This window comes from Calonectris borealis, chromosome 1, assembly GCF_964195595.1.
Source record: "Calonectris borealis chromosome 1, bCalBor7.hap1.2, whole genome shotgun sequence".
In the NCBI taxonomy this organism is placed as follows: Eukaryota; Metazoa; Chordata; class Aves; order Procellariiformes; family Procellariidae; genus Calonectris; species Calonectris borealis.
The window spans coordinates 58,694,597-58,762,327 of record NC_134312.1 but is presented as its reverse complement, the minus strand read 5'-3'; the positions used below and the strand labels follow the sequence as shown (position 1 = coordinate 58,762,327).

The 67,731-nt window shown below is 53.8% G+C and overlaps 4 protein-coding genes across 7 annotated transcripts; all 4 read right to left on the bottom strand.

The window, feature by feature from the left end:
* Window positions 1-14,817: 14,817 nt before the first annotated feature.
* Window positions 14,818-23,220, bottom strand: TXN2 (thioredoxin 2). 2 transcript variants are annotated; one of them, XM_075156251.1, is made up of 4 exons: window positions 23,112-23,220; window positions 22,248-22,465; window positions 20,501-20,624; window positions 14,818-15,530 (listed from the first exon to the last, which is right to left on the bottom strand). In XM_075156251.1, the coding sequence occupies exons 2-4, from the start codon at window positions 22,463-22,465 to the stop codon at window positions 15,414-15,416; spliced, it is 459 nt and encodes a 152-aa protein (XP_075012352.1). In that variant the 5' UTR covers window positions 23,112-23,220; the 3' UTR covers window positions 14,818-15,413. The 2 variants fall into 2 exon arrangements, with proteins under 2 accessions (XP_075012352.1, XP_075012361.1); XM_075156260.1 differs by having other exon boundaries at window positions 22,248-22,579; window positions 23,112-23,156.
* A 1,288-nt stretch (window positions 23,221-24,508) lies between these two features.
* FOXRED2 (FAD dependent oxidoreductase domain containing 2) lies at window positions 24,509-33,281 on the bottom strand. Its single transcript, XM_075156236.1, has 8 exons — window positions 32,741-33,281; window positions 30,886-31,137; window positions 30,080-30,349; window positions 29,208-29,374; window positions 28,388-28,553; window positions 27,739-27,980; window positions 26,679-26,849; window positions 24,509-25,919 (listed from the first exon to the last, which is right to left on the bottom strand). Exons 1-8 carry the CDS (start codon window positions 33,262-33,264, stop codon window positions 25,654-25,656), a joined length of 2,058 nt encoding a protein of 685 aa, XP_075012337.1. The 5' UTR covers window positions 33,265-33,281; the 3' UTR covers window positions 24,509-25,653.
* A 997-nt stretch (window positions 33,282-34,278) lies between these two features.
* On the bottom strand, window positions 34,279-41,367 carry EIF3D (eukaryotic translation initiation factor 3 subunit D). Of its 3 annotated transcripts, none has more exons than XR_012674494.1 (15): window positions 41,224-41,346; window positions 40,706-40,839; window positions 40,346-40,391; window positions 39,817-39,953; window positions 39,632-39,717; window positions 39,061-39,133; window positions 38,809-38,924; window positions 38,457-38,589; window positions 37,685-37,832; window positions 37,307-37,437; window positions 36,769-36,854; window positions 36,355-36,545; window positions 35,805-35,947; window positions 34,721-35,001; window positions 34,279-34,425 (listed from the first exon to the last, which is right to left on the bottom strand). XR_012674494.1 is itself a non-coding variant. In XM_075156214.1 (15 exons), the coding sequence occupies exons 2-15, from the start codon at window positions 40,826-40,828 to the stop codon at window positions 34,412-34,414; spliced, it is 1,647 nt and encodes a 548-aa protein (XP_075012315.1). In that variant the 5' UTR covers window positions 40,829-40,839; window positions 41,224-41,367; the 3' UTR covers window positions 34,279-34,411. The 3 variants fall into 3 exon arrangements, 2 of the variants coding, with proteins under 2 accessions (XP_075012315.1, XP_075012320.1); XM_075156214.1 differs by having other exon boundaries at window positions 36,416-36,545; window positions 41,224-41,367; XM_075156219.1 differs by having other exon boundaries at window positions 36,416-36,545; window positions 38,809-38,921; window positions 41,224-41,314.
* Window positions 41,368-55,180: 13,813 nt separating this feature from the next.
* On the bottom strand, window positions 55,181-61,739 carry CACNG2 (calcium voltage-gated channel auxiliary subunit gamma 2). The gene is made up of 3 exons (XM_075160879.1): window positions 60,227-61,739; window positions 56,349-56,489; window positions 55,181-55,872 (listed from the first exon to the last, which is right to left on the bottom strand). The coding sequence occupies exons 1-3, from the start codon at window positions 60,480-60,482 to the stop codon at window positions 55,337-55,339; spliced, it is 933 nt and encodes a 310-aa protein (XP_075016980.1). The 5' UTR covers window positions 60,483-61,739; the 3' UTR covers window positions 55,181-55,336.
* Between the last annotated feature and the right edge of the window lie 5,992 nt (window positions 61,740-67,731).

The following is a 67,731-nucleotide window of genomic DNA, read 5'->3' as shown; positions in this document are numbered from 1 at the left end:
TTTAAGGTTTTTGTTCCCACCAGGAATCCATGAGAAAGAGCTTTGCATTACGTGGAGAAAAAAGAATCATATGCAGGAAAAGAAGGTATGTGTATTTTTTAAATTTTTTTTTTACTTAAGGAATGCTAACTCAGGTTTGGCTTTGCTAGGGGACATACCAACTGTCTCCAAGCTCTTTTTATTATGATCTCTCTTGTACCTTAATTGAGAAAGCAGGGTGTGGAAGTTTCAACAAAGGCTCCCCTTTGTAGTGTGTTAATTAGGTACAGGAGTTAACAAAACCCCTCAGTTATAAACAATTACCTTTCCCCGGGCTTACTTTCATTTTCATGCTACCACGTTTTTACTAATTTTCTATTAGTTTTCCAGAGTGGACAAGACTAATTTCTAAAATTAGTCTTCTAATTAGCAAAGAAAAGAAAAAAAAAACCCAAGCAGGAAAATATGTAAAGCAGGAGGGAAAAAAAAGGTATAATTAGAAGCACTTAAAGATGCCTTTTTTTTGTGCTTCTTCAGGATACAGGAGCCCAAGGTCTTTTCAGATCACTGTAAAGTCTTCTTTTGAAACTGAAAATCTAGATTATGGTTCCCTGGAAGTGACTCTGGGTGTAAATGCCTGGGGATGGGAAAGAATCTGATCTGGGTTTGTTTGCCCTGAAATGAGTGCTACCCTCACCCCCGCAAGAGGAGGAAACGGAGGAAAGCGAGAGGGGCTGCAAGCTGTAATTCCTCCAGACCCTTTCCATCCATTCCATTTGCAAAGCAAAGTTTGCTTTAAAAAGAAGGCCCTACTTGGCCCGGAGGACCTCTTTTTGCCTGCCGGTGTCCTGGCTGGCGGCTCAGTCTGTGCTCAGACCCAGAGACACACAACAGCTGGGAAGGGAGAGGCCTCTGCCCTCCTCCCTGCCAACACAAGGCTTCGTCCTGATGGCAATGACCTCACCTCTTGGCACCGAGCTGTCCCGCAGGGGAGCGCCAGCCTCCCTGGCGCTGATACCCCTCTTCTTCCCTCCGCCTCCCAGCAAGGGAGGAAGAAACCCAGGGGCTTGGGTTTCTTGGGCCTCAAAAAGAGGCAATCCCAATGATGGAAAACTTTACTGTGAGGACAACTGCCATCTTAATGCTAAACGTTTTACACCCTGCATTGGTATGAAACCTTTCACACTGCTGCTTTCTAATCTTGTTCTCTGTTGAATTTCTGGAGAAAGATTGAATGAGGCACTTTAACCCACAGTATCAGGAGAAGCATGTTATGATTCAGTCTCCAGTCAGTGTCACACTTTTGCCGTCTGTGATAGTGCTGTTTGCCCAAGACCTTTACAATGTAGAAGGCACCCAGATATTCAAGCATAGATGAGGGGCTACATCTGTGTTCCCTGAACGTTGCCTTTGCATCCAAGGAGCTGCCCAGAAAGCAGGGAAGCAGTGTTTATGTGGGACTGGGGAAAGAGTAGCTCAAGCTACAGTCCCAACAGGGTCAGTGTCTCCTGGCCTGCCAGCGGACCTGGAAAAGACTGTCTAGGGGAAAACTCCCAATTCTCAGTGGCAGCTTCCCAAGCATAGCAATTCTCATTGGGAACAACCTAGCCTCTCCACTCTGGAAGAGACTGAGCATAGTCTAGTGAAGATATTTAGGGAAGATAGGCATTCCCCCCTTTATTGCTGCACATCAAACCACAGTCCTTTCTCACTTCATTGCAGTAGCACAGACCGATTCTCAAGCCAAGACCAGCTCCTCTTGATTTCCCAAAGAGCTTAAAAGCTCAAACGGACCAGACAAACTCAGTGTGAGAGAGCAATCAGAAGTGAAGAAAGGCTAAGAATGACCACAATGCCTGCAGCAGGTCCCAGGCAGGAGCTGGGTACAGGATACTACCCTGACTGACCAGGCAAGTCAGGGAACCAAGGACCCCATGGCAGCACAGAGCTGCTTCATGTACGATGGAAAATGTTTAAACTGCTGTAGTTGGGGCCCACAGGAAAGACTTGGGAAGTGTGTGCTGGGTCTAAGACAGGAACCAAGAGAGTCAGTGTTTAAAATATGCACTGACAATGAATTGCTTCATTACTTAGAGAAAAATTGAGGGGGGGGGGGGGGGGGGAAGGAGTAAAACTCAGCCACATCAGGAAACAGGCAAATAATTGTCTGATGTATACACCAGATCTCCTGACTACTGGTCTAGGACTTTGCTGCTGGTTAGCCCATAGCATCTTCCTCATCATGATAAGCTTCTCCTTCCAGGAGACAGCAAGGTCTCCTCTGCATTTAGGTATTCCCCATAGGAACGCACTGCATCTCAGAAAGGACAATATGTCCTCGGAACGTCATTTTCCTAGAGAGAAAAGCTGGGTGAAGGCAGCCATTTGAAGGCTCACATGCTAAGCATAAGACCCTGAGGACAGTCTCGTCCCTCGAAACCAACAGCCGGGGCTGCATGGCACAGCTCAGGTCCCCAGGGGCTGTGTAGGGTGCAGGGGACTCCACAAGAGAAGTGCCACAGCCATGCTATGGGATTAGGGCCAAGCTCAGCAACGTGGTGCGATCCCTGCCTACATTCTGGTCACCACAGCTCCTTCCCTGTCATGCAGTCCCCTGCCTGGGTGCATGCTCTCCTGGGGATCTCACGCTCTGGAAAAGAAGCAAGCAGAAACCTCTTGCATACGGCTGCTTTCTGTCTCTGCTAGTGTCTCATTTTGCCCTGCTCTAATGTTTTTCTTTCTCCTCCTACACTTTCCTCTGTACATACACTCTCAGTTGAAGAATGAAAGTGCTGCCCTTCAAACTAAGGAAACTTTTGGCCCCTGAGCAGCTGAAGAAAGGCAATAGACATGTGAGCCACAGCCCCCCTCCCGCAGCACTTTGTAAAGCAAGTGAATAGTCTCAGGCAGGAAGGCTTTCTACACTTTGAACAGTCCAAGGCAATGAGTTGTGCAGGGCAGAGCACCTGGAGAAATTGGACCTCATGGCCTGGGCTTGCACATCCGAGAGCAAAGACATGGGAAACGCTGCCTTCCTGGAGCTGGAGTGGGGAGGGGAGCCCTGGAAGCTGCAGGCAGGAAGAGTCTGACTTGGGAAGGTGCCCAGTCTTGCACAGAGCGAGGCAGGTAACGATCATACAACTATTTATGGCTCTTTTTCATTGCGACAACCACAGCCTTATATGGGCAAGAGCGCTCCACTCGAGGCAGAGCTGCGGAGGTGGAGCCTCAAGGGGCACTCCTGATGCTTGCTCCCAGGCTATCTGCCTGCACAAGCCGCTGACCTCCTTCCCGGGAAAAACCCTGGGAACCCTCGCTGAATCCAGCTGTTTAAATTTCAAACTACAAAATGACCCGGCTCCTCTCCCCTTCTCCCCCATACCTCCTACTAGCTGGAGCTGTGGTGAAGCAGAAGCGTCTGCATTTGTAATGTTGTGGGTATCTGGGAGCATTGGGTTGGAGAGTCCCCCGCATCCGACGTGAGAAACCTATTCCCATCTGGTTGTGATAGCACTGAGAACCGGAAGAAAAAAAGAAAGGAAAAACAAACAACCCTCCCCCTTGGCCCCCACAGTGTTGCCTGTCAGACACTAGAGAGTGTGTGAAAGGCTGCAGCTGGCAAATGTAGTGCACAAACTCCATTGCAGATCCTTTTGCCTCTGGATGTGCTTCGGAGCCCCCCAGTATCTCTGCCTGAGCTGCCAGTGTGCATGTTGGGTTCTTACACATTTCAACCCCGTCCAATCCACCCAGCTGAACAAGCTGGAAACTGGTTACAAATAAAACTGAACATAAACATGCTAAAAATGTCACTATCATCAGATAAGGTTGCTATGCGCATAAAATTCCTGACACAAGTTCATTAAACCAAGGACGTGAAAAGTTAAGCCACATGCATACGGTTGCTGGGATGGGGGGGTGGTACAGTGAGTGGGGATTCAGGCTGTAACTCTGTTTTTTGGCATGCTGCCAGCCCATAGGACACTCCAGTGTGACTCAATTTCTCCCAATGGGAGGAAAAAAAAAAAAGAAAAAAAAAGAAGATGTTGCAGCACCCACCTCCTTCTGTGAACACTGGCATGTTTCAGGAAGGAGCAGCAGGTGGAAGGCAGGGACTAGCCACGCCACTTGCAAGCTGCAGAAGGTTGGCCTTTCAAAGGACAAAGCACGCGCTGACCACCAGCCCTCGGCAATCTTTACCAAAACCAGTCATATTTAGCACTCCAGAAGGCAGTTACCTCTGTTTTATAAGAGAGGAAACAGGTGCCGAGAGCTTCCTCTATAATACACTTCTTGTAGTCACGGCAATGTTCAAGTAACAGGAATGCAGGGTTGAGTGGGCTAGATGCTACTATATGGGCTTACCAGCTCTCAGACACCCAGGTTTGCACAGAGGTATACGAGCTGCTAGATGTAATGACCTTCCCTATCACGTACTGAGTTTTTATAGTTCTCAACCCACATATTTTAAGAGCCAAGGAGGGCAGGAGCTGTGGGAATGATTCACAGGTGGGAGTGATTTCAGGTGATCCCCCCTCTCCTAAGCTTACCACGACAGCCACCCTTTAACTGCTTGCAGGCTGTCTGTGGCTCCAGAAAGAGAAGCTGTGCACCCTTTCCCCTGGGATGAGTGACGTGGGTTAGGTTAACCTACAAGGGTGGAACATCATGTTCCTCCTCAGCTTCACAAGGGTCAGGGTTGGAGCCTGACAACTGTGTAAAGCCAACCCAAGTCTGAGCAGCCACTGAAGGAAGACATCCTGTTCCCCTCCCTCCTCTGACCTACACACTCCCACTGCCAGTCCCGGATGACACAGCCAGCTGATCCAGCTGGAAACAGACTTGAACCAAAAGAAAGTGTGTGCAGCTTGATCATTGTCTTGGTCCATTTGACGACCTGGGTGCTAGAGAGGTGCTGGAAATGCATGGTCATGGGCAGCCAGACATAAGCTGGTCAGAAACTATACGGGAATTGCAGCCCAGGACAGGCCAGAAAGCCTCCTTTCCAGTGATACCGTGAATGAATTTACTCCAGCTGTGTGGCTGGACACAGGGGTTGTTATAGCATCCCACATGCAAGTGGTTGCAATCAGTATCTGAATTAAGGAACATCTATTGCCAAACATGTAGGATTACCAAAATCACAGCATCATGTAGTGTAGGAGGTAATTTTGGAGGTCTCCAGTCCAAACACCTGCTCGGAGCAGGACCAGCCTTAAGGTTAGATCAGGGTGCTCAGGGCCATATTCAGCTGGGTTTTGAAAACCTCTGAGGATGGCAAATCCACAATCTCTGTTCTTGCCTCTTGTCCTTTCACTGAGCACCTCTGATAATCTGACGCTACCATCTGCATAACCTCCATTTGGGTAGTAGGAGACAGCGGTTAGATGACCCCCCCTCAAAGCCATCTCCTCTCTTTGCAAACCAACCCAGCTCCCTCAGCCCCTGCTCATATGTCAGATGCTCCAGCCCCCTGGCCATCTTCATGCTCCTCCACTGGAGTCGGTCCAGTTTGTTAATGTCCCTCTTGCAAATGCAAAGGACCGTCATGAAGCAGCCTGAGGAATTGTCCGTCTCACCTCCTAGAGAAGAGCAGGTGTCTCTGCCTACTTGTAAAAGGACAAGTCTTTGCGAGTGCATTTGTTGGGGTGTGCATGCACAATACCAGCCTGTGTTGGTGCATGTACACAGTGTCACACAGGGAGTTGGTGCATCTGCCTATCATGTAAATATTGGTTCAGAAGTTTAGGTCATAAAAATGGGTGCAGATTCACTCAAGTCCGGGGAGCTGTGCTGTTTCTGTGAGCGGAGCTGTACTGCATGTACGCTGTGTGAATGCCGTCCATATGCGTACCCAGGGATGTCTGTGCACTGTTGTTTTCCTTCGGTGGCTCTGCGCCTTAGCAGGCACAGGTCCTCTTTCCCGTTGTTATCGGAGAAGATGTTTACAGTCAGGTCTAAATCTTGTCAGGTAGGTTCTCGATTACTCACCTCTCAGTTATTACTCTGCTTCAGTAACCCTGAAGCTCGGGGAGACAGGCGGTACCAGGCGGTAGCTAGGACTGGAAGACAACAGAAATTATGTTCTGCTCTGGTGATGTTGCCCGAGGGCAATGCATCACTGGCATGATGTCATAACTGTGAGGCACAACCTTCAGAGCGTAAAAAAGAACACCCATTATTCAGTGGGCCAGCAGGTGATATGAAAGGAGGCAAGCGAGAAGGAAGACTTCAACACTTTTAGCTGCTTGCTGTCTTGGGCATAATGGTAGGCAAAATGACGTGTAACTGCAAATCAGTGGTGCCTTTTGCAATACCAGGATTGTGGTATGATAGTCTTCATAAAAAATGGGGAAAACTGAGATGAGCTCTAGGATGTGGGTGGGGGAAATGCACCGCAAGGATATGAGATGTCAGGTACGAGGCTGACAAATAGGTCATGGATGTGATCTGCAGGCAGGGAGGGAGGAGGAAGGCAGGGACAGGGCATCTCTGCACTGCCGGCTGAGTGGGCAGCTCAGCTCCTCCCAGGCCACCTTACAAAGCTGAAAGCCCCATGAGGAGTCCCTGGAGAGAGGGCTTGGGGCAGTTTAGTGCAGGCCACATGCTTGTTCCTGCGGTGTGGATGGACTGGGCATGGTAGGGCCAAGGCTGGACTGGTGGCTGCCCCAAGCTACGCAGGCTGCAGCAGAATGAGAAAGCCCCAGTGCTGGTTCTCAGCCAGTGACATTCGCTCCTCATTTTTCAGCAAGAACTACTATCAAGCCTCTGTCGTAAGGAGCTTTGGTGCTGCAGCCCAGGGTGCCTGGATGTCCGACACAGAAGGACAAGGCGTGCCGGGTAAAGACCTCCTTGGTGTTAAGCTCCAGGTCAGAGCCGTAGGCTTACAAAGAAGAGGAAGTGAAGCAACGTACTCTGCTATGGGGAACAGAGATGTAAACCTAGGTTAACATAGGGTGAGGTGCGCAAAGGACTGGCCCAGTTCAGAGCCAGGCAAAGTTTGCTCTCCAGCTACAGAAGGTTGTTACAGAAATGCAATAAAACAAGTTTTTACTACAAGCCAAGGACAAGAATCACCAGCTGTTAATGTCATCCACTCCCTTTAGTCCGAAACAATTTGGGGACTGCCTTATGTGGCATGAGCAAAAGGCAGTCAGGTCAGGTTTGAAAGGCAGAGCTCATTCCAGCAATCAACATCTCCTTTTGAGATCCTTTGGTAAATCCCAAAGCAAGGCAGGGAGGTAAAATACAAACTCAGCTGACCTTTCCCATCAGTTCCACCTCCGGACCTACTGTTCCCCGCTGGGATGGGATGGGATGGGATGGGATGGGATGGGATGGAAAGACGTGTCTGCACCACCACCACTGCTGGTTATAGGTTAGAGGGCTCAAAATACGTGCACAGCCACCATAAGCCATGGGACTTTGTTCTCTGCCCAGGGCAGGGTGGCCTGTCCCTCCCAGCTCTGCAGTCTGGTGTATCTCACCAGGCTTATCTGGTCGTGTGCCCTCCTCCCTCCCCAGCTGTACCCCCAGGGCCAGGTTTTCCTGCTTCACCCCAAATGCTTATTTTTGTTATTTTAAAACAAACAGAGTTGTGTCTGTTTTGATTTCCAGAAGAAGGTTAGAGGGAGGTCAGAGCTGACATCTGGGCTGGAGATAACATTCCCGTCTAATTAGCAAGCCCTGAATAACGAGGGCCTTCCTGTCCCATCCCCCTGCCCCGGCAGGGGAGAGGGCAGAGCCAGTGGAGGCTGGGGCAGAAATGGGGCAGGAGAACGCCCCGTTAGGTGGCATTTTGTTTTTTAGTGCCCCCAGACTGAGCTCGTGGGGCTGCTGATAGGTGCCCGTGGGCGACAGCTGGAGGCTGCCCCTCCTTCATCTTTGTGTGGGCACCATTTGCAGGCACTCAGCCTCTGCGGACTCTTTTTCCAAGGAATCAGCCACAGCTTTCCAAAGTGCCAACAGCGCTGCCAGTCACCCCCTGAGCCTATTGCCCAGGGAGAGCCCGTTCACCCTTTCTGCAAAGCAGGAGTTACAGATTTAAACACCCTGGGCGCTACCCGTACTGCTGTATATGTAGCAAGAGAAGACACCGGGAGACATGATGTTGGTGGGAGACACAGATGAGATGCACGGTGAGGTCTCCGGAGCACGGCTGGGCCATCCGCTGCCCTCCCCTCAGTCTAGGGAGCTGTACATTGGCAGCTCATCCCCGCTCTCGGGAATCGGGTCATTTGTCAGGGCGGTGCAGCCCGCCGGGCTGACACGATGCAGCTGTTTGTGCACAGCAGCACCGAAAAGAGGAAGGAGCCACGGCAGGAGCCAGCTTTGGCTGGGATGCTGGGCTGGGGGTGCAAAGGGGCAGCAGTGCTGGGGAGACCCCATTTGTGAGGGCTCCTGCAGTTTGTAGACATAACCCGCCCCACAGCAGGGCATGGAGACGCTGGAATAAAGCCTGACTCAGCTGGGAGAGAGCCTCCCCAGCTGAATCACCTCGGGCTCTGTGCCTTCCCTGCAGCTTCCCCACCGTGGCACAGCCAGCCCTTGCAAAACCCCATGAGATCACGAGCACAGGCAAGCGTGGCGGGGGCTGAACCGCAGCCAGGTGCTCTCCAGGTGAGATTACAACACCGGACGCATCCGCTCCATGCAAAACCCTGGCTGACACCCCTTAGAGCTGGTGACACACCAACCTGCCTACTCCATCAGCCCCGCAGTGGGGGGATTTGCTGCTGGCAGCCTCCGATGCGCAGCTGCCCTTGCCAGCAATGCTGCAGCCTGTTGATTCCTCAGAGGGGACGTGACTGTCACTCCCAGCCTTGGTATAAAACCTCACGAAGGGAAGGAAAAAGGAGGCAAGGGAACAGGCTCTGGATTTAACACTGGCAGAGCTCAGCTGCCGTGCCCCCAGCTGCAGGCTGGAGAAGACGAGGCTGGAAACCGTGCCCTTGGGTCAGCCATGTGCTGCTGGCCACCACAGGCTGGGCACAGTGTCATGGAGAGGCACAGCATCGCGGGGGAGCAGCAGAACAGGGAGATGACAGCAACCTAAGGAGTCTGCTTGCGGACACAGCCACATGCTGCCAGATTCTGTGCTGCAGGCTCCAGTGAGACCAGCAGTGACGGGTCCCGCATGTTACTGCATCCTTTCATCTCAAGGGTGCTGCCAGCTTCTGCCTTCCTATGCAATGCCAGACAGATTAAGAAAACCCCAAACGTGCTTCCTCTGAGTGTCACCAAGGAAACCCGAACTGAGAACAGAACTTGAGCCCGAGGCCAGCGAAAGGGGAACGGGAACTAAACAGGGCCCAGACAGGTACAAGGGGGTTGGTGTGCTGGGCGACCGCATAGTTTAGCATTAGAAATGCAGTGGCAGGCATGGCAGCAGCAATCTTTAATATTGCCCGAGCTCTATGTAAAGTCTCCATGCTCCTGCCAGGACCTTAGGGCGAAGCCCATGGGACCTGGCCTGGCTGGGAAGCGGAATCTGGACCTCCTCATGTGGCAAGCTAAGCTGAAGGATCAGCCCCTTGAGAGCAAACCCAGCAAGCAAGAAAGAAGAACGCGAGGGTTTTGTCTTGTAGTTTCCTGCCAAAAACTGGCACGGCTGTAAACGCGAGCGCAGAACAATAAGGTCTCCTGTCCCAGCAGCTGCTAAAGCCATCACCTGGGAAGTTTCCTGCAATCAGCCAGTGGAAGGACAAAAAGGAGCTCCCACATGCTTTCCTGCAATTTGTCATATGCCTGATCTCAGCTGTGCTCAGTCCTTGCCATCCTCCCTTCCCCCAGAGCTGCCTGTCTCATGTTCAGAGAAGAGGATGTGGTTATGAAGACCAACCTCTGGTGAGGAGCAGGCTCATCGGTCAGCCTTGCTTCTCCAAGCAGCAAGAAGTTCTTTTCTTTATGACTTCTGAGTCACCCGATAGCCTCCCCGCAGACAGTATTTCCCCTGGGCTGGTTCTGCCCACGCTGCGTGGACTTCCCCTGTACCTCGGTCCGGGCAGCCCAGAGAGACCCACAGCGCTCCGCAGGTCCTCTCTGCCTGCCATGCATTGCAGCTCCAGGGCTCACAGTGCCCAAAGAGTTGGCAAGATGCTGCCACCAGCTTCTTTTCAGATCATCACGCCTTTCCAAGGCGTTAATCTCTGGGTCCGAACACTACCTCTCATGCTGGATCTCTCCTCACGGGTGAGTATTTTTAGAAAGTTTGAGCTCAGACCATGCAGTCACTCCTGAGCTATGCCAGGATGAAAAGAAAACAACCACTTTTGCCTGAACAATACAGGCATGGAACAAAAAGCCACTGCAGATGGGCTTTTTTGGCACCACTCAAAACTAGCCGAGCTTTGAAAGACGAAACTTGCTGTCAAAAAAAAAAAAGAAAAAGGTTCCTAGTGAACAGAAAGGGCTTTGACAATTTACTTAAAAAGACAGATTAAAGCAAAACGATGTTATATAAATACCGGCGGGCGTGCCGGAGCTTGCACGCAGTACGGCGCTCCGTCTCCATCACAGCCGCTGTCCTAGCCGGGCCCAGGGCGTTTGTTACCTGCTGGCTGCAATGTGGCACAGCCCTGTGGTTAAAGCTGCCTGCGAGGAAAGGAGCGATCGGCCCTGTGGGGAAGCGTTATTGCCTCGCGATGGAGCAAGAAAGCAACCTTGGGGGATGCAGCTCCTCTCATCCCAAGGCCGGGACAAACATCCTCTCGCTGCAAGCTGCGTGGGACCGGCATGGAGGAGTTGCAGCCGCGCGGGTGGCCAGAGGTCACCATCGCATCCAGAAAACACCGAAAACTCTCGTGCATTTTGTAACCTCTGGACATTCAGTATTGCTCAACCACTCCTCCGCTCAGAGGGGAGATGGAGCTGAGGTGCCTTCAGCAGCAGAGGGATGAGTAACATGTGCCGAGAAGGGTACCAGGAGCTCAGCCTTCCCCTGACCGGGGAAGCAAGCAGGCTTGCTCCTGTCCTCTTCTGTCAGCAGCTACAGCTGCTGGGGAACATCTGTGAGCCCCAGAAGCTCCTGGTACTCTCCACAACAGAGAACAAGTGTGTGTGAGTGGATAAACACATATATATATGTGCAGGGGCATTTCTCTACAGAAGCTGCAGGCCATGGAGAAAAACCAGTCGATTTTTATTGCGACTGTTTGGATTACGAGGGCCTAGGAAGTCAACACGGACAGGCGGGAGGGTGGGTGCTGCCCTGTTGCCTGCAGCTGCCAGCTCTCCTCCACCCATGGGGGACAAGCAGCTCTGGTCTGGCCTCTCCGCATGGGACCGGTCTCCCCATCTCACCACCCGGCAGGGACCTCTTGCCACCAGGAAGGCAGCCACAGGGTTTCTCCTCACTCCATCCCACTGGCACGTGGGGTACCTCATTTTCAAGCTCTCCCTGGAGGTCTCTGGTTTCCACCCATTTGTCTCCTCTGGGTGTAAGAAATTTGGGGTTTCCCCTGCTGCTCCTGCCTCTATCCTTCCCTGGATGGTAGGATGCACCTTGGGGAAAAAAGAACCAGGCATGGCTCAGTACAGCAACCCCCTCTGGCATCGCACCCAGCCCGTGGCTACCACTCTTGCCGTGAGTTGCAGCCTCCGGTTTTTACCTGAGAAAGGTTTTAAGAGGCAAAGTGTTGCTGAAGTTACAAAGCTGCAGAGGCAGAGAAACCACGAAGCTCACGAGTGCACCCTGTGTCCTTGAGAAAAGCGGCAGGAAGGCAGCTGTGTGGTGATGGACTTGAGCCTGGGTAGGTTGCAGGGGCAGGTAATGAGGACGGGACTGTGTAACAGGTGATCTGTTTTGGTTTTGGTCTGGAAGTCAAGCCTATGGTAGTTTTATCTTATCTTTTATTGCTTTGGATATTGCAGCTGTGCAAGCTGATTTTTTTTAACAAGCAGGAAACAGAAACTCACAGCAAGCACTTAACGCAATTCAGCAACAATTTTGAACAATGCTGAACTTAACATTGCTGCTAACAGCCTTGCACGGTTGGAGATTTTAATTGCCGATTCTGTCTGAATCCTATAATTACTTAGTTGAAAAAAATGGGGGGGAGGGGGAGGGAGGAAGCTCAAAGTGATGAACAAACTGTTAGGGCAAAGAGCCTGGCCAGGCTGGTGAAAGGCCCTGCCTAGGGCAGCGTTAGTGGCAGCCGTTTCCCTGTTGACATGGAGCTGGTCTTTGTTTTGTTCTTTGCACAGGAGGAATCATATAATACGTTTATAAAGCAAAGGATTTACTGTCAATGCTGGGTGGCCGGGCTGCTGAGGCCAGACCTCACTGGAGCCAAACATGGCCAAAACTGTCTCCTTCAAAGCTGTAGGGAACCAGATACACACAGGCCCCTGTGTGCTGCAAACCAGGCAACCTGAATTTTCCATCCTCTACCAGCACTTGAAGCTGTTCTCGGCACAGCACCCCTAGCAGAGAAGGTAACGCAGCTCTCCCTCCTTGCAGGCATTCGCCACGGCGCGGAGCCGGTGGAGGTTAACATGGAGTTTAGCGGGCAGGCACAAACATCTCTGGGAAAGGAGCAGCTGCGTTAGGGCTTGATGCAAGCATAAAGCCAACAGAAACAAATGGAAAACCTCCGCTTGCCTGGGATCGGGCACCTCGGGCAAGACTGTGAGGACAGAGGCACTACGCCTGACCTTCGCCACCACGAATCCCCAGGGCGGGGCACTGAGTTCAGAACACACCTGGGGAGGGAGAAGCGGATTTAGCTGAGCTTCGCTTCCCTTGGGAAGGCACCGGCCACCACGTCCTCTTAAAATAGCAACCAGGAACATTAGGAGCTGAGAAAGTTGCTGTAATGTGGGCAGGCTTGGGCGGGAGAGAGCAAATGCCTAACAGATCAGAGGAGCATTCGATGTGTTTAACTCCAAAAGGGAAGACCAACTGCACCTTTGCTGGAGTGAGCAGAGAGGAAACATTTTCACAGCTGACATGGAAAAAGCACCTACTGCTGAGGAATTACCTATTGCTTCAGCTCTCTTCTCTCAGGGAAAGACCAACATCACATTCAGGTGGCATGAAAATTGCGGTGCAACCCCTCTTTTAACCACTACATAAATACACTGCTGGTAGCGCTTCCCACTTGCACCTCGTCTGTTATTAAGAACAGCTGTGGGAATCCCTGAAGCCTCCCCCAGCAGTCAGCAAACAGGGAGCTGGATTAAGATCCTGCCACAGAAAACATCCTCGCACTTTGAGTCCTGTCCTGTGGTGAAAACTCTGCAAAGCGCTCAGGGAATTTCAAGGTGCCCCCAAACCCCTCCTCCTCTCCACCCGTTACGCTGTTTCTGAAGGATTTCCGCAGGGCACCATGTATGTGGGTCTTCAGCATTTATCTCAAAGAAACAGTTGTGGCTTTCACATAATGTAACCTAAAGCATGCTGGTGCTTTAATAGCTGACTGGCACCTTAGCTCCACTTTTCCTTAGAAGGAAGTGATAAAATAGCTAATTTATACTGCCCCTTAATTACACAATGCAAAGTCACTGTGTTTTTTCCTGTTCTGTAGGATAGTGAAGCATGAAAGTTGACTATTGTCGGGTACGTGACACTGTTCCCCTAGTTTTCCTGCTCATGCAGGAAAATGGAGACGGTCTTTACTAGAAGTGTTTACGGAGCAGGAACACCGAAACTGCAGGGCAGATTGCCCAGCCTGAAACGTGAGCAGGACATGAGCAGCATAGCTTCTGTGGTCTCCCAAATAAAATAAAATGCCTGTTTTTACTGATCATAACTGACCAAGAGTACTGTACCAAATTACATCCAAGTGACACCACCTCTAGCAGCATGCCGGGGTGAGATCAGCCCAGACAGGGAGATACCCATCTCGGGGGACCAGCACCACCTTGTGCTGCTGCCCAGGCCCCAGCGGTGATGGAAGCAGGTGGGAGCAGCGATGCCTGCAGCACTGCGGTTGCAGCAGGACACACAGGACTTGGATCGCCACTCCCCTGCTCCTTCAAAGGTCATAAATCATTACTGCAAAGGTGCAGAAAAAAATTGCCTTGCCACTTGTAACAACCTATGCCAGGGAGGTGAAATGGAGCAGAGCCAAAGCAGAGTTAAGAGTGATTGAAGGAACAGAAGCTGGGAAGGAAAAAAGAAAAAAAAAAAACAAGCAGCTTGTACATAGTCATTAAGCACTTACAATGTTCTCATGCAGCTTAGACAAGCAAACTGGAATTAAGCATTACAGCAAGGATCAGCCCCGGTGCTGTACTCTGCCTACAAGCGCACAAGGAGGCTGCGAGCACTTAGAAGCCAGGTTGACTGGAAACAGGTGTACATGGGGAGGAGGAGGAAGAGATGGGAAGGGCTGAAGGCTGCTCGCGATAGGAGCTCACAACTGCCTCCCTTAGTCTAAAGGTCAGGGCAATTGGAAGTCAAAAGACTGCCTTCTGGCAGGGCTCACCTGCATGAGCAGATTTAATCATTCACGCAAGGGAGAGGGAGGCTGTCAGGCTCCTCCGGCAGGAAAGGAGTGAGAAAAGCATGGGGGAGCGAGCACAGCTCAGGTTCCTTGTGCACAACAGGCCGCTGTTCCTCTGCGCGCAGGAGGCGAGTCCTTCTTCCGGCATCCCGGATCCAGCAGAACCCAAAGCGGGTCCTAGAAGCAGCACTGAAAGCCCTGCGAAAGTAATCCACTTGTTTGTTTTTTGGCACATTACCTTTTAGTAGAGATCAAGTCGTAACCTGCGCTCTCCCAACCCATCGTTAGAAACCAGCCACTGTGCTGCTGATACTCTCTCTCACCTCTCTGGACAGACAAGGGACTTCCCTGTGATTTGAGAATCAAGTTTTATTCTCCAGCTAGACAGCAGTGACGGATAAAGTTCTCTTTATTAGAGACCTACAAAAGGAGATCCATAAAATACTTCTATTTTCTCTTACAAAATTATGACGGGAGCCCATGGATTCGTGGAGGAGTTGTACCTGTCCCAGCAATGTGAGGACAGAGGGACAAAGAGACAGGTTTCACAGACAAGGCAGAGGCATTCTCAGCTTTAAACAAACCCACCCAGGGCAGGTATGTACCTACATCTTGCAGGGAGCAGCTGCCCTCTGCTCTGGGCTATCAGATGCTAGGCAAAGAGAAAAACATTCCTCCTCTTAACTCAGCAGCAGCAGCTTTGCACGTCAGCTCTTTGCTGATAAACACAGGCTCCTCATTCCAGCCACATTCCCCGTTTTGAGAATAAGCAGCCCCATTCCTCAGCGCCCTTTGCAACTACTGCTGCTCGAGAAAAGGGGGAGTGGGAGGGAAGGGTTACAACACTGTCCGTCTCCTAAAAACCCCAAACCAGAAGAAAACCCCAGGTTGTACATGACAGGCAGTTCATGTGCCCCTCAGCTCTCCCAGGCAAGGAATGCACAACATGGACGTGTCCAGAGGCAGAGGTACAGCCACCCTTTTACTTCAGGCTCCGATGAGTTTCTTGAGGAATGCCTCCAGCTGATCCTCATCCTTTATCCCCACAAACTTATCCACAACATCTCCGTTCTTCATAGCCAGCACAGTTGGCACTGCTGACACCTGGGGACAAGAGAAACAGGGACACACAGGTGAGCAGAGGCTGCAGGGAGCCCAGCTACACCCAGGCCCCAAATGGAGATCTACAGAAGGTGGCTACAAGGGAGCTGAGCAGACACTGCTCAAGGGTAACATGTCCGCTCCCAAAACACAGGCCAGCTGAGCTCCATGTTCCTCCTCTCCCTGTGGCCTCATCGCTGCACTGACTTACGTCACGCTGCTTGAGTCAAGGCTGAGCAGCTTTTGGAGTTTAAACAAGACCCAAAATTTTAAAGACAAAACCAAAGCTAATATAAAAACAACAAGGCAAAGCTTTTCCCCCCTCTCCGGTACAAATTCCTCTTCTCCTTCCCTTTTGTCCTATCATAAGCAAACAAACCCAGTCTTTTATCAGGACACCTCTCAGACATGATGACCTTTGGACATTTTATGGCCAGGGTGGGATCAGACTGGACCCGTGTTCTTCTCCAGACAGGACTGGAGCTGGAGGAGGGTCTCCCACCCATCACCACACAGGTACATTTCCTGCTCTGTCATACCATGGTAATGACAACCCCCTTTGACCCATCTTTCCTTTTCTGCTCCTGTTTTCAGTGGTTTAGCTGGTCACACACCAGTGGCTCTCCACTGCAGATCCCTGATGATTAGGTAAGAAGTGAAAAAGTTCCTCCGACCAGAGCCAGCAGGCAGCTGCACTGCTCCAGGCGCTGCTTTTTTAGCCCAGAACAAAGTTTTCTGGGAATTATCCAAGAGAATAGCAGTGGAAATGACAACGCTCCCCAGGGACTTGCTGGCTGACCAGCAACAGAAGAGACCCTGGGGACACGATCGAGAGAAGTAGCAACCAGAGCTCGGAGAGCTGTGGCAGCAGAGAGAACTGGTCATCTGATCTCTGGCAGAGATCTTCGCTGCCCTTATCTCTGCAAAGCCTCCCCCCCCGAAACACGTCCTGTCCTTATGTCGCCTGCTGCCTCACCACCAGCCTGCGGGGCCTTCCCGCGTGTGCTGCCAGCAAGGATCTGCAAATCCTTCCTCGGGAAACCCGCCAGAGGGCTGGCTTTCCTCCCATCGGGAGCCTGAGATGAAAGGCACATGTTGTGCTTCCCTTCCCACCCGGTCCCGGCTGGCCAGTCCGGCGTGGCTCCCCGCAGTCTGTCCTTCAGGGCTTGTGCAGTCTCATCTGAAGGGATGGGAGCGCCGGGGCTGCTGCAACGCATGATCTTCAGCTCCTCCTAGTGACTGGCGGGAGCGGATCTGGAGGGCTCGGGCCCCAGCACTGGCGATGGTGCCGCCAACATGCTCCCTTGTGATTTTAGAGGTGAGAAGGGATGGTACCAGCACTGCACCCAACTGGTCTCTCCCTCCCTGAGAAGGGCAAAGCTCCACTGAGCCTCCCTCTGGTTTGCAAAGTGGGTTAATAATGAGCAGAGTTGCCCCAGCTCCATCCAAAAAACCAGCACGCCCAACCAGCAACAGCAAGCATCAGGCCATTACGGCCTGGGTGAGAAACGGGCGACTCTTTGAAGCACCACAGAGAAGCAGCTAACGACGAGTTATAGGGCTCTGCATCCTGACCAGCGCACCCACGAGCTTCACACAGCCTTGACCCCTCCATCTCTTCCCCTTTTCATGCTGGTGAGCAAACCCCGAGAACGGGTGGCAGGTCTGGGGCTGGCGCTGCAGAGCTGGGTGAGAACCAGGGGCACTGAGCAACTTGCCTCTGCCCAGAAAACACGACGCTTTTGACAGCTTCCTTCCTGCTAGCTGCAGCAAGGGCAGCCCATTAACGGAGCACGTACTTTGTTTTGCTGCTTGAGAAGCAAATGTCATGGAAATTTCTAGAACGCAAAGTTGGTGCTTTTTTTTTTTCCCCTTTTTTTATTTGGGTCCCATCTGCACTGAACCTAAACAAAGCCTCCTCCTCCCTCAAGAGCATTTCCAGAGCAAAAGTCAGGCTGCTTTTGATCAGCACTGACCATACAGATAAACAAACAAACGCGGCCGTCCAGGCTATTCCTGGCAGCACCCATATGGAGGTAATTCTCTCCCATCTAAAACTGGGGCTTTTATACAAGCTCGGATGCCACACAACGGAGCAGGGGGAAGGATTTCACCCAGGCTTCAGAATAAGGCGTAACACAGGACTGAGCTCCGCTGATGAACGACCGTCCCTGTATCCAGCAGCAATCCCGAGCTGCCCACCCGCAGCAGCCGGAGAAGGGTCTGCCCTTTCCCAGTGGCCACATGCGCGGGCAACGGGCCAAGGCAAGAGATGAATCTAAAGAATTTTAAGAGATGGCAGATTAAACAAAAGTATTCCTTCTCCCTTTCTGGTCTCCGGGCAAGAGGTCAGGAGCGGGCTGGAGCAGTGGAGAAAGGCCACAACCAGAGATGAAAGGTGTTAGATAAAAGGAGGAATCCCCAGAGAAAGAACTTTTGTGCTGGGCATAACTGGACGGGGAAGGGCGCCGGGGACGTTTCTGGTTGCAGGAAATGCGTCCCTGCTTCGTGCTAAGCCGGGACGGCTGGGAGCCAAGGGCAGACGGCAGCGCGTGTGAAGGAATGTGCCGACATTCCTCAGCTCTTCCAGGGGTCTCTCCCCCTCGTCCTGCCTCCCCCCTGCACCAAGCGGGCTGCCGAAGAGGACATTGTGCAATCGGGCGGCAAGCCGGGGGCTGCATGCGTGGGCGGGGGAATAAACATGGATGGAAAGAGACTTTCTGGCAGCTAGTGGAGGAGTTGTGGGGGTGGCATGGACGCCAAAAACTCCCGAAACAAAAACTTTCTCAGCCTGCAGACATCTGATCACCAATGGAATGGCTTTAAAACAAATAAATCTTCCCTGATCCCTCCCAAATACCTCCTTTGGTTTTCCTGATCTCTCCCAAACACTACCTTTGGTCCCGCTTTGATCTCGACTCAGTGTCTTCCCACCAGCCCTTATGCTCACATCTCCTTAAGTGGCAACCTCCCAGAAGACAAAGCAAAACCAAGCACGTGCTCAGCACATGAACCAAACTTCCGCCGTGAAAAGGATGCCCCAAACTATGAAGATCAAAGCAAAAATTTCTCCTTTACCCCTACCCATTTGCAGCTATCCTACTCACAGACACTGCCTAGGGATGGGATTTTAGCCACGGGGATAATGGTTAAGACCAGACACATGCATCACTCCGAGCGCGGAGGACACAGCAACGATCCCCAGCCCTCCTGCAAAACAAAAACTTCATCATGTTTGTATATAAGGCTCCAGAATGAATTGCTGGAAGCCGGCCCTTGCCTGCAGCCTCCGTCCTGCCTACACCTATGCCACCAGGGCTGCGCGACAGGCAGACCCTGCAGACACATGCGTGTACACAGCAGGCTGTGCAGCTGCTCACTCGCCATCCTTTGGGAGAGCACACGCAGCGCGTCATCAAACCTGCACAACTCGGGAACTTTCAGCCTCTTTTTAAAGACCTTTCTTCACAGGCACACACACTGCTTGCTGTTTTCCAGTCATCTGAGATTATCCTCTTGTAATCCCAGCTAATTCAATCTACTGGAAGGCTTGGAACAATACAAGGGTTAAGCTAATAATCTCTATTCTCTCCTCTTTAGGGTGGGTGCTACCAGAGCCTTGCCTGCATCTATTAGGATTTACGCACTTTCTGACCACCACAGAAATAACCTCACCCTCTTCAACAACTTCTCACCAGCACCCTTGAGCTACGCAGCCTTCGGGCTTGCAACACCCAGCCCTGCCCAGGAGCCAGCAGCCACCCTCCTTGGCCTGGGGCGTATCTGCGAGCACGCCACCCGAGGAGAACACCGGAGGCTCTCACGCTCAGCTTGTGGAAGCTGCAAGTCACGTCTGTGGGCGCCAGCTGGGTGGACATGCCACCACAGCACAGGCAGACAGATCTCCTTGGGAAAGAATGGGAGGCAACAAGCTGTTTCCACTTCCTTCTCCTTCCGGCACGGCAGGGTGTGGGAACGACACAGAGCATCTCCTCTGGGCTCAACAAAACGACAGCTTGCTCAGGAGATGGTTCACACTTTGCTGGGCAACGTGAGGAGTTTCCTGTGCTAGCCTCCACCCTGGGAGCAGGACTTCATCTGCAGAGGGGAAGCAGCTCCATCTGCGTGACACGCCAGTGAAAATTAAGCACTTTCTTCCCTTCCCACACACAGCAGCAGGATGCCCCGACTCCATAGACGGAGCTGTTGTTTACAAGGAGAGACCACGGAGGTGAGCACAGTCGTCAGAGGAGTTTTTGCGTTTCTTAAACTACCTAATCACTGACACAGGGGAAAAAGAAAAAAATCATGTAAACCAAAGCCATGGCCTTCTCCAGTCATTCTGCTCCTTTCTGGAGCAGGGCAGCACAGGGAACACACCCAGCAGGCGTGTAAAACACTAGTGTAAGCACCAAGGTCCGTGCTTGTCAAGAGCGGGACGCATGCTCCTGTTGCTTATGTGTGTTCTCCGACCTGGCTTTTTCTACCTGTCCAAACAAAACCCACGGTGTCTCCTTGTGCTGCGGCTTGAGGACGGGACATTATCACCCAGCAAGAAATCTTGAACAAGGAAGGGAAAGAGAGGACGGGCTGGCTGCACGAAGAACCACGTTCAAGAGCAGAGCAGACTGGGGCTTGTTACTTCACGTTCCTGCCCTGCACCTGAGCAGGCCATGCACGCAGTAAAACGCTGCGTATGCTGCAGGCTTCTCGAGGCCAGGCAAGCATCTATGTTGACAGATGCCTGCAAGGCTTAGGGGACACCTTTCTGCAGAATTAGAGGTGGGGAGGCTGAGAGCACAAACAGCAGAGCTGGAGGACAGCCAAGCAGCAAAACCTGAGGGATCAGGAACCTGTAGGCATTGGGCTTCCCCTCCCCACCAACGCTGTTGCCGTGCAGGCACACCTCTCCTCAGGGAGGGACCTTCTTTGCACCGCCAGCAAAAGAAAGTCCGCGCTCTTCTGGCTCCTACCTCATACTCAATAGCAAGGTCTGTGTGATCGTCAATGTCCACTTTGGCCATCAGCACCTTCCCTTCCTGCTTGGCCACCATCTTCTCTAACCTGGGGCCTAGGATCTTGCAGGGGCCACACCACCTGGTGGAGAAAGAGGAGAGGGGACATTAGAGGAGGCAAGCGCAGCAGCAGCCACGGAAGGCTTGCTGGTACGCCAGTGCCTTTACCACCATCGCCGTTCCATTCGAGCGCCAGCTTGGAAACACCATTCCCGAACCACGGCTTAGAAAAACGTTTCTCTCACAAAGGAGCTGTCAAAGGGGGGCTGGGGTGGGCGGGTGGGGGGGCGGGTGAGGCTGAGTGGAAGGTCACCATTCAGCATTCATGGTGCTTTTGATGTCATTTCGATCACACCACAGTCTGCTGCCAGCCTTGGTGGTCCTCCTGCCCCCTCTTCTCGGCTGTTCATCCCAACCCTGCTTTGCGTCCTCGCTGGTGCGTACGTGCAGAGCTGTGCCCCTGCTGACCACAAAGCTGCCCTAGAGCGAGTGTCGCTGCTGGGTGCGGGGGTCGCAGCCCACGCTTAAACTGCTTTATGCCAATCATCAGATCATAGACTTCCCCTCTGCACTCATTGCAAGGTTTACAGAAATTCCCGTTTAGCTGCAGAACTCACAGAGGCATCGCATCTGTTCAAAGAGAGACCACCTATTCCAAACCCAGGTGCAGCAAGAGCAGACTTTGCGAGGCCCTGTACACAGAAAACACTCCCTGCACCCTCTAACTGGACCAGTTAGGATGCCACAAACTTACTCAGTTCAAGGAAAACGTGAGTTAGAGCTCTAAGTGCCCTTTTCTTTTAAAATTGAAGCTCTGGTAAACTTTGTTCCCCCTCAGCTTCCCTCTCTATCAGGTTTCACGCTTTCAATTTTTTGTCCTCTCCTCCCTGGATGATCCCAATTAATGTTCATTTTGGTTTATCAGTTTGGTCTATTTAGAGCAGAAGTTTTCGGGCTGTTTCATGCTCTGTTTGCCCAGAATCAGCCACAACAGGCTCACATGACAGCACCACAGGACTATGAAAATACGTGAGAAAACAAAGATAATCAGTATCGTTAATCCAGCAGATAACATCTAGGAATAGTTTTACTGGCAAGAGGATGACAACATTTTTATTGACTACAAATGCTGCTGTTGGTACCACGTGGCTGTTATTAATACATAAAGGCATTTGCTGTCAAGAGCCCTGCCTCAAGAGCACGCAGCATAAGAAAACTGGAAAGACACAACATGACGGTGCAGGGGTATACCAAGTGCAGTTCTTCCATGGCTATTAACATTATTTAGTGTTTTTAGAGGACATTTAATCCACAAAGCTAAAAAAGGGAGATATTAGAGCTTTTTCTTGAGTTGTCTTTTGCAGGACGATGCAACGCCAGGGCCAGGGTAACACCCGAGCACTTGGGAGGTGCAGCTACACCCCCCGGGGGAACACCTTCCTGGCACCTGCGTTTTACGCTCCTGCAGGTGTAGTGACACCTACAGCAGTGCAACCCACGAGTGAAACCTCTATGGATTGCGCCGTAGGGGCAGAAGCACCTTTTAACACCAGAGGCCCGGCAGGGCAGTCGGCAGCTTGGGAAGCCCTCGGGCACACTCGCATCCCCGGTGCTCCCAGAATGCCGCCGTGTCAGGAAAGCAGTGGGTACACACCTGCGCGCGCGATGGCAGAAAAGGGCGCAAGAGCCATGAGGGGGAACTTACTGCGCGTGGAAGTCCACCACAACGGGTTTGGGGTTGTTCACCACTCGGTCCTGGAAGTCGCTGCCGTCCTGCACGTTGAAGGTGCTGCTGCAGCCTGCTGAGGTGCCAAAGGCCCTGCCGTGGGGTGCCGGGGGGACACGCGGTGCCAGGAGGCCCTGTGGGGGCAGCGTCCTGGGGGTGAGGGGCAGCAGCCGCCGGAGCGCCAGCCTCTGGGCCATCTGTGGGGAGACGAGGAAGTTTGTGGGGTGGGTACACCCCACGGCCGGTCCCACTGCAGCAGTGCCCTCGCTCAGAGTCCCCTCAGCAGGGCAGCCCCCGAGCCAGGAGGTGCCCTAGAGAGAAACATATGGGGCATCACACGGGGGCGCTTACTGCCCCTGTGCCCAGCCCTTGCTGCCCCACTGCAGCTCCAGCCCCACAGCCGTGGGTCCCACCCGCCATGGAGCACCCAGCTACAGGCCCCAGCTTCCTCCCCATTTCCATGGGGCAGGGCCCCTCGCCCCAGGCACAGGGTCCCCGTGTGCAGAGCAGAGCCCTCCCCCCCCGGCCTGTTCCTTCCCAGCCACGGGATCCCCATTCCCCTGACGCCCACGGGGCACGGCTCCTTCAGCCAGCGGGTCCCAGCAGCGGGGCAGGGCCCCCCTGCCATGTGGTTCCCCCCTCAGCCCCCCAACCCGGCGGGGAAGGACACCCCCCCCCAAGCCACGGGGCCCCACTGCCCCTCCAGCCCCAGAGGGCAGGACACCCCGGCCACGGGGGCCCGACTCCGCCCTCCAGCCCCAGAGGGCCGGACGCCCTAGCCGGGAGGGCCCCCCGCTCCCCCACGGGACGCCCCAACCCCCGGGACCCCCCGCCGCCCCGCACCTTCCCGGCCCGGAGGTGACCCACGCCCAACAAAACTTCCGCTTACTGCCCCGCCCACCCGCGCGCTGATTGGCTTCCGCCGCAGGAAGGCTGCGAACAACGGAACGGCCACCCTCCCAGCCGATTGGCCGCCGCCCCAAGCGCCGATCTCTGATTGGCCGCCGTGGCCGTCCTTCAAGCCCCTTCCCACCGCCCTGTAGGGGCCGGCGGGCTGTGTCACGCGGGGCGAGCCCTGGGTGCTGATTGGCGGTGGCGCCCTCCAATGGCCGCCGCGAGCGCGGCCCGGGGCGTGGCTCTTCTTCCGCACGTGGCGCGGGCGCCGGTGGCGGCCTCGGCCCGTCCCGCCCCGCCCGCGGCGGCTGCGGCCGGCGGGTCCCTCCCGCCCGGGGCTGGGCGAAGGGCGGCGCTGCCCCGGCTGCGCCTTCGAGCGTTCTTGGAGGACACGGCCCCGCAACCCCCGCCAGCGATTCACTCCCTCCCACGCGACGCACAGCGGGGCGCGGCACCGGGACCAGGCTGCAGCCCTGCGGTCCCACGGGTGACCACAGACCCGCGTAGCTCACGGCTCCCCTCCGCCCGACGGGAAACGATTGGGAGCCGGTGCTCCCTCCCCTGCCCGCTCCTTCGGTACTGGGCCCAGCAGACGGGAGGCCGGCGGGGCGACCTCGGCAGGGCAGGGCGGGGGCGGGGATCCCGGCTCCCGGGACCCGCTGGAACCTCTGGGGTTAAAGCCGCCGGATCCCACTCTGGGGGAGGGGCGCGGAGCACGCCGCAGGAGTCGGCGGGTGCCATTTTTTTTTCAGATCGTCGCTTTTCTAAGGGGAATCACAATTTAAGGCAACGCGTACACTGTGACCGTCCAGCCTGCGGGTCTCGTGGGAGTTGGGGGAGGGAAGAGGAACCGCCCGGAGAAGGGGCACACAGGTACCGCAGGGCTGTGCCCCGAGTCAGCGCGTACGGGGAATGAACGCACAGGCTCTGGCTGACAGCCAGGCACCCCAGCTCCGGGACAGGCCCTTTTCTTCCCCCGGACAATCCCCAGATAAAAAGCCCACAGCAGCAAGCGGTGGCACCACCCGGACAACTACAGGCCACGAGAGCCATTCCCGGACTGGCCTGGGAGCTGGGGCAATGGGCTGTAACGCCCGCGGAAGGATGCTGATGGGTGCCAGCTGAGAAGGTGACCATTTCCCCTTTCCAGCTGCACGTGAACACCTAAGATCTTCGAGCAGCAGCAGCAGCACCACTAGCACAGCCCAGTATTCGTAAACAGGAGCAAGAACTCATTTGTCATCTCCTTCACCTCTTCTGCTCCCCAGCTTCTCCAAGCATGAGGCAGAGGCGGGGCAGGAACTGGGGCTTTACAGAAACGGCAGCTGAATTCGAAGGGTTGGGAGAGTTTTAGGTACCTGGAGGTCTGGGGTATCGGGAAGCACAAGCGCAGAGGGGTATGTTCTTCTAGATGCTAAGGGGTTGGAAAACGTGTGTGGAGGTAGAAGCGTGTTCCGCCTCGCCCCTCCTCTATTTCCTAGAAATCACAGGGACATCATGAGGTGGAGCTCAGAACCGCTCCTGCTTTGCAACTCCAGGGCCGGGGAAGGAGCCCACGGGGAGGTGACGGACAATTGCAGAGGCTGACAGAGGGAGCGATAAAGTGCCGCCAGCCTCCCAGTCAGTGCCAGTAAGATCTCAAGGTGACTGGAGGGGAATAAAAGAAATAGAAGACAAGCATTTTAACAACATCAGTGTCCACCTGAAACGTTCTTGATGGGACGTAGTGCAAATAGAAGTATTGGTCATGCTTTATAAAAGACAGGGGCTAACCTTTCAGGCTGCTTGGTGCGGGAGAAGAAAAACACGAGGACAGCGGAGCCGAACTCACTGTAAGTCTCTGTGTCCCTGGCATTCCAGGCAAGCTCCTCATCCTCTGTGGCGGGAAGGGTCTCCTGTAGTGCTTTCCGGAAAACGACAAATTATCCAACCTACGTGGTAACTAAAAAAAGACCGCCCCTCTCCACTCAAGCTACTCAACTGCCCTAACTCAAATGTGGGAAAAATACCATGAAGTTTGCCCGGAGTACCGCTTTGGGATTCGGCACACAAACAAATCTTCATCATACAGCATCCAGGGAGCAGAGAGCCTGCACCGGGCTGCCACCGGGTGCGAGCAGGTCACCCCTGAAGAGGGACGTGACATTTTAAGTTACACAGGCGTTCCTGCCGCTCTCTCTTCTTTGACCCCTGGACATCACTGCAGATACTGGTCTGCGAGATAAACACAAACACCATCTTCCGGCAACTCTGAACTCTGCAAGGACAACACAGGAGCCTCAGCATTGCTGGATTTTGGCCCCTTGCTTATGCTTCAGAGCACGTCGGTCCTCTCTGTAACAGCAAGATCTGAGCAGGTCTTTGGCAACTCATGATCAGTGGAAGGCATTGGAGATGGAAAAGGTGCACAGAAGGGCAGAATCCTGCTGTGGATCTCTGTTACAATATTGTCACAACAGCACCTATGGGTTTCAGTGTGGAGCGAGAAAGGTTAAAGTTCATCCTTGGCATTAACAAGATGCTGCAGCGGACGAACCGGTATCGCGTGATCTCTCAGCAGCTGGTCCTGTGACCCTTCGCGGCTGTCAGGGGGTCTGTCGCCTGGAGAGTCTGTGAGAGTGTAATCCTCCAGCAGGCCAGCTTCTACCGCGTGGCGCCGGAGCCCCTCGCTCCCCACCAGCCCTTGCATTCTCACGTATCCCTGCCGACAGAAGGGAGGCAGCTTCTGACGGGTGAAGGCAAACAGGAAGCAGGACTCTGCGGGGGAAAGGATCAAAAATCAGACTCGGCAGAGAATAACTCCCATAAACTCTGGAGGACTCATTCAGAACAAAGGGCAGAGAGGATGAGGGAAGATGACTGGAGTTTCCCACCCAGCACCCTGCCCTGGATGGCCGCAGAGTAATCGACTCAATACTGCAGAGCTCAGGAGATGCAGGGTGGCATCTCCAGCCTGCACTCTGAGAGGAAAATGAGCTGGATTTGAGCTTGCAGCACTCTGGCATCTTCTTAATACCACAGGATTGCTTCCCTCTGTGTGCCACGTGGGGTTCCTGCAGGAGGTTCCCAGACTAGTCTTCAGACCAGGAAGGGAGACCAGCTCTCACATCCCAGCACCCCCATCTCCCATGGGAAAGCAATCCCATCATCAGTACATGAAAAGAGATCTGGTACCCGATGGCACAAGGGAATATTCAGATAATGGAGGAGGAAGGAAAGCTGCAGGTAGAAAAGGGATTGAACCAAACCTCATACACCTTTCCCTAAATCCGCGTGTGCCTGGGGCAGTCTCTTTCTGGCGGCGAGCAAGAGCAAAGGCTATTTGGGGACATACAGGCAGCACCGGCACTTTTTCCTGTCTGGGGAGTGCATCAAAGAGGTGCGACCGACGGTGAGACCACCAGCTTGCCACAGGGAGATCTCGGCTATTTGCAGAAGAGACTGCTCCTGTCGCTTGTCCCTCACACCCCTCCTCCTCCTCCTCCTCCTGCCACCTCGACCCTGTGCTCAAATTACCTGCAAAGAAATTGCGCAGGTCGGTGCTGAGGCAGTTCTCCAAAAACCGCCTCAGCGGCAGGATGTGAGCGTTCGGGGCCGTCCAGTCTGTCAGAAAGTCCTCCACAATGTGATGGACGGCATCTGGGCGGGGGAGAGGCCAGTCGGGTGGCCGAAGTCTCATCTCACGCTCTGCCAAGAGAACGTTAAGGGAATCTCTCAGAATTAAAATGGCATTAAAAAGAGCTTGGGAGCTGGAAAGCAGCTACGACAGCTGTTCCAGCTTTTGTCCTGACCTTTTTAATCCCGACCTTACTTTCATTTGCAATCCCCTCTGCTAGCTCTGACCTCAACAGCCCTGCCACTGCACAGCTGCCCCTTGTCCCTGCCCGCAGTACTTCCCGTCATTTCACTCCCGTTCCCCCTGGGCAGGGACTGCCAGACGGGCTGAGCTGTGTTCGAGCTTTAATGCTGCTACCCATCACGCTTCTTTCCGTGCAAGGCAGGCCAGACCCTGACCCTAGGTTTCTGGAGATGAAGATTCAGCACACTCATTTCCCAAGGAGATCTGTTCTGAGCATGTTTGTTTGCTGGATATAACACTCATCTTCAAACCCTTGCCTTCGGCTGCCTCTATCACTGCGTGACCTCTCAGACCTGGGCCAGCCACAGAGAACAGCTTTCTTTTGGCGATAACACTGAACAGCCCAGCCTCATCTGCTGGGACTCTGCAAAATACACGCAGGGTGCCAGCCAAAGGAAAGCAACGTTCCTCTTTTGGGGAACGGGGCAGTTCCCAGCACGCCTGCTTGTTCCTGTTCTCAAATGTGAGGTCTCTGGTACAACCCCCCCACCCCCCACCTCGTATCGGTCTGACAGATGGAAACTTCTCGCCAACTCCCAGCTTTTCTTCAGCTCACACAGTGGTGGCAGGTGTCCCGGAGGATGGATGTGAAGGAAGTGGAGGAGAAGGGTGCGCAATGCCTTCAGGTACCCCCCGCTTCTTTGGCTCGACAGTATCTTCATCCCTCTCCATTTTGCTCGTATCAGATAATTAGCAGGGAGAGGCAGGAAAGCTTACCTGTTGGGAGGCGTTTGTAATAGTAAATAACAGGATGCAAAAAGTTGGACTGCCAGGCGTGCTGTGCCTCTCCCACGGCTCGGTTGTAGTAGAAGACATCCTTGTCAGCCCCAGAGAAATTCCTCCCATACTCCATGATGATGACAAACAGCCCATTGGGAGCCTTTCTCCCTGTCTGCATTTCGAGCTCGGCCAGGACTCCAACCGGGTATTCTTCCAGGTATTCAAATGCTGTGGCATTCCTGTGAATTGCAACCACAACCGTCAGACTTTTCCACCAGAGAAAATGGTGGAATCCCCAGCCGGGATCCAACACCCCTTCAACTGGTTGAGGCTAAGGCCAAAGATCCATCAGGTAGTAATTATTTTTGGTCACTGCAGATTTGGGCTGGACTTGATGCAGAGCTTATGAAGGCTGCAGATACTGTTACAAGACTCCATTATTTTCCTGGATTATGGGATTCCTCTCTACATGAGCACTGCTCAAAGAAAGCTTTCCCCTGGGGACAGTAAAAGGCTACTACACCTCTGAGCCTAGAGGGAAGGTCTGGACCATTTGTGTGGTGGCACCACAAGAAGCAGTGGTAAAGAAAAAGGAATGAAACGATGGAGTGCAGTGCTGGGAATAATTACTCACTCACTCACTCACTCTCTCAGCAGTATGATGTCAGCCAGGACACTGAACATCTGGTAGAGGCCAGAGGCCTCGTTCACGCGCTTGATGATGGAATTGGTCAGCTGTGTAATAGGGTAGACTGTGGATGGCCAGGGGACACCATGGTGACGGTTTTCCAATAGGCGGTGGACTGCACGAGCTAAGACATTGAGAGAAACAAAGACAGCTTATTTAAAAATCCAAGCTTATGCTTTTAAGAAATCCAATCGCTCTGCTGCGGTACACACAGATACTGGCAGGACACAATAAATAAGCTTTACAGCTCATCCGTGCTCAGGACCTCCCACCCCAATCACTAGTAGCTGCAGTGGAAATGCCCTCAGAAAGCTGATGTGATGCTCAGTGGTTGGTGAGGAGGCGGGGGGTCCTCGGGGATATTTCATTACTTCTGAGCCGTCCTTTAATGATAAGGATGGGCACACACACATAAAGACAGAAATTCTCTCTACTGCCCAAAGCCGCTGGGTTTTAACTCCACAGCACAGACCTCTCACCCACAGCCTGTCATGAGGCAGAACATCTGGCAGGCAGAAATCTATTGTGTTACATAAATAAGAGACAATGGGCAAGAGAGACACAAGACAAAACAAAGACAGACAACCAAAAACTTTAGATATGACCCCAAGTCACTTCTCCACTTCAAATGACACAGCTGCAGTTTGGCTGCGTTTTGTCGTTCTCACTGAAAGCACAAGACTAAGGGTGATCTCTTTCCAGCAGTAAGCTACCAATTGTTCCTTCGAAGGGAGAAACAGTTCCCACTTCTGCCCTTTCTGTACGCCCCAGTACTCACTTGTATACCGGAATCCATGGATGAAGCCCCCAGCAGATTTCCTGAAGTCAACAGAATGGCTAGCAGTGCCAAGTACAAAGAGCCCCCGAGTGCCTCTGGACTCGTAGCTGGGTTTGATCTGAGGATACTTCTTTTTATTCCCTTTTCCTGGCATCACTCTAAGGGATCTGATGTGCAAAGGAGAAGAGCAGGCTGTCAGGGAGGGTGGGGGTGGAAAAAAAGGGTTTCCGATAAGGCACGCATTATATTGCAGCCAGTGCAAGACACTGTTTCATGCCCCCACTGCCTTCAGTGGGATTCACTACTACAACGAGGGTCTTCCGTAAGACAAAGGTGCTCATCTCAAGGGAGCTCTGGACAGATCAAATTCCAGCCTGAGCCACTGACAGTGAATTTTGGAAGACAATGAAGTTAGCAGTATCATTTTCAACTGCAGGACGTACTACGAGACAAACCAAGGTGGAGTGAAGGTTGCATCCTCGGGGAAAAAAAGCAGACAAAACCTTTCTGTAGTGATCTGTACCCATACCATCCTCATTCCAAAAAAAACCCCAAAACACAAAACACTGCTAGCCTTCTCCATGTGATCTGAGGTCAGGATGTTAAGTCCTAAAGGCACAAGTTCTACTGTGTCACCCAGGTCCCAACACTGCCATTTGCTCAGCCCTAGAGCCTATTGGTCAGAGGGCAGTGGCACACATGTTCCCGCTGGGACACGGCCGTAGCTGCCGGGTAAACAAAGCACCAGGTAGCTCAGAGCATGTGGAGATCTGGGCAGTGCTGCCAGGAGAGGGCCTGCCCTTCCCTTTCCTCCCTACTCAGGCTCTTCACTCTAAATACCTGCTTCTCTGGAGATCCTCGTTCTCCCTCACCTATTGTAGATAGAGAAGTCAAACTTCCAGCCCAGGCAGCGGATGACACGGTCATAAGGTGCGCGGGTGGCAAAATTATCCAGTTCGTCCTGCGGGAGCGTGACGGAGTCGATACCTGCGCTGGTGTTCCTGTTCTCCAGGTAGAACCGGAGCGTGATATGCAGCTTCCCTTTCTTGTCCTTGACTATAGCCAGATCTTCCAGGTCGCCCTCCAGAAGCCCATCCAGAGATTTCAGCTGGTAGGTGTCCAGCAGGCCGTTGTTAATTGCTCTACGAAAAAAAAGGAGACTGTAAGAAGGGCTAAAAGAAGGGAGGAGAGGTGGGATCCACAGTTCTGTCTCAGCTGCTGAAAATGGGACACCTTTACCAGGCTCCCATCCTGGGCACCATCCCACACTCCCCTTCAGTGCAAAGGTTATCCCCAGAGCCTCAGGGCTCACAGGCGCAGCACAGGTAACACAGTCTCGCTGCCCTTGCAGGATGCAGCCAAGCTCTCAGCTCTCCTCTGTGACTGCAAGCAAGGGAACAACTTGGGAGCCAGCACTTTTTAATGATACAGTTTCCAAGGGGACATTTTCCTATTTCACACAGACCCCAAAGAGCTCTCATCAAGCTCCTGTGTTCAGCAGCTGCAACCTGGACTGCTTTAAACCAAGGATCAAAAGGTAGAAGGTCCCATGTTTCCTCTGCGACCCGCAGGACCACAGCACCTCCTGTGCCAGTCCAGCTTGTCGCCTGGGCAAGAAGCGATTCTCCTTGTTTGTACTCCAGCTGCGTTAGAAAGAGGAAGAGGAGCGGTCTCCTACCTCAGATCCCCGACGTAGTGGGTGGCCCACGAGAGGCGCACGCGGGACCGGCTCACCATGTGGATGAAATTCGTGACGCCCAGAATGTTCTCCGCCGTCTCAAAGGCCGAGTTCCCTCGGCCCAAGATCAACACGGTTTGGCCAGCAAAATCCTCTGGGTTGATGGACACAGTCTCGTAACCCTCAACATATTCTGAGCCAGGAAAGTTGACCACGTTGGGGACCCACGTCCCAGTGGCGACCAACAAAGAGCTGCAAAAACAGGGATAGAACTAGGGAATGCAGGAATTACGGGAAAGGGGCCATTGCTCCATCTCGTCACTCCTTCCTCCTCCCGCTGTGGAAGACAGCTGTGATGTGTCCCCTGCAGCCACGCTGGATCAGCTGCACAGGTCATGGTTTCAAAAGAAACCTCTCCCCAGCTTCACCTAATGACCTGCTCCTCTCTTCCCTATCCTCTGGCCAACAAAGATGACTAGGAACGTCATTATATATAGCAAAAGTCAGTGTGGGTGCTGTACATATATGTCTACCCCCGTTGTTAATGAATGTGCAAGTACGACTCATATGTATTCGCTAACGATATATATAATACTGAAGTTTCACAGGTTGCATAAGAAATTACTTTGATTTAAAATCTGTATTGCCTTTTAGTACAGCAGAACAAGTCATTTTTAAGAGGGATAGAAAATGGTTTCAGTATTTTAAAATGTAACTCCTAGTCATAAAAACGTTAGCAACATCACTAATTGTTAACACTAAAAGTACAGTAGTCTTGTATCTCTCCGTAAGAACTTTTACTTGAATCTTTGGGAAATTTTTGTGACTTAGACAGAAACAGCAGGCAGCTGAGGCTAGCGCCACTGTCTGCCGTCCCAGCCTTCCTCACGCAGCTCCCGAAAGCAACTCGCTCATGGTGTGTGGGTGTCTGGGATTGCCTTCTGTCCCCTCCGAGCTTGCCAGCCAGCGCACCTCCCAAGTGACAGCCAGCGCGACCTGCTGTTGTAGAGCTGAGGTTCTCAGGAGAGGTGAGAAATATACTCCGTATGTTCACACGAGTAACTTCTAGACGGTTTTTAGGAATGTAGCTCAGTGGCGGTACAAGATACACAGGCATGAGTATGACAAGGGGAAAGGGAATTCAGGGACCAGCAACCTTGAGGGTTATTCCTCACAGTCGGCTCCCTCTACTGCAACAGCCCCACTTTTCTCTGGTTCCCTCCTGCCGGCTCTGTACTAACCCAGGGCTTCAGTTGGCTGGGACATACTTTTAAATATTGGTTCTTCTAAGCACACGTGGGTTACCGGAGTTGAGGTGTCCCTGCACTGACTCATCTGAGTTTGTAATAAAGGCAGCAGTGGCTATGAGTACAACTAAGTTATTGTTTTCACAGAGACCAATTATCTAGAGATAAAAAAAAAGTGATTTCAAGCTTACATATCAAGCATGGAAACTGCAGTGATGGCAATCGCAACCAGTTTGTGTCTGCCCTGCCAGCTCCTCAGCTGTCCGAGGCATAACGTTGCTCATGGAAGGCAACGCCTTCCCAAGAGCAGTTATTCCACCCACTCACTCACCCTGCCGATCCCTGCAAAATGTTCTTGCCCTTGATGGTGGTTAAGCCCTGGTGATGGTGGTCAAGTCTCCGAGAGGCTGTGAAACCTCCATCTTTGGAGATACTTATACCTCAGCTAGGTAAGGCTCTGAGCAACCTAACATTGCTGGCCCTGCTTTGGGCAGGGGGCTTGACAAAATGACCTTCATAGTTCTCTTCAACCTAATTTATTTTATGATTTTGTGACTCTGAAGATGCCTGTGGAGAGCGGCGTGCCTAGCCCCGGGTTTGCCCATTACCTGCACTTGTAGTTCTGCCTGTCCTGGTCAGTCAGGAGGAAGTAGTGGCCATTCCAGGCCTGCCCATCCCTCTCCAGTGTCACGTGGACGATGGCCGTGTTGTACTGAACCCGTAGCTTCAGCAGGGAAGCAAAGTCCTCCAGGTAACGCACCATCGCGTCAGCGTGGGGGAAGAAGTCAAGGGAGTAGCGCTGGAAAAGCAGCCGGCGGTCGTGGCTGAGGAGCGAGTTCCAGTCGTGGCGGAGGTTGAACTCACCGTTGGATTTGCCCGTGTACCGCTTGTTGATGCTGATGAGCTTGCGGTGACGAGGGTAGAGGGCAAAGAAGCTGCCGGGAGCGTGGCTCCGCTCGAAGACGACGTAGTCCCGGCCGGCTCGCTGGAGGAAATAGGCTGCCTGCAAGCCCGAGGGGCCGGCCCCGATGATGCAGTAGTCGTGGTAGAGGGAAGCGGCGCCGCTCGCCACGCACAGGCTGCCAGCGTACAAGGCCAGCACCAGGAGCGTCCCGCAGACCACTGGGGCCATGGCAGGGCCAGGACAACCGCCCCTACGGGGGAGAGGACCAGGGAGGCATCACCCAGGGGGCAAGCAGCTCCGCGGGCAGAGACCTCCCCGCAAGAGATCCCCAGCCTGGCCAGTCCCTGCCCAGGCCCGTCCGCCGTGATGCCGCCACCACCCCTCAGGGTCCCAAGCCGAGGTGGGGATGTTGGGGCGGGGCCCTGCTCCCTGCCAGCCAATAGCAAAAGGGGTCCCAGGTCTTCCACCCAACGGGCACACAGGGCCCCCAGCCAATAGCAGACACTGTGGGGGGCCAGCAGGCGGGAAGGTGGGGCAGCACCTGTGGGCTAATGGCTGCAAGCCCCCATAGTGCCTCTGTGCCCCAACAGCCAATGGGAAAGGGAGGCGCATGCCCATCAGCCAATGGGAGATGTGGTGCCCCGCGCTGCCCCTCGCTGCCCCGCCAATAAGGTCCTGTCTCGGCCCCGATGGCCCCCCCCCACCCCCCACCCCCACCCCCCACCCCCACCCCCCACCCCCACCCCCACCCAATGGCGTGCGGGGCGTGGCCGCCACCCGCGAGGCACCGCACGTGACGCACGGCGCACCTGGCGCGCGGGGCCGCCGCGAGCCGGCCGGACTTGTCCCGCCAACGGCCGCACCTGCACCATAGAGCTCGCGCCGCTCCGCTCCTCCCGCGCGGCGCCCGCCGCACGCGCCGCGGGGGGGTGGTGGTGGGGGGTGGGGCAGCGCGGCCGCCCGAGGAGGGGTGGGTGAGGGGGCGGCGTGCGCGGAGCCACCGCCCCGCCCCGCGTCACGTGACGCTGCCGCTTCCCGCCGCCGGCACCATGGCGCCGCCGCGCGCGTACCACGTCTCCGTGGGTGGGGCGGGGCGCCTAAAGGGGCGGGCGCGGGCGGGAGGCCACGACTTGTCTGAGGGCGGCGCCAGCCCCGGAGCCCGCCCGCGCCCCCCGCCCCGGCCGCTGCCCGGCCCCGCCGCCCCAGCCCCGGTACCCGTCCCCAGGCACACACCACACAGCGTCACCCAGCAAAAGTCACTTTATTCCGCTTCCCCCCCTCGCCCTGTCTGTGCGAAGAGGCGGGGGCCAAGGCGCTGCCGCCACCCGCCCCTCCGGCCGCGGGCAGGGGCAGGGCCGCCCGGACGCTGCGGGGCTCAGCTCTCCTCCTCTGAAAGAGAAGAGAAACAGTCATGAAGCGAAGGCAGCCGGGGAGAGAAAACCGCCCAAAAGCCCCAAATAAACCCTCTCCGCCAGGGAAACGCCACGGGGAACAGGAACAGCAGAAGCCCGGCGCTTCAGGGCGACCCACCCCACCCCGCGGCGCCCGTCCCCCCGCCCCCGCACACCTCTCCCTCAGCCCAGGCCGCGGGCACGTCACTGGGAACGCCACACTTGGCGCTCCTGAGCAAGTTACGCAGCGACCTAAAATTTCCATAATAACAATCACCAAGTATGCTACGAACCTTCCTCTTCCTCTTCTTCCTCCTCATCCTCCTCATCTTCATCAGAGCTGAAGGTGCCATCAGGCAAGCTGTAGATCCGGATCACCTGCTTGTTGGGGTCCTTGAGGATGAGGTACTTTCCCTCATCCAGCTTCATGCAGATGTCGATGACGCATCGCAGGATGCCCCAGGCGTTCTCTATGCTCAGGTTAATCTGGCTGGCAAACTCATTCGGCTTGAACTGCTGCGTGCCCAGGATCACGTGGCGGGCAGAGTCCTTCACGTGGTAACGGGATACGTACCTAGGGGGGCAAGAAGAAACCAGAGGGGTATCAGGTGATTAAGCCTAGCCAGCAGAAGAACGACACCAAGAAAAGCAGCGTGATCATCTCAGTTTTATTTTCTGGGCTGAAAAAATCCTAATACTCCAACACTGAAAGCTGAGAGGATCTCCTGGCCACGAGCTGTCAATCAGTAATGTACCTCGAATCCTTCCACCACCCCGAATCAGATAGGGTGGTACAAAAGATACAGCAGAATTAGTCCCGCAGATAAAAATTAAGCAATAGCATGATTAGCTGGGAGTTTGGAATTAAACAGATGCAAATGCATCAGTCCCATACCCGAGGACGGAACCTAGGATTGCAGAACCACTAGTTAGCAGATGCCTCTTGTTCATCATCCACAGTACAGACTCAACTGATTTTAAGCCGACAATTTGAAATGGGCTGTGGTGATACCTCCCCTCCACCCAATTTCTCATTAACAGGGCACTGAGGACCTCAATCAAATTCCTGACAGGTAGCACAGCCACTGCATTTATTTCCCTTGTTGGCAATCTCAGGAAAGAGGCTGAGAGCCGCGGAGGCCGTCACATGCATGAGGTCTCACGAGGTCAGTCGCAGCGGGGGGCACATCAGCCGTATGCTGCGGGGAAGCAGCTTACACCAAGGCTGGTGCGCTCATCGCAAGCTTTCCCCCCTGGGCCACTCAAACGCGGGGTGATTTTATGATTACTCATCCTACAAATGGTTCACTTTGACATATAGTGGGTTAAATCATGGAAAATGCACCTGAAAGATGTTTGGTGTGAAACCCGTCTTACCCTAGTTTAAGATATTCTGATCCAGCCAGCAGCGCGCAACAAGTCCAGCGGGCCAATTTGTAGCTGTTGTTTTTCAGCTCTGTGGCAATCACAGCTCCTCTCTGAGAGTCGAGCTTCTGGCGCCAGTCTACTCCATTGCAATACTGAGAGGAGAATCAAAACTAGGGTCAACCGAACAAGCCAGCAGCAGTCACCTCTTCAGCCATCTTGACAATACGTACGGAAGTTTCTTCTGTCTACCCTACAATACCGTACAAGGGAACGCGAACAGCAACCTACAGGGGAAGCCCTTGCACCGGAGAGGGAGAAGAGCGAACAGCGGGGATTGGCCAACATCTGGCGCTGGTTAGGAAAGGAATTTTGTGAGGGAAGCATTCACAAGGGAACAGACTGGCTACTGTGCCAAACACCTGGGGACAAGAGGGTTCAAACCAGCTACCTCGCATCTGGGGGAGAATCCCATCAGCACTGCTCATCCACCAAAGTTATTGGTGGAACGTAACCACCCGGGGGACACCGCCAGATGTTTGTCTCATCTTGCCTGCTGTACCTGGCATGTCAGGCAGCAGTGAAGCAGTTAGAGCTAGCTTTGGGATCTTGTTCTTCCTCACCCTGGAATCCCACTCGTTCAGTGTTTTGATGTTGATGAAAGACACTTCTCCATTTGCTCCTGTCATCACGCCATCATGTTCACAGCGGACAATGAGATCTATATCATCTCCCAGCTTCCACCTTCGGTATCTGCCAACAAACAACCCAGCTGGTTATTTCTGACCCTTATTCTCTTCCAGATCTATGCAAGCATTCAACAAAATCCTTTCCTCCTCTATCCGTTCACCGTGAGGACGTCCAGGAATCCCTCTCGTGGTAAAGCTTCTATTTACTCCTGACTCATTTTGCCTCTGTATGACACTGACAAACTGCCCCCTTGCCAAACCTGGGCATCAGAGAGAGATCAACACACCTGTATGCAACAGAGGCTACTTCGTTTTTATCCATGTCATCCTCCACAAAGGGGTTTGGGTTGGGAAACTTGTATTTCTCCTTTCCCTGCAGAAGAAAACAGAAGGACATGTTAGGAAAAAAACCTGAGGGAGCTCTCCCCTACTGGATAAAAGTTTTCTTACAGCAACAATAGCTAATTTCCCTTACACAGAAAAATGCTAAAATTAAGACAGCTGATGAGAAGCCTCATCTTCGCATTAGTCACTTCGCTGTAAGCAGTACTTCTTCAGCTTCACTAAGTGTACTCAGAAGCCTGCCTGCTTCACCAGTGGGAGTGGGATTTCTTCTTTGCAGGATAAGAAGGTGAAAATCTTTCTACAACAAAGTCACACTGCTCACCAGAAGTAATCCCGCCTCTTTCAAAACTGAATGAACATCAGTGTAAAATACCTTTGTCAATTAAAATGCTCTGTGCTGTATTAAAGCAGCCTTAATGAAGTCTCTTCTTGAGACTCTCTGAAACACAGACCCTACTACCCAGCACTGCTCAACCTTACCATCCTCAGACACTGCTGGGAGAAGTTATGGTTGATGTAGGTAGCTTCCATGGCAAGGTTGCGTGGAGAATTAAAGGAGTTGCCCTCTTCCTGTGGTGGTTCGTTGGCTGTTTCACTCACTGTCAGGAGGTCTGGAAAAAAAACCAGACACACGCGGTGACACTCAGGAGAGTAACTACGTCAGCTTCAGTGAGTCTCTAGCTCCACACTGCAGCAGAACAGTACTGAAGTCACCCCCACAGCTAGCACAGTAACCAGCTTGTTCCAGGCGTCTCAGTCTGGACCCTGAGACATAGAATAAAGTAGAAAAAAAAAACATAAAGAAAACTAGACTCTTTTGCTACCATAACAGCAATTTCTTTCAGGCTTTTTCCTCACCAAAATCAGAATTGTCCCTCTTGTCAAAGAAAAGCTTGGATCCAACTCTCTGGACAATGATGTCCCAGGAATAGACAGAGCGAGTGCAGCTCATCAGTGTGGCCAGGATGGCATCTGTGGCAAATACATTCCCTTGGGTCTTTGCCAGCTGCGGGTACAGGAGGAGGAGCAGAAAACTGTGTTTCAGCAACACGAACAGACACCCCTTCCCTTCCCCAGCCAAAAGCAGAAGTGTTAGCAAACCAGATCATGAATTTATTCTCCCATGCTGAGGAAGCTAGACTGGTAGGTACGTCACCACTTGCTAGACAAAGCATGAGGTACTACCCAGCAATCCAGCCCCACCCTCACAAGGAAGAGGTAAGAAACCCACTACAAAATGTGAATTCTGTTGGGAAAAGGCATGGCTCCTTATGCTGATCGGGTCAGAGAGAGACATCTCCAAGCCTTCCTCATCTCCAAAGTAAAAACCTCAAGAACCAGGTCTCTGACATGGAAGTTTCTTTCCCAACACAGCTCAAGTACCGGTCTGCTTGCCTTTCCAGAATTACAGCTTTTCTTTGGCCAGTATTCCTAGCTTTACATTAATCTAGCTCTGCCTTGGACCTAAGAAAAATAACAATACCAGCTAGTGCTTCTTTTCCTTTGCAATCTTAGGGATCTGCAATTTTTCTGCCCTTCTCTTAACTTTGGTCTGACAGTGACAGTTGGTCTCTAACAACAGCACGCACCGAGAAAGACACTATTGGGTTTTACAAACCAGTAAACATACCTTTCGGATGACCGGGTCATCAGTAGTAGTGACGGTATGGAAGATGCGCTTAATGCTCCTGAGTAGCTTCTCATTCCTTGTTGTAATGCGGTCGAAGGCTTTGTCATAGTATTCTAGGGCTCCACAGCACTCTCTGCAGAGGTAAGAGGACCATCTTGATGCCCCCCCTACAGATAACACCACCCGCAAACCAGAGGGGACTGAGGGACCTGTCAGATGTGTTCCATTACCTCCCCCTGCTTTGGGTACCTCAGTGAGAACACTGGGACCAGGCCAGGAGACCCTCGCCCTCCCGCTTTCCAAAAATACGGTCCGTTCAGGAAGCAAGCACGTGGCTGCTTTAGGAACTCACATGTCCTGTGGCTCCGACACCTCCAGGTAGCGCATCTTCATCAGCCGAGGGAAATCCATCTCTTCTTTCACCTCCCAATCGCTGCGAACTTCAACAGAGGAGTCACGAGGCTTCTGCTGTGCGGCCAGAGGTAGGACAGAGAGAGAGAGAAACCGAGACGCAGCACATCAGGATTTGTGCACGAGGAGCTGCCCCGCGAGCGCAGCCAGAGAAACCAAACCAACACAGGGCGCAGAAAGCCTGCTAGTTTACCTGTGATTTTTGGTCCCATTTCTGCCTCACTCCAAACTGCTTCTGAAATTTCTTTTGCAGGCGCAAACGATCTCTAAAATGACAAACATGAGAAAAGCCATGAAGAAATGTTCTCGATTCCGATGTGCCACAACCATTCCTACGCTTCCAAATTACCACGAGAGGTGCAATGCTTTTAGGCAGTGAGCCACTGAAACATTTGCTGAGCTGTCTGTTGATCAAGATGCCCGAGGCATTAAAAGCTCTGTTCTTTGCATGGAGCAGCTCTTTAAATATTTTCATCTCCAAAGACTGCAATGCAGTTTTCAGAAAGGGTACGCTCTGTTTTAAATCATCGTGCTTACTTTCTAAACATGATTCAAAAATCCTTCTGAATTCTTCGATAGATGTTTGAAACCCACGCTTATAACTACTAGTGACATCAGCAGAACATCAGACTTGAAATATCCTGAAATTCTTCTTTGCTGACTGTTCGCTCTAGTGGCTTCTGTTACAGTAGCTTAACAAATTTAACAACAGTATGTTCACACACTCCAACCCAAGTACGGTACGCTCATATCTGCAGCCTCACCTCTCCTTCTGCTTGGCACTCTTTGGCAGCGTCTGCATGCTGAACTGCAGCATGTTCCGACGGTCCTTGTCTCTCCGAAGGTTCCTCTGCAGAAATGACAGAAAGAAAAAAAAGAACATTTTAGTTGCAAAATAATTCCGTGCTGCTGAAGCTCTCCTTTGAGCCTGTTCCTGAAAACACATCACCTGTGCAAATCGCATACGATTCCTCTGATAGGCCGTTTTCTGCGTTCGTGCTGTATCCACCAGCTGGAAGCTAGTCTCATCCTCCTCATGAAAATATGCATATTGACTTCCGCCACCAAACTGTGACGAGTACTTGTCTGGAAATAAAACAAAGCACCTTGACACCAAGCTTCTAGGAAAAAAAACCCTGACACTTTGCCCCTTTCTGCCCCCAAATTCCCTCCAACTGCCTTCACCTAAGTCTGAAGCGTAAATTGGGACTCCTGCCTTACGCCAGTGTGTTTCCTCCCCACTCTAAGCCTCTCTGAGAAGCCCCAGTCATGAGGCAGTACAGAAATCAGGAGTAAGCCCTAAGGACAGGGAGAGCCCCACAGAGGTCTCCCAAGGGTGAGGCACGCTTCCTAATTTAAGAAGCCTCTCTTGCTGAGGTGTGCAGGTAACCACCAAGGCGGGTGTGAGACGTGAAAGCAGGAATGACGCTTGAAGAAAACTTTGTAGGAAATAAACCGGAAGAGCAGACAACACGTACTTGTGTATCTTTTATCCTGATACGTGGCTCCTGTCCAATCTGCCACCTAAGGACAAACATAAATAGTCAAAATAAGCGACTATTCACCTGACAGTTCCCCCCCCACCTCTGACTTCAAGCAGCAAAAGCAAATACTGCTGTACGCTCCAGAACTACGCCTTTCAACTCCCACCTCTACTTGCCAGCCCTGCTAATTGTTCACACCTGTGGTAAGTGTTAGGCTGCACTGCAAATGGTGTCAGAAGAGCAGCCATGGTAGTAAGAAGCAAAAGCCGGTGGCAGCGCGCAGAGGTGGGATGCCAGAAGGCACATGGGGCTCGTTCAGTGGCAGCCCAACGCGCCGTGGCACGACTGAGGTACCTTTCCCAGGCGGTCTCCTTTACTGAAGGGCTGGTAGGGCATGTCCCTGAACTGCTCGGGCACGGCGCAGGGGCCCCAGCCAGAGGGGTTGTCCTGGATCACGGGTGTCACAAACTTCGCCATTTTTTAAACTTCTAGAGTGGATAAAAAACAACAAAAAAACCCCAGGCCCTCAGCAGCCGCGCGGTGGGCCCCGCCGCACACCCTGACGCCCGCTGCGGTGGAGCACCGGGGGCCGCGGCCGTGAGCCCGGCACAGGCCAAGGCGCGGTACCACCGTGAGGGGAGGGCGGGGTGGGCACCTCCGCCTGACAGGCCCGCACCGCGGGGTGGGCGGGGTGAGAGGGTGCGGGGAGCCCCGGTCGCCGCGGCCGCGGTGTGTGCGGGGGGCAGGGGCGGGGACCCGGCCCCCACCGGAACCGGTGGCAGCGTCGGGGCGGGGCCGGGGGTCCCGATGCCCGCGACGGGTGCCGATGGGACGGGGGACCGGCCCCGGGGCAGCCCCGACACCCCTCTCACCTGCGCGGCCCCGTCACGGCCCCGATGGCGGCGGATGCGGCGGCGGCGGCAGCGGCGGGCGGGGGAAGAGGCCGCGCGCAACCCCGGCCCGCCCTTTAGGCGTCAACGCCGCGCGACAGCAGCGCCGCCGAGCGCCGCTGTCGTAAAATTAAAAGAGGAGCGCGGCTGCCGTAAAGCGCGCGCCCCCCCTCCCCCCCCGAGTACGCAGTACGTGACGGCCATAGAGCTGTATGCGAGCCGGGCTAGAAAAGCCGCGGCGCGTGGCGGATGGACGCGAGCGCCCCTCTGACACATTCCGCCAGCGTCCCGGCGGGCTGCCGCGCCCGGGCCCGGGCCGGAGGGGGAGGGGGGGCTGCGCCCCTGGCCACAGCCCCCTGGCCACAGCCCCCTGGCAGCCGGAGGTTTCTTCCGCGTCCCGCTTCGTGGCCCAGGGCGTCGGAGCCGCCTGTCGCCGCTGCTGAGGGGCGGCGGCCCGGCGGGAGGGCGCGGGGGCCGGCGCGCAGCGTGAGGCTGCGGCCTGTGTGTGGCCGGGCGGCGGCGGCCTGTCTGCCTCCCGCCCGGGTGGGCCTTTTGTCGCGGCGGTGCCGCTTTCCGACATTTCGCTCCCTCCTCATGACCGCTTAATGACAAAAATGAGCAGGAGCGGGAAGAGAGCGGTGTTAATGATGGCAAATTTGCCCCATCGATTAACAAGCTTGGGTTTGACTTTTCAGTAGGAAAGCCGGGGGTGATGCATGACAAAGCCGTTGTGTTTGTACCTGGCTGTCACAGAGAGGAAGAAAACGTTATTTTCTGTGATAACCAAACAATGGTGAGGTGTCAGAAACATCTTCTGCAGCGGTAATGATGATTAAACTTAATTGAAATGTGGAACTTCTCTTAGCAGAAGTGCTTAAGCCTACGGTAGGCACATGTCTGTTGGGAATGGTTTTGGTGTAATTGACTGACCTGATAGCAACGGGGTGGGATAAGTAGTCTAACAAACTTCCTCCTCTCGTTTATCCTCTAATCTCGTGAAGATATCTTGGGCTTCGTGAAAACACAAGGGACCACCCAATCTGAGGAATATTTTTTTTTCTTTGGAAGAACTTGAATTCAAATTACCTGGCCTAAAATCATGTATTGGAAGAATACTGATCCTTGGCTTAGTCAAATGAAGACTTCAATTACTAGCATGCAGTCGCCCATCTGGTTGTGCCAGGTTGTTTCACAGACATGAGATGGAATTATTGTGAAGTCTGGTGGGTGAATTCCTGTTTTCACAGATAAAAATGGAGATGGAAGTTAAGAGATTTATGACTTTGATAAAGAACAGACTTACAGGGCTCTGGACAAGAAGTATATGAATAAAGCCATGTGTCAGGACAGGGAACATGACTTAATGCTGCGCTTCTTAATTTTCTCACACACACAACCTCTTGAAATAAAAATATATTCCAAATTACGCAACGGTCTTGTAGAAAAGCAGGTACTTTTCAGGTTGTAGTTGTATGATCATTCAACCGACTTTGTGTCTTAGAGATTGTTACAAAACACTTGACTTTCAGAGGTAAAGATGTGCGAAGAATAGGAATTGCAGTTGCCCTTGCTGTGTTCACAGTGTGGTGTTCAAGGTTTTGCATTGTCCCTGGTGGCTTTCCTTGACCTGCTGGCGGGGAGACCTAGGACTGGAAGTTAGGATTCAGCCCTACGGCCTCTCTAGGAGACCATTAAATTACTGCATTTAATACAGCATGTGCCTCAGATCCCTGTCTCTGTAACTGGGATAGTATTTCTTCTCAGGGAGTGAGGGCAATAAATCATTAAATCTCAGATGTTCACATGCCAGAGTGATTGAAATTTTCTCTACCCCTAAAAAGAGCAGGATCCGGTTTACAGATCTCTCCAGCTCACAGGCTAAAAACTAACTCTTTAGAGAATTTTGCTGGGTGTCTTTTACCTAAGAAGAGTCTAGATCAATATTTTCTAAGCAGAGGTGTGTGCATTTTCTCTTTTATTTACCACTTGTAATTCCTCCTTGAGAAAGAACCGAAGCCGCAGCTGTCTCTGCTTTGCCAAGACACCCTGCCATTAATCAGAAGTGGGATTATTAAAGCACTTTTCCCCGCTAGCGAAAAAATCCACTTACAGAAATACAGTTTATAAAATACAATTTGTAACTGTCTCACCTAAACAGCCTTTTTAGAGACAAATATCATTAGTGCTGGAACTGCCTCGCTGGTCGCTGGTGGTGGCTCGGTGCGATCCCAGCTCCAGGTAACCCCCGCAGCGCCCGTCCCTCGCCCTCCCCAGCCGGAGCAACGGGCTAAACGGGCTCAGAGGGGCTGACTGGTGGAAGGAGTTGCTATGCGCGTGTCCTGCTTAGGAGATGGTGATAAAAGGAGCAAGAAGTCCTGAAGAGAAAACTGGACTAAGGAATGAATGAAGAGAAGCAATGATAAACAGACTGATAAACCTTTCCACGGCTTCCTCCTCACTCCCGAGCCTGCGTGAGGTGCTTAAAGGAGAACGTAACGCCGCTGCTGTCTCCCAGAGATGACAGATCGTGTGCAGTTTGGGCTTGGCCGACAGACTACCTTTTCTGGGGACAGAGTTGGGCATAGGCGTGGGTCGGAGGAGAGAACATGCATAGGGAGTGCCTGGTACGGGATGAATGCTCCTCTGGGTATGGACACAACCTTCCAGTTTCTTATCAAGGGGAAGAGAGGTTCTAAGAAAAAAAATCCAGTCTAGAAGAGGGTAAGATTTGCTGCCACATTTTTAGGTCAAATTTACTAGAAGAGGGGCGGGAGCGGGTCTGTCTCGCATTGCGCTTCGCAGCAGGCACTGCACCTCCTGTCTCCTGTGCCGTGCTGCGGCCGGGGCCGCTCGTCCTGTCTCGCTGACCCCGCAGGCTGCTGCCGCAAACGGTTCGCCGCCCGGCCTCTAGCTTTCGTTAAAGGCACGTGAGATACGTCGTTTCCTGGAAAAGTACTCAAAATACACTTGCTTGAAATCATTTGATCCTTGATCCATAATTTCAGCTCATCAGTTAATTAATCACTTAATCAGTTAATAAGGCTAATCACTCTACCCTGGAAGATGCTCATGAGAACAGCCAGGATAAATTGCTCCCATCTGGTTTTCTGTTCTTGTCTCCCACTCCTCCGTTTTTTGGTCTCTGTGCTGGTGTTAGCAGATCCGTAAAAGAGGGGATTGTTCCAGCACCGTGGCTGTTCCAGTCCAAAACCTTCACCACCATCAGCCTCTGTGGCATTTCGGGGCTTGTTGGGGAGCTGTCGCTCTGTGAGCTGGCTCTGCGTTGAGCAGCAGCCTCCTCTTGCTGAGTGAGGACAATATGCAGCTCAGGCAGTGTTACCAGAGGTTTGCCAGGTTTAAATGAAGGAAAGCAAGTCCAAGCACCCAACCCGTTAGGGGCCTTTCCTAGAAAACAGATCACCTCTGCCTCGACTGAAGATGCCTTGGAAAGCCTTAAGACAGGGGTTGCTTTCCAGCTTGCGTGACTGTACTTCCACTCAAAGAGGTAGCTGAGGATTGGAAAACTAATGTTTACATTAAAACACTATTTTCTAGTAGTTCCTTTTCTCCTTCTTATAACAAATGCATCACAAATAGCCAGTTGGGTTCTTTTTCCTCACTAAAGAGCAAACACACCATACGCCTGTGCCATATGCTTAGTCTCCACTGCCCCGTGACTCTTGACAAACCCAGAAACCAAGGGAAAGAGTCTTCAGCCTTAACGCCTTCCCCCTCGGGAGAAGCCTGACTTTTACACACCTCTTCAGGTCAGACTCTTCTTCCGAAGTCATCGTCGTCATCTTTAAAGCAGCAAAACTCACTGCTGGCTCCTGGGCTCTCCTTACAACCAACCTTGGCCGTATATGGACTGGCTCCTGCCACAGGCCGGTGTTCATAGGCTGGGAAACCCTCTGTCCTTCCCTGACCTTCCCCCTCGCATCCCATCTTTCCCGTTGCACTTGTATCTGCCTTCTCAGTCTGCTGTTCTCCCAGGCCAGGTGCTTCGCTGTGACACGTGGCCTCCTTTCCAGCGCCTTCACACCGCTCCCGGGTGCCCTGGGGGCTGAACTATGAACCTGCCCTCCTCGCATGGCAGTTGCTCCCCAGCTTTTTCAGGGAAACGCTTGATTGGATTTTCAGGAACCCTGGAAAAACGGCCATAAAGCAACTTTATTGTGCATGTGCTGTGAATCTGATTTTTAATTTGCTGCCTGTGCGATCTAGCGGGGCTGGAAGCAGGTGGCACCTGGCAGATTTGCTGCGTGCGTTCAGACCAGCCATGTCCGTACAATAAGGTCCACGCAGGGAATGTGCTGAGTTTATTATTCGTGGTAGCAGATAGTGCTTTCACTGCGAGGCTTTCTCCCTCTTCCTCCTCCTGCCACACTGAGCTCTCCCCGCGGCTGCTGGGCCGGACGGACTCGCCCTCAAGGACAGACAGAAACCTGGCAAGGGCAGGCTCCCCCTTCTTAAACCATGTTGCTTCTGTAGGCTGGGCTCAGAGCCTGGCCTTGCGTTGTCTGCTCCTTCCATGCTACCAGGAAAAGCCACAAATTTATGGTGCACCCAAAAATTGTCTTTCTCTGAATTAGTGCTGTCTCTTGCCTGGCTTTGACCGGTTTTATCACCAGTGTCAGATCTCTCCCAAGGCTTCTGTAACTTTGTCTATCAGGGCCTGGACCACATGTATCGTCGAAGAGGCAGTGTGTGTCATGCTCCGTCCTCGTCCTTGGCTGCTGAACACTGCCCTTTCCAGAGCTGTAGAAGGAGCCCGGGTCCGGCTGTCTCCCCGCAAACTGTCAGCAAGATTGCCTCCTTTGATCTCCACTCAGCGCTGGATTTTATCCCAGCAGCCAACAGGCTAATTCCACAAGTTTATTCTACAAAGCTCAATTAGAGCAGCTGGCGCCGGCAGCGTCCCTGCTGGCTCCGAGCCTGCAGAAGGAGAGGAAAGCTGGTGCAGTGGCTGGGGAATGAGCTTGGGAGTCCACAGGCTGAGCCACAAATCCCTGCTCTGCGGCTGTCCTCCAGGCCACCCCGGTAAGCCATCCCACTGGGAGCTTGGCACCTCCATGCTGCTCAGGGAGGGACAACATTTCCCTGCCTCACCGGAGGAGAAATACATTAGAGATATAAGCCATCGTGGTGATGGGGAACCGTGTCAACAGAGGCAGAAGGAGGTCATGGCTGCTGCATCTGGAAAATGCTGCATAGATCCAGCCGGACCAAGGGCAGGGAAGAGGATGGGGCCCTGCGTGATGGAGGGTGCGAGACACACCGTGCCTTCTCACCACTGGGTTAGCGGTTTGCTTTTCAGCTGCGGGAGCCCTGCTCCGTGCCCTGTGGTTCTCCAGTGCCTGCGTTATATTCAGCACTGCCCTGAAAAGGATCCTGTTGTGTGTGAGCAGAACCGCAGGCAACACGGGCTTTCTTTACAAAGGCCCTTGCCCAGCACAGAAGGACCCACAGTTATTTCCTTCAACATCATCAGCGTTACAATAACCTCTATAAAAAATCAGAATCTTCTGGGGCTAAACATGCTCTGCAAATGCTGCTGCCTGGCTGGTCCCTCCTCTGGAAAGCTTTCTGTTTATGCCAGCCAGGCAAAGAGGTCTAAGCAGGACGTCAGGAGGCACAAAGAGAGTCCAAGCGATTTCTGCTAGGGAGCAGAGTCGAATCCCATTTGCGCAAGACCTAGTTATCAAGGCAATAAGGAGTCGAATGCAGATGCTACCTATGTATAACATGCTGTTCCCCTCCCAGGGACTTTCAGGAAAGCCCCTACAAAAGAGAACAGCGGCAAGGGACACGCAACAGCCCAGCGAGCCGGTGGTTGCCATTCCCTTCCCTGCCCCTCGGTAAGTCAGAGGCGGGGCTGGTCGACACGCTTGGCCGGGGACAAATGTGCGTCTTGGGGTACAGGGAGTGCGGAGCCTCGGGGCTATTCCTTCCTCTCCTTTTGAGCAGATTTCAGCGCCATCTGCTCTCTTCTGTCTTTGGAGGAGTCAGCCGGGCGCTTTTGTCCCTTCTGGCAAAGCCGTGCTGCGTATGTCCCCCATCGGGCGTCAGGCACCCCGAGGCAGCTGGGAAGGATGCGCACTCTCAGCCTTGCTCCAGAAAGCTCCCACTGCAGTAGCCCAAGGTCTTCCTTTCTCTCCTCTTCCCTGTCCGCAGCCTGTCCCTCTGGATGAGGCACTTCCCAAGGTCGCAGCTGACTCCCAAGGTCAGGACCAGGCTTTGCTGTGGCCTCTGCAGGAGGGGATGGGAAGGGACTGGGGATGGGAAGGGACCTTCCCTCTACTGCTCACTCCCCAAAAGGACCCACAAGCAGCGCCAAGCCCTCGGGGGAGAGCAGCAGGGGCAGGAGGAGACGTGGGGCAGCCATGGGACTCCCTGACCTGGGAACTGCTCCGTGGGATTGCTCTTTTCTCTGCACATGTGAAGTATCTCCCCGCTAAACGCTCCTGGGCGATCCCTGGCCCAGCACCAGCCAGAGACCAGAGGAGCTGCAAAATTTAGGGGAGGGGAGGTAGGGAGGCTTGCTGGGACATGCTGCCTTGAACCTCACGGCCACACCAAGCTCAGGGTAAGACCTTTGTTGTCTGCCCTCCCCTCCTAAAATCATACCTGCCCCTGGGCTGGCTGAAGACTGTTCCTGGTGGGAGTGAGCCGAACCCCCATGTTCGGGGGGGGTTGTTGTGTCCCCTCTGAGCTTTCCTGCTGGAAGGAGAGGGGGAATGAGGGGAAGCAGGTAATGAGGAGCCCTGGCAGAGTGGAAATGGTCCCCGGCCACCCCTGTGCACCAGTGGGACACCGGGCAATGGTCCCACTGCTGCATCTCCGGTGGGAGCTGTGCGGCTGCTCCAGCTCCTGCACGGTGCGGCTTTGAGACTCCGCTGCTGTGCCCAGCTCGTCCCACGGGATGGCACTGCCTGCTCAGGAACGAGCAGCCAGGCCGGCGCTCCTGGCAGGCATAAATTCAGCAAATTAAACGGTGGTGGCAGATTCTGATTGACAGGTCCCTAGAGAGCAAAGTCCCTTGTTTTCTCCATCCCCGAGGGGATCAGGAGCAGCAGGAGGAGCAGCAGCAGAGAAAACCCTTTCCCAAGCCCAGTGCTTTGCCCTTGTGGATCTGTTTCTGGGACTCAGCCCATACCCGTATATCTCGACCCCTTTGCTGAAGCTGCCGGTGCTGGGCCAGCCGGCTCGTTCACTGCGGACTTTCAGCAATGTCAAGAGCTGACCACTGCAGAGGACACCGAGGCCACGTCGTCCGAGCCCTCATTGCACACATGAGCTGTTGCACCCTGGTCGCTTCGTGCCCGGGGTGCAAAGCCCGGAGGTTTCAATAAAGGGCAAGCAAAATGAGGCCAGCAGGGTTTGGCGTCATTCGCACGTTACTCCTCTCCGTGGTGTAAAACTGGCACAAATGACAACGCTTTGCCAGAATGGTTCACGTCTGCGTTGGCTCTGCTGAAGCCAGGTCAAAGCTGGGATTTGCAGTCCGGGAAGATGAGGGCTGGGCGAGCACCTGGCTGCCAGTCTCCTGCCTCTGCTGCTGTGCCCACGGAGAGCAGCATGGCCCATCGGGGTCCTGGCTTCTCTGGCGGGGTCCTCACTGCAGCTCCATGCCTGGCAGGTCCTCAGCACCCCTCTACCAGCCGGTGGTTGACGACTTTAGGATGGAGTATCCACCATGGACACTGGGACATCACAGATGTCCGCCCTACCCTTGTGGGCACAAATCCCCAGGAAAAGGTCTTTTTAGGACCTGTCGCCTCTCCCGGGTTGGAGAGGAGTTTCTCCCCTCCATGGGACATTTTGGCTGCACGGCTGCTCTGGAGCTCTGTGGAGCCACCAAAATACGGTGCAGGTGCACTCGGTTTGGTCAGGACTTCTTATAAATGCCCCGTCTGGGTGAGGAGCAGCATACTGGGCAGCAGCCCCCACAGGGTCCAGCTCCATGCCTCAGCTTAGCAAGAGAGATGACTTGTTCTCCGCTCTTGGAGGGAAAACTCAGGCTGGTGGCATTTAATTCATACCCCCTTAATCTGTATAGGTCCTTGGCTACTCTTAAAATTTACCCTCCGTCTGCCTCCCTTCCCTACCAAAACTGTTGCCTCTTCTTTCTGTCTCTCCAGGGGGTATCCCAAAGGGCCTGGGGAGAGGAGGGAAGAAGCCCCCAGCATCTGGAAGGCACCCAGGGAGGGGATGCCGAGTCATCTGGAGCCACCTCAACCCTCGGACAGACCTCCAGGACATTCAGCTGGCCTGCCCTTTGCCAGCCTTGCTGACCTAGTGGCTTTTGTTAGGTTGACTGTACTTCCTCAGAGACTCCCTTTCTCCATCAGTTCTCCTTCTCGAGCCTCTCCATCCTTGGCCTCGGCGCTTGGCTTTTGGAAGGTGAGATATGTGGCTGTCTTCCTCCACCGTGTCAATCCTCACACACAAGCAAGACAGTAGGCTTGTGTGTCTGACACTTGGCCTCTCTCTGTAGTCATTTGGCACTAAAAATTATCTGCAGAGAAAAGTACTGGGCTCCATACCTGGGTCTTAATTTCCTCCCTCACCAAACCATTATTACTAATTACCGCTCCTAGGTGTTTAAACCACTACAATGATGCTGTTAAATGCCCGGCATTAATTTAATAGCCGAGTATCTGGGTTTCCCCACATGAGGAGCTCTCAGAACATCTCCCACAGAAGCAAAACCCAGCCAGCCCTGGCTGTGGTCCATACGAGAGAGGCAGCAGAGGCGCGGCAAGCACACGTTAACGGCAGACCAGCACCGGGAGCCAGGCGTTACTCAGCAGGAAGCGCTCCCTTGCCCCGTACCATCCCCCAAAGAGAGCCCCCTCTTCAGCCATGCTGCCTCCGTGGCAAGGGAAGACCTCGCACCGCTGCCAGCGCCGGGCGGCATCCCTGGGGCAGAGTGTGCCCTCTCGAGTTTGGATCCTTTGCCAGAGCCATCCTAGGGGATTGCTCTGAGTGGGGCAGTGTTCTCCCTGGCAGATGCCCTGCCTGCCTGCCTGCCACCCATCCCCAGCCAACGTTTGAGAGAGTGTCCTCAGATTTGGAAAGGGGGCTGTCAGAAATCAGCCCCATGCATGGCCAGGCGCTGCTTTTGTCCAGCACCTGAAAGCAGGGGTTGGCCATTGCCCCCAGAGAGGGCCCGGGGCTGGGGCGTGACGGGGACCTGGCTGAAGGCATCAGACCAGACTTTACCTGCTGCATCTCCACTCCTGCTGTGCTGCAAAGGGCCTGCTGGCTCTCCTCCCCTACTGCTGGGGCTTGGGACTGGGGCGGGGGGACTTTTCCAACCCAAATATTTTAAGTGACCTCTCAGTCACAAGTCTCCAGCATCCCCAGGACCTCAGTGGCTCAGTGCTGTGGAGAAGACCCTGGTGCCCTGCTCACCCCTGGTATACCCACGGCCTGCTGGAGCACACAGCCAGCACTGGGAGAGGCAAGCAAGTGGCATAGGGAGCACTGAGACCCAGGAGGGGCACAGGGTAACATTTTAGGGTCTCGCACCCACCCAAGTGTTAATGCACTCTGGGAGAGAGGGGGAATGAGGGCTCCCGCCCACGCACAAGCCCTTTGCTTTCAATGCCGCCCCTTTAAGACATCACTTAATATGACAGATTAATTAGTTAATGTTTGTAAAGTGCTTTGAACATGAAAAGTGCTGTATAAGTGCTGAGTATTCATATTAATTATTATGGCATGGAGGCTGGCTCCATCTGAGCAGCATTCCCCAGGCCTAATTTCAGGCTGGTGCTGTTTCCCTGCCTCTCCCCCTCCGTTGCCCCATCCTGTAAAAGCCAGAAGGAGAAGGGAAGAAGCAGAAAACATAAGACCATCTGCACCCTGCGAGGAAGGAGCCCCTCATGGAGTCGTGCAGGGGGGCTGAGCCATGCACTCCCTCCGCTCCGGGCAGGGCATCGCCTGGGAAGCAAACCTTCCCCAGTGCCCCACTGGCATGGGGGGGGATGAGGGAGCACCCTCTTGCCCCTCCAGCTTTGCAGCAGGCCCGGGTTGGAAACATTGCAGGGAGGATGGAGAAGATGCAGGAGGGTTTCTCCAGCTCATCCCACCCATCCCTAGGTGGGGGCACCCTGCACTGGTGGCGGCTTCAGAGCCAGGCAAGGAGATGGGGGTGGGGTGAGAAGGTTTTGGGGTCTGTGAGGTAGACGGGGAGGGGAGGCGGCTGCGTCCTAGACGTGCGCGTGGCAGGGCTGGGAGCTCCCCGGCGTCCCCCGGAGCCGGTACCTGGCCCGCTTTGCTGCCTCTCCCCTCCTCGTGCCCTCCTTCTTGGCGAGGCTGCTCCTGGGAAGGGTCCCCGGAGGAGGAGCAGAAATGGGGCGGCGGGTGCCCCCGATTACCTCGGCGGTGAAGCGTCCCGCCGGCTGGCCCCCAAAATGTGTGTGCTGAGAGGCACGCTGGGGAGGTGCGGGGTGGCTGTGAGGTGCTACCAGGGGCCCAAAGGAGAGGGGTGAGCTGGAGGGGGTGGGGCTGAAGGGGGGGGCCCCACAGGTGCCGGCCAGGGAATCCAGATGCTGAGCACCGGTATCGACCTGCTGCCCTTCCCTGTCACCCTCTGAGCTGGTGGTGGTGGCGTCTGGCGGGGATCCTGGTCCGCTCCAGAAAGCCATGGAGGGTCCCACGGCAAACGGGAGCCCAGCGGAGGGGGAGGGGATCTCGGCGCATTGGTGGCACCCCTGCTGCCGGTGGTGGGGTGGGAGGTGAGGGGACATGCCGGGAGCCCGGTCCCCTTTGCAGGGCTCTCACCTCCCTGCCCTGCTGCCACCTCACCTGTTTCTGGGTCTGCAGCGCCGGTTGTAAGTAACCCCTGATCTGGGCTCCAACGCTGAGTATTTCCACCAGGCAGCCACTGCCAACCCAACTACTGAGGAAATCACCAGAAATCCCATGAGTGGCTGAACAAAACCCCAAAACAATGTTATGCCCACTTTCTTTTCTCTTTCTTTTTGAGCTCTCGAGCCTGTGCAAATTCTGAGCTCGCTGGTGGTTCTTGGATTGCTGCCACAAGAGCTGCTGTCTTCAGGTGGGAGTTGGGGCATCGTCCTTTGTGGTTACACCACCCCGGGAGGAACGGGACAGGAGGGTCAATGCTGGGGTCTGAACAGGGGCTGGAACGGATGTTTTGGAGGGCAGCAGGGAAAGCCAGCATGCGTGACTCGAGTTTATCTGCACTTACTTCAAAAAAAGTTGTGCAAACCCATCTCCTCTTGCCTCCTCCTTCCTCCTTGTTCGCAAAGACCCGCTTGAGAAGAGCAGTTGAAGCAAGACCTACCGCTGAAGAGCACAAAGCTGTCTGCAATAGTTGGCTCTCTTGCTGGGTTTCCAGGTACTCCTCCGGCACAGTGGTACAATAAATCCCCCCCAATAAATCCACATGAATGAGGACCACATTATAAAAAAAAAAATCTTTATTTCATGTACCAGGATTTTTTTTTTTTTGTCATTTTCTCTTTTTAAAATTTTTTTTCTTTTTAACAGTCTGAAAAAAACCACGAAATAAAGAAAATGGAGGTTGGTTTCTTGTACTGATTTGAGCTGGACATGAGCAACACCCTCGGAAAAAAGCTTCCCCGCCAGCCCTCGCCTCCCGCACGCGCTCCCCCCTTCCCGCCTGGCCCCGGGGGCACGCTCGGCCCTGTGAATGCTCCCCAGCTCCGCGCCGCGTCGGGCGGGCGAGGGCGGCTGGGGATGGAAACCCCAACGCCGCCCTCCCTCTGCGCCGGGGTCTGGGAAACCGGCTTTACCTTATTCCTTGGGGGGGCATGGCGGTGGGGGGGTTCCCTCTGAACCTTTTTTAAAGGGCTGGGGGGTCACGGGAGGGGGTTTCTGGACACCCAGCCAAGCCGCTCACCTCCTCTTGCCTTGTGATGCCGTTTTTGGGGGTGACCCCCTCCTGTTGCTGCCCCACCGCCCTGCCCTGGGGTGGGGAGGGGGGGGTTAAAGTTGGGGGTGGGGGGGTAGTGCAGGGAGGATCAGGCTGCTTTTAAGCAGAAACCCCGCTGGGACCCAAAGCAGGGGACTGCGCGGCTCCTAAAACTGGAGCAGCAGGAACAGGGACGGAAAAAAGTCGAAAAGTGGGTCTGAGCTGCCGAAGGGCTCGGCGCCATCCTGCAAACCCTCAGCCTCGCGCCCCAAAAGGGGCCCTGTCCTTGCCCCGGGCTGGCCGGCGGCTCGTGGGGTGTCACAGAGTCCCCCAACCCCACACTCCCCTACCACCACCTCCCCTCCCGCCTGTACCCGCAGCGGCCATCGTGGGGGGAGCTGGATTAAAAGGGGTCTCTGTCACCCCTGGCGCCCCATTCCCCCGGCACGGCAGGGAGGGAGGGAGGGGGCTGCGGCCAGGCCAGGGGTCCTGGGGCGGGATGGCGGGGCCCAGCTCGCCTCGCCGCTGTGGATGAGACCGCAGCAGGCCAGGACCCCCCGGCGAGGGGGGGACAAGGACAAAACCCAGCGGGCGTGGAGGCGCCCGGCGGCCTTGCACCTCTCCCTGGCATGGCCGCTGCGACTCGGGGGGGCTCAGGCCCAGGGCAGGGGGCTCCCTGGGGTGGGGGCTGGGGGGGTACGTGTGTCAAGGCCAAGCAGCCGGCGGCTGGCTTTGGGTCAGGGTGGGCTGGCTGTGCCCAGGGAGGGACAGGAGCAATTTCAGGGGGCGGCTTGCCATGCCCCAACATGGCTGCAGCCCCACTGGTGGGACCGAAGGGGGGTCCGGGCAGATTTTGGGGGAGCTTCCAGAGCATTCACAGGAGAGCGTGCGCATGCCCGGGCAGTCGTGCGCGAGAGTGCCGCCCCCCCGTCGGCACGCTGCCCTCGGCTTTGGCCTCCCGCATCCCCCCCAGCCTGCAGCATCCTGAAGGGATGGGAGCCCCGGTTCCCTCCACCAGCCCCCCGCCCTCTGCCTGTGCCCCCACCCCGCTCCCCGCTGTCTTTTCCTTTTTTTTTCACAGTTTAAAGCTGGAGAAAACAAAAATGAAAAGAAAAAAATACTATCTGTTTTTCTTGCAAGTAAATCCACTTATTATATTTACATTTATTTATAGCTGTTGTTTTATTAAAAAAATTGCCACTTTTTTTTCTTTAAGAAACCTTTTTTTGTCCTTGTGTGTGTGTGTGTGTGTGTGTGTGTGTGTCTTTATTTACTGTGTCTGTTTGCTTTTTGCACTGTCACCATTAACCCCAGGGTCCCCAGGGCCGGGAAGCGGGGACCCCCTCTGGGGACACTGCGGAGGGGTGACTCAGCATCGGCTCCTGCGCTCCCTAGGGACAGGAATCACTCTTAACCCCTATGGACCCACGGCAGACGAGCGGGTCCCCACGGATGCCGGGGGAATGGAGAGGGTTGCGGTTGACCCCGGCACCCCGGGATCCTCCGTAACCGGCCCACGGACACCGAAGCCAAACCCCCATCCCCTGTCCCCCGAGGATCCCATGCTGGGTTAAAGGTAAGTGGGAAACAAACTGTAAAATTAAAGAATAAAACCCCCCAAAATCCAAAGAGCTGCCGCTTCCTCCTCCTCCTCCTCCTCCTCCTCCCACTTGATTTATTGTCGTTTGTTATTTCTTGGTTCCCTTTTGTTTTTTTTTTAAGTCTGTTTTTATTAAATGTTAAAATAATGGTACATGGGAAATCATGCATTTTCTTTTAAATTTATTTCTATTTTTTAAATCTCTCTCTCGGTTTTAAAGTTTTTCTTTTTTTTCCTTTTTTCTTTTTCTTTTTTTTTTAAATAATTTTTTCACTGTTGTCTCTTTCCTCGCGTTTCCTTTTCGTTTGTTTGTTTGTTTTTTTGTTCGCTCGCTTGTTTGTCTGCTTATCTGCTTGTTCGTTGGTTGTTTTTTTGTTGGTTTTTTTTTGTTTTTGTTGTTTTTTGTGGATTTTTTTTTTTTTTTTTTTTTTGCGCATTGGGAAGGTCCCCACCCCCCCATGGGGCGCTTCCACCTCCTCCTTCCCACCCCCCTGCTGCCCCCTGCCCCCTTCCACCCTCCCCACCCCGCAGCCCACCCCACCTCCTCCTGCCCGCTCCTGCCCCATTTTCAGCTCCTGGCGACGGCTTCATACCGGGGTGGTCCGGCGGTTGGCTGTGTTGGTGTGGATAGAGTCCTTGTTCTCTTTCTGGATACAGTTGTGAACCTGGAGGAAACTGTTATCCCTGTCGGAGTTGTAGGTGGCGGTGGGGGTGGTGGTTGCCTTCAGCGGGTCCCTGGTCAGGGTGTACATCGAGATCTCTGTTGATGGGAGGGTGTTGAACCCTTTGATCCCGACGGGAGAGGCATCCCTGGAGTGTGAAGGCTCGGTGGAGCGGGAGCTGGAGCGGCTGCGTCTCTGATAGCGGTACCGGTAGCTGGGGATGCGGGTGATGGCGGAGGACTGGAGGTAGTCCGTGGCACGAGCGTTGGCGCGCAGCTGTTTGTGCCGGTCTATGAACATGTGGACGGCCAGCACTCCCACCATCTCGGCTATAATGAAGGACAGGGCCCCGAAGTAGAAGGACCAGCCGTAGGAGTAGCTGTTCTTCTTGGAGTCGCTCTTGGAGGGGTCTCCAGCGTTGGCTGATATGTATACGATGATGCCAATTATATTACTCAGACCTGGCGGCCGGCCGGTGAGGGAGAGAGAGGGAGACGTCAGGAGGGTCACACAAGGCGGTGGTGGGGGCCGTGGGGTTGAGCTCCTGCCCCTGGGAGGTGGGGATGGGAGGGCCCCCAGCCACCCATCCCCTCCCGGTGGGCAGCTTTCCTTGGGAAAGCCGGGCAAGACCCTCTTCACGTGCCTGCAGTCCAGGCTGGTCCCTGCGAGACGCTGGACGCAGGGAAGCCCTCTCCCTCCAGCAGCTCCCGAGCAGCAGGACGGGCCCTGCCTGCAGGGCGCTGCTGCCTGCCTCTGCCAGGCGAGCAGCGGAGCAGAGAGGCATCCTTGGGAGGCTGCTTTCACCCCGAATAAGGCTCATCAGGGCTGGGAAACACACGCGCTCCTGTCCAGGCAACCGTGCCCCTGCAGGTGGGGCAGCCCCCCCCCACCCCCCGGAGCCCATCTCCGGGGCGTCAGGCCCTGTGCATCCCTTTACCTGCGGACACGAAGAAGATGCCGGCACTAAGGATGATGTTGTGTCGGGTTTTGTAGAACTCGCTGGCTGCAATGCAGAGTCCACCCATGAAAAGCAGAATCACGCTCAGGATCGGGAAAATACTAGAGGCTCTAACAGCCCCTGCGGAGGAGAGAGGGAGGGGGCAGAAAGAACAGCGCGGGTGTGAGAGAGAGGAAAAGGAGCACAGGGGCGAGGGGACGGGGGGACCCGAGCACGTTTTGTGGGTGGGGGCGAAGGGGAGAGACGGAGGGCAACGTGGGCGGGGAGATTAATTCAAGGAGGGATAAAGGCATCGGGGGACAGAGGGAGGGAGAGAGAAACAAAGTGTGTCAGAAAAAGCGAGTGGTCCGAAGCAGCTCTCCCGCGCCCTGGCCGCTGACACGCAGCCGGTGGTCCGATGCACGGAGGCAGAGGGGGCTGCGGGGCTGGTGGCTGAGCCGGGAGCCTGCCCGTGCTGCCTATGCCCCCTCACGCTGTCTTTTCCCCCGCTTTCGGGGGGACTACGGGCTGGAGGGAGAGCCCTGGCACCATCCGGCTTCTCCTCCTGTGGGGCGCTGCCGCTCGAGCCCGCTCGTCAAAGAGCAGCAACCCAAATGCTTCCCACGGAGCTGCTCAATCTCGAATCCTCCTGAAAAGGCACGAGCAACTCAAGGAGAGATTTTTTTTTTTTTTAGGGCGGAGAAGGAGCTCCTGGTGCCGTGCACTGCTCTGCGGCTGCAGTGAAGACTGAGAAGCGAAAGTCCCAGCCCTGTGCACCGAAACGCGGGGCTTATCCTAGTGATTAAACAGCTGGGCTCCTTCCAGAGGGCAGTGATGGGTTCGGATGTGCCAGCTGCCACACACGCACGCTCTCCATGGGTCGATACGGGAAGAGCTCAGCCAGCAGAGGGCAATGGCATAGATGCACGTATATGCTCATACGAGCATGCAAAACATACCCCAAAGCTTCTGGGGGGACTCTCTTGTATTCACTCAGCGAAAGGCCAGGACTGTGTATACGCACACCCAGGCACACACGCACACATGCACACACTGTTCGTGGGCTGTTCAGTGGGTACCAATGGTCTGCCTGGGTTCATGTTGCCAATATTCACATTTTTTAACTAGGAAGGCCTTCCCTCCTCCCTTCCCAAGAGAAAATAAGCTGTTAAAGTGTGAAATGAAGCCTTGCTTGATAAAGAAAGCTATCAGATGGGCTGGTGCAATTCTGCTTGTGGAGCAAAGATCTGGAAGAGGGGATGAAAGCTAATCCCTCTTTGCCTGCAAGAATGAACCCTGCTGAGGCAAGCGCAGGACTTTTTCCTAAGCGGGCAGAGACCGTGCTTCAAAGACCCTGTTGGCATCAGTATCCTACCAGGCACAAGCAGTCGGCTCTTTGAGGGGGGCCCTAGCCCGCTGCCTGTGCATGGGGAATGCAAAAGGCAGGGAGAAACCTCTCTCGCTTGCTTTCCGGTTCTGCCTGGCTGTGTTTCAGGGAACAGAATAGTGATAATAACCATCTTAATAGCTTCTGGAAAGCAAAGCGGGATTTGACAATGCGAAGCTTAAACGGCAGGAAGCAAACATGAGGCAGACACCCGCTGTTCAGAGGGTTTCTAGAGGGGTGCCTGGTCAGTCCTGCAGCCTGGCCCTGACCACATCAGTTTTATCTGGGTTTTAATTCTGAAATTCACCTCTGTTGGGAGAACACAAAGTTGCCGGCTGACATGGGGAGCTGTGGGCGTTATGTGGTGGGGGAGGACAGCAGCCTCGCTCAGCCCCTGCTTTCTGCCCCTCAGGAGGACCACGCCACCAAGAGAGGGCAGAATCTCATCCAGTCTTCCTGGGTCCAGAGCCTTTGGTCTAAAGAGAAGGGGACTCATGATGGTGTTCGGATGCTCCCTCATATCATCCGTCTACCCTCTAACGCGAGTTAGAGAGTGTCTTCTAGCAAAGAAATGCAGGGGTGCTTCTGCTTGCTCTCTGACAACAGGCGTTTGATTTCAAAAAGCCTAAGACACCTTATGTGGACGACTGGCAGAAATAAAGTCTAAGCCCTTCTAGCCAGGCCACGGACACTGCCCCACAATTGTCTGGTCCCCTGAATAAGGCAATCGCCTAGTCTGATACTAATAAACAACTTCCTAGCTGTTCTTGCCAGTGCCGCTCGGCATCGCCCATGCAGAGCGCCCAGGGACTGCGGTTTGGCAGAAGTCCTGGGAAGAAGCTGTTCAGTGGGGTCCCTCTCCAGTCAGGTCTAAGCCAGCAGAAATCCCTCTTCCCTCAAGAGTGACCCAAGTAGTCCTTTATTGACTTGCCAAATCCCTCTTTGAACCTGGTTCTTTCTTAAGAAGGGCTCTACCCTGGGGACACTGTCAGGTCCTGACATTGGGCCAGTTTTTGTCTTCAGATCTTGTTCCCTCTGAGGGAACAGACCCATCCTTCTTGAGATGTTCGCCCCCTTCCCCCAGCTCTTCTTTCTGAAGTGCAGCTGATGCTGCAAGCAGCTTCCTCGCTCCCAAACAGCTCTGCAAAAGCTGGTTTGCCCTCAGAGGCAGCCTGCCCAGTTGCTGTGCCAAACCGGATCAAACCCCAGTCTTCAGCTCTGCCGTTCAGGGGCCTCGCAGCGATTAAGAGATTGATGCTGCAGAGAGGCATCTGAAAGAAGCAATCTCCCTGGGTTATTTACAATTTACAGCGGATGAAGAACTGTTTGAGAAACCAAGAGGAAGCAGCATAAGATCCGCCTCTTTTCACATACAAATGAGCCTCACAGAGCCTAAATTATCTCTCTCATCCCTGCCGCAGGGCTGGGTCTCCACATCTGGCTTGGAGCACGCCCAGATGACAAGGAGCTATTCTGAAAGACTCCCGGCCTTTGGAGACCTCTGATGCTTAACCTTGAGAGGTCGAAAGCTCTTATCTCAGATTTCTGAAGGGAGAAGATCTCTTCTCGTGATGTCAAAAGGCATTGGGCTTGTGGAGGGAGGGCGGGATAGCAAGGTGGGGACCTAAGAGGAGGAGTGATCCCTGTTCAGCTGTGCTAAAGGAAGAACAAGTTCCTGCTTCTGGGGCAGGTGGAAATGCTGACTTGTGGTCAGGGAGGGCAACACACGATGTGGGTCTGCCCTGCTGGCCAGGCTGCCTTCCCTGTCCCCATGTGCAAAACGGTGTGAGTTTCTCCCGCACGTCCCAGGCTGGACTCGGAGCTCAGGTTAGGTTTCCTTATGGAGATGCCGTGTGCCCGGGGTACAGTACCTCTCCCGAGGGTTCTTCTTTCTGAAGAAAGGACCAGGTCCTTTCTTCAAAGGGCTCTGACTGTCCTTATTCCTGCTTCCCGTTCCCATCACTGAAATCACTAAAACCAGCAAAGATCAGATCTGCAGCCTCTGTAGGCAAGTGGTGTTTGGGGAAAAGTGAAGACAGAAATAGGTGCTCCTCGGACACAATCCAGCTGGTTTCTTAAACCTGATGCAACTGGAGTATCAGGTAAGGAAATATAAACTTCTTCTGCTTTAGGAGGACACACACACACACTCACACTGCCCCAGCTAGCCCAGTCCTGACCTTATGCCCACTCAGCAGCTCTCCAATGGATTTGAATTAAGACTCTGGAGTTATATCATAATTAATTGCCGTTAATAAAAAATGCCACTGGTTGTTACTATGAGTTCGAAACTTGCACTGTCTCATGGGCAGGGCCCCAGGGAGGTGAGAGTGGAGCTGTTTTGGGGGGCTGGTGAGCCTCTGGGGTCACCTCCTCTGGCCCGCTGAGCCTCACAGGTCCCAGCGTCTGCACCACCCTACCTTCAGAAAGCAAAAGGCACCCGACGCTAGCACCTACAAGCCGTTGCAAGGAGAAGAGCCTGCGGACTTACGGAGGAAATATTCTGCTGTATCGGCTTCATAATCTGCATCCTCAGGGAAGTGATCGATTTGCTTACACAGACCTTTAAAATTCCCTAGGGAACAAGAGAAAAAAAGAACAAATGAGAACACCAAAACCTGCCTCGCGGGAACAGCTGCCCTCTGTGTCGCCCTTTGTGCCTGCCCTGCCTTCCTCCCAGGCAGCACGCCCGCTACTGTACGGATGCCCATTAAATGCCCGGGTACCCTCCTCGCGCACTCACACATGTATCTCCCTCTTATTTGCACAGGAAGATGGGATTCGCTGTCCGGATCCAGCCTGTCGCCCACCTAGCCCAGTGCCCCTCGCTCAACGCTGGGGAGGACCAGAGGCTTTGGCCGGCAGGTGTGACTCCTGCCGCAGGCGGAGAGGAGAGCGCTGCCAGCCTCTGCGGGAGGCGGGATGGGAAGAGGAGGTGGAGACTGGGTCACGCTGCGAAGCACGAGGGTCAGGGTCCCTCCCCTCAGCATCGACCGGCGTAACTGTGGGTGTTTGTGTTTCACCTGACGTGGTCTCGGTGGGTCCCAGCAGTGCTATGTACGACAAGGTGATCGGGTTTAGATGGAAAAGTGTTTGTTTCTCTCAGCTGTGAATTTGCTGCCTATTCATTTCATGGGCAGATACATCCTGTTGTTCTGGTGCGGTACAAGAAGAGCAAAAGGTCTTAATCTACTTTCTCCATATGACTGCTCGTTTTTGCATACCTTTATCAGGCCTCCTCTTGTGTTCTCTTACAGACTAAGGCTGCAAGGAGCTTGGTGCTAGTGTGTGTGTGCAGTTCAGCAGCAAAACACCCTTTGCACTGGGGAAGCAAAATCTTCTGCCATAAGTGAGGGAAGCTGGGCTGGTTACCCTCAGTTTCATCAGGCTCGTTTACATACAGGGCCTTCTGCTAGCTTTAGTCATGGGGCACCCCTTTTCACACACTCCATGACCAGCAAAGCCATCCCAGCAGGAGGCCAGCATCATCTTTCCAGTCTTTTGTCATCTGGGATGTCTAGCAGGCTCTTATTTTCGTCATTCATGTCTCTCTTCTCTTGAAATCAGGAATACCACTCCAGAGAGGTAATCCTCAAGCGATGTTATCATCGTGATCACTGGTGGACTAGTATCTCAAAGGATCAGGTTGTTCACGCTTGTACAAGGGTGACCATGTGGAAGGCAATTTCATTATACCTCCTGGGATTCCCCCAAACTTTTTCTCCTGCCTTCCATTTTCTTCTGGACTTTTGCACTGGCTGGCCATTAACATAAAACTGATGGACATAATCTGTTCAGAAAGGAGGAATGCAGTGTCCGCATGAGGTGCATGGATAGGCATGGTGATCCCATGGGGCCCCTCACCAAAGGTCAGCCACCAAAGTGGCTCAGGCTGACTGATCCCTCAGCAGAAGAGTTTGGAGCCCAAGTCTGGAGAGTGACAAATGATGTGGCAACCTGGGAAAGCCGCTGGCCACCCTGGCCCTGAGCCCAGCCGCTGGACCAGCTGGGTGTGCAGGGTGAGGCGACAATGAAGCCACCACACTTGTGGTTGTTGCCTCTGGGAAGGGTTGCTTGCGAGGAACTCAGAGCTCTTCCAGGCCAACCCTACCCAGACTGAGACCTTCAGGGACTATGTCAGGTCCCCAAGTCATGTCTTGGAAGGTTTATTCCAGATGAATTCCAATGATCCTTCAGGTATTTGGGAATAGCTGGAAGAAGGACCAAGCTCAAAGCATTTCCCCTGAGTTTCTTCTCAAGGCCATGCCTTGCTGGAGCAAGGTTTGGGATGCTTTGGAAGGCAGTGCTGAGCAAGTAGCTGTAAAAGGCAGGTAGGTGGGTTCCTCTAGGTCAGCTCCCAAGCTCGACTCCTTCTGCATCCAGTCGGCTTGTATCTGATGCTTCTGAAGATACCTATCGCCTTTAACTACTAGTTCAAAGCGCTTCCATGAAGAGGCTAGGGACAGCAGAGAGGAGGTGTGTGCATCTAAGAGGTAAGTAATAGGAGAAGAAAGTAGGAACAAAGCCTCTCCATGTACCTCTGAAGTGCTATTCCCACATTGAAACTGTGGGTTATGAAAGGAGGTTATTAATCACCCATCCACAATCCAGTTACCTCGTTCAAGAAGTGTCTGCTTCTCTTCTGGAAGGAAAGCTTCATAGCTAAACAAATTCCCTTGCCACCCTCCCACCCTGCTACTTGCCCACTTTAATACCTGTGAGCAAGGCAGATACAGCGTGAAGGGGGTCCTTTCCCTTGCTTGCCCTTGACTGCCTGGGGCCATCTGCCCGCGACAGACGAGCAGCTCATCACCCTGGTCCTTTGGCTGCGGTCACTGCTGTACCGTGCACGTGAACACTGCCGCTCTCCGAGGCATCGGGGAAATCTCCAGCCTCAGATTTCAGCTCCTTGCCCAGCAGATCCCGAAAGCTGAGTGCCTTCTGCCCATACACGCTGGGGGGGCAGGCAGAGCCTGCGTGCACCTCCCAGCCGAGGCTCCCGGCACACAGCCAGAATCCCCCAGTTGGAATGAGCCAAGGAGGAAAGAGGCACTGCATCTGGAAACCCCCTCACTCTGTGCCATCCTTTCCCTGCTTCCTCTCTTCTCCCTCTCCCCGTCTCCGTTTCTTGCTGTATTTGAGCCTGATTAATTCCTATGTGAAGAATCAAGCTGCTTGGGAAAGATGGTGCATCTTGTGCAGAGTGTCTTCTCTAAGGACTCGTGTGGGATAGCTAGTTAGAGGTTCAGCCGCTTAGGCAGGGTGAGGGGACATGCAGGCTCTTTGAAAATCTGCTCCTGGTGCTGAGTGTCCAAAAGGCCTTGCTGATCCGGCTCAGCAGGGTGCTTGGCCGTTGGGGTGTCCAGCCTTGGCTTGCTTAAAATGCTGTGGCATTGAGGAGCTGCCCTTCACCGCAGGCTGATACGCTGCGCCAGGCTGATCCCCCTCCCTGGCTCAACCCTGCCAGGGTTCGTGAGGGCAGGGTGGGCAGCATTGGTCCCACTTTAGCCCCTGCTTTGTCTGTGCTCAGCACAGAGTGCCGTGACTTTGGACGCTGACTATTCGCCTGTGCTACCCCATCCTCTCCTCCAGTGCCTCCTAGCTCCTCTGGGCGGTGGATGGGGAAAGGATGCAGAATTTAGGTCATTAATGTGCTAACTGGGAATATAAGAGAACAAGATTTCAGTTTTTGCTCTGCCACAGGCATGCTGTTAAAACCACTTCTTCTCTCTGCCTTAGAGTCCCACCCTGTAAAATGGGGGTGACAGCACTCCGCTGCCTCGTGCCGTGCGGGGGCGTGTTAAAGAGGGCACGGTGTGGGTGCGCGGGTGCCAGCGGCTGTGCGAGCGCACGGAGTAGGTGAGCGACGGATGGCGGCGGTTCAGAAACCCGCTCGGTGCGGGGAAGGCCTCGATGTCACTTCTCGCACCAAGGTCACTCGGCAATTTTCTGACGGACATCTGTGGCCTGCTGAGATGGTGCAGCAGCCTCCCTGGCACCTGTGCTGGTGGAAGCGCCACGGCCACACGCGGGGAGGGGGATGGAGCAGCTCAGCCGCGCTGCTGAGGTCTGACACAACAGCCTTTTCCTCTGCTGCACGTGCGGTTTGCGGAGCCAGGGAGGGAAGAGCCGTGTGCCAGCCTATAGTTAATACTCCTGAATGCCTGAGCAAGAGCAAATCATTATTTGGGAGGGCATGTAGGGCTCCGAGAGCCCCTCAAGGGAGTAAGAGCAATGTCTCTTCTGTACTCGTGTCCCTCTGCCCTTCCCATTCTTTCCGACTTGAGCTATTTCATGCTGCGAACCCTGAAACAGGCAGGTGTTGAGCTCTCTGGCTTCTCCTGCATGCCTCTCTGAAAACTTCAGCCACGTGCTTCCACCTCCTCCCTGCAGCTCTCCCAGCACGGTTCGGGCTCTCCCCTCATCCTCTTTCTCGTGCTCACCCACCAGATCTTCCTCCTGTTTCTCAGTCTCTCTCATTCATCGCAGCCACCTCCCACTCCCTGGCGTATCAGTGTGGGCATCCTTCGAGCAGCCTGCTTTGAGACGTGCAGGCTGCACAGGAGGCGGGGAGGAGCTCTGACTTGTCCCAGGACAGAAAGGCTGGGGACGCCCAGGTCCGTGGAAAATCACAGAGCAGCCCCCAAGTCCCCTGGGTATTACTGCGGTCCTTAGATGGGATTGCCACCGTTTGCTTGTCGCCTGCCCAAGCTTTGGAAAATGCAGCCTGGAGGAGCTAGGACTGGTGCAGGAGGCACTCCCCCGGTACCTGGACCGGGACAGAAGTTGCTCAGCCGGGGCATTAAGAGCAGAGACAACCTGCCATACTGCAAACAGGGACTAAATGTCTAAGATGCATGAAAATCAGCGTTAACTGCACATTCAGCCCTCAGAGAGACCTCCTCCAATGCGGCCGGGTCATCGTTTGGGTACATGCTGTCTATCCAGGACAGCTGGCAGCCGTCAGCTCTGCTGCAGCGAAAGTCAGACCGAGTTACCCCCGATGAGAACCTGGCTCGGTATTGTTGGTGATACGGTTTATTTTTGTGCTACTTTGTGCAGCCCTGTCTCTTTCAGAAGTCTCGCTTGCCTGCAGAGTGCAATCCATCGCAAAATAGTAAGTTCCAAAGAATGAAAAGCTACTCCCTTCCTGCGGGGTAGGAACACTTTTAAATGGTCAGGACTGTACATCTGAAAACTGGGAGCCAGAGGCAGGGGAAAAGACATCCAAAAGGAGAGAAGCAGACAAAGAGGGACGAGAACAGAAAGACCTGTTTTCCCAGAATGATTTGTGATATTTCCATTTATGGAAAAAAGCAATCCACTGAAAGCTTTCCTTCAGTCTCACTCTCTAATTTAGCAGAGGTTTTGGCATGATGGCTTCTAGAGAAATAAATAAAGGGGGCTGGATATAGCTGTTGTCTCTAATAGCTCAGAAAGATGGCTTGGTGTTGGCCAAGGATTCAGTACCTCTCCCTGCCACACTCTCCCTGTATCATTTTAGGCAAGTCATTTAACCCCCCTCTTCTTTCACTCGGTATTTCCCTGCCTCAGGGAAATAGCCTGAGATATTTACATTAAAAAGATGAAAGTGATCAGACACCGGATCATTTGGGTCAGATAATTGTCCCCACTTTCCAGTTCACATGTAACGTGCTCATCTTTGATGTGACCTTCTGCCAGACAAACGTGAAGGCTGTGCACACGTGAAAGCTCTCCCAAATTCGCACTTGTGATTCCTGCCTTAGAAGTAATCTTCGTTGCAGATTAAACTAATATTTGCTATCTACTCATGAAAGAAATGCGAGAAACAGCGCACGAAGGGCAGGTAGTCAGACACAGACACAGACATTTCTTTCTGCTCCAGGACCCTGTTTCTGAGCGGAGCCCGTTTGGTACCAGGTGGTGAAGTGGGGCTCGGAGCCAGCCTCTGGGCTGGGAAGACAAATTCCACAGCTACGTGGCAAACTGTTGGCATGTCTTTCTTACACGTATTGGCAAAGGGCTTCCAAACCAGGAGAGGAGGTCTGCTGTCCCTGTCAAAAAATGACACTAGTGACACTGAGTTGTTAATGCCCAACCTGACATGACTTCAAGAGGAAGGAGTGAGGTTTCGTGAAGCGCCAAGGGAAGCACAGGAAAAGCCCTTCGAAGGCATTTTGATTGCTCTCCGTCCTTCCAAGAACGAAGCACTCGAGAGCACTCATCGTTTTGGGGGATTTGGAGCTGATGAAGAGCACAGTGGCAGGGCATCTGCTTTCACCCACCTGTGCTGACATGCCCAAAAGAAAGGCTGGCTTTTCAAAAGTGCTCATTATCCCCCTCAGGGAATCTCTCCATACACAGCACCTTACAAAAATGAGGCCATCTTTTCACATACCTCAGTACGCATTTAAAGGCCTTGGTTACAGGGCGTGGGGTTATACCAGCACACGTAGCCACTGTGCCACAAGCGATGGTCATTTTGGGGCTTGAGCAGGTGCTGCTCTAGCAGCTCTGACCCTGCACAGCGGCAGGGGATGCTGTGCTAGTGGCAATACCTTTTGACTCAGGTGGGTAATTTTAAGACCAAAGAGTCCACAGCTCTCCTTAGGGACAGAGGAACTTTCCACTACAAGATGAAAGTCGGTGGGGCAGCAAATGGGGTCTGCGGGGGTGAGCCTGGGACAACAGCAGAGATCCCATGGGAACAAAGGAACATCAGAAATCTCGCCACCTTCCTGTCCAAATGCAATGCGCCTGCTTTGATGTGGTCTTCTCCAACATAAACATGCAGCAGTGCATATGTTAAAAAATACAAACAAAACCCTAGCAACATAACCAGTATGTTGCATACATAATTCTCTCCCTGGGGAGAGGATAAAAGAACAAACCACATGTGACTGATATCAAGCCCCATCACTTAATGTGCCACTGGAAATCATTCAGATATTGTGCTGAAGAAGCCTGTAAAAGAACAGATGCAAAATAGAAATTGATCTTATAGTTATGAAAGAATATCCCTCCTGCCTACAAGGTAGAACCATTATACCAGCTCTCCTCACCTTATTATGAATAACCATGTTTATTACAGCAGTTGTCAAGGATCGGATGATAAAGGGAGTTTACTGCAGTAAAAATGGTAGAAACACTGCCTTACAGGCCATTGCTGCCTTGATGAGCATGAAGGAAAGGGTGTATCACAGCACAATAACAATGACCAAAGCTACAGCAGTAAAATGGCCTGATAATACCAATTCTGGGGAGATGAGTTTAGTCAGAAGATGGTTAATAAATAGAAAAAGAAATGCAGACATAGATGGGCAGGGGAGAAAAAAGTGGGAGAAGCCAGTATGGGGTAGCACTGAGGACGAGATGATGCGGTGGAAGGAGAGAGGTAGAGTGAACGTCCGTGGAGCACCGGGGAGAGAAGTCCCATCCAAGCCAATACCAGGCTACTGTTCTGCCTTTTTCAGCTCTTACTCCTCGCTTGCTCTCTGCAGCCCTCCCTGACAGTCACCCGGAGGAGGAGAGGGGGCTAATGACAGAAGAAGACACCGCGCGTGCCGCTGGAGGTGGCTTGTATCCCCCCTGTAGAGCCTCAGCAGTGTGGGAGCGCAGAAAAGCCCCGTCACGTCCCGGCGTTACCCGCATGGTCCCCCTGCAGCGCTCCGCCTGCCTGGCGCTGCAGCTGCGGCGACGAGCGGGGATCGCGCTGCATTACGGCCGGACCCTGCGCCTGCTCTCAGCCTTGAATCGCTTTGCATTTTTCCTTGGAGGCGGCAGCCTCCTCGCCTTTCCACCCCGCTCTGTAACGCTGCTGCGTGCTGCTGAGTAGCCGATAGACTCTGCCTCGGAGCTGGCTATAGCTATTCCTTGTACGTGGGTGGAGATGCAGTGGTAGCAAAACCTATTATTAAGATTATATGAAGATTTCCATTTATAAACACCATCTTTTTACAGGGTTGTAACTTGCAAAAATATCCTCACTGTGGCTTGAAATTTCCCATGCTTTGT

What these genes read in the sequence shown, in the direction of transcription:
- TXN2 (XM_075156251.1), bottom strand. Translation starts at nt 22,465, where the DNA reads ATGGCCCAGAGGCTGGCGCTCCGGCGGCTGCTGCCCCTCACCCCCAGG. An exon ending in GTGGTGGACTTCCACGCGCA is followed by an intron (nt 20,625 to 22,247) that starts GTAAGTTCCCCC and finishes TTTCTCCACCAG; the next exon opens with GTGGTGTGGCCCCTGCAAGA. An exon ending in ACCTTGCTATTGAGTATGAG is followed by an intron (nt 15,531 to 20,500) that starts GTAGGAGCCAGA and finishes TCTTGTCCCCAG; the next exon opens with GTGTCAGCAGTGCCAACTGT.
- FOXRED2 (XM_075156236.1), bottom strand. Translation starts at nt 33,264, where the DNA reads ATGGCCCCAGTGGTCTGCGGGACGCTCCTGGTGCTGGCCTTGTACGCT. An exon ending in CACTACGTCGGGGATCTGAG is followed by an intron (nt 30,350 to 30,885) that starts GTAGGAGACCGC and finishes TTTTTTTCGTAG; the next exon opens with AGCAATTAACAACGGCCTGC. An exon ending in CCTGCGCAATTTCTTTGCAG is followed by an intron (nt 25,920 to 26,678) that starts GTAATTTGAGCA and finishes TTTCCCCCGCAG; the next exon opens with AGTCCTGCTTCCTGTTTGCC.
- EIF3D (XM_075156214.1), bottom strand. Translation starts at nt 40,828, where the DNA reads ATGGCGAAGTTTGTGACACCCGTGATCCAGGACAACCCCTCTGGCTGG. An exon ending in ATCGTATGCGATTTGCACAG is followed by an intron (nt 39,718 to 39,816) that starts GTGATGTGTTTT and finishes TCATTTCTGCAG; the next exon opens with AGGAACCTTCGGAGAGACAA. An exon ending in AGTGCCAAGCAGAAGGAGAG is followed by an intron (nt 39,134 to 39,631) that starts GTGAGGCTGCAG and finishes TTGTCATTTTAG; the next exon opens with AGATCGTTTGCGCCTGCAAA.
- CACNG2 (XM_075160879.1), bottom strand. Translation starts at nt 60,482, where the DNA reads ATGTGTGAGTGCGCGAGGAGGGTACCCGGGCATTTAATGGGCATCCGT. An exon ending in TACAGCAGAATATTTCCTCC is followed by an intron (nt 56,490 to 60,226) that starts GTAAGTCCGCAG and finishes TCTCCTCCGCAG; the next exon opens with GGGCTGTTAGAGCCTCTAGT. An exon ending in CATCTTCTTCGTGTCCGCAG is followed by an intron (nt 55,873 to 56,348) that starts GTAAAGGGATGC and finishes GCCGGCCGCCAG; the next exon opens with GTCTGAGTAATATAATTGGC.